The sequence below is a fragment of the Pleurodeles waltl genome, chromosome 2_2 (genome assembly GCF_031143425.1).
Source record: "Pleurodeles waltl isolate 20211129_DDA chromosome 2_2, aPleWal1.hap1.20221129, whole genome shotgun sequence".
Taxonomy (NCBI): domain Eukaryota; kingdom Metazoa; phylum Chordata; class Amphibia; order Caudata; family Salamandridae; genus Pleurodeles; species Pleurodeles waltl.
In genome coordinates, this window is record NC_090439.1 from 441,574,022 (window position 1) to 441,646,110 (window position 72,089).

Consider the following 72,089-nt stretch of genomic DNA (forward strand, 5'->3'; position numbering starts at 1 on the left):
ACACAGAGAAGATATGCACTTTAGCACTGGTTAGCGGTGGTAAAGTGCCCAAAGTCCTAACGCCAACAAAAACTGGTCAGAAAAAATAGGAGGAAGTAGGCAAAAAGATTGGGGACGGCCCAACAAAAAGGGCCAAGTCCAACAGCTATTTTTTCTAAACTGGTGTTGAGTATATTTGTAGTGTTTTCACTGTGTTACTGTGTTATTGTGTGTGTGTGTGTGCACACATTCTTTACACATTGCCTCTGAGATAAGCCTGACAGCTTGAGCCAAGCTACCAAGGGGGTGAAAAAGCATTATATTAGGTGGGTGTCTCCCTTACCCTGACTGGAGTGAGGGTCTCTATTTGGACAAGGTGTAAACTGACTGCCATCTAGAGACCCCATTTCTAACATTGGTGATCATTAGTGAGGATATGACTCGTATGTATTCTTTCCATACAGCGCAGTTGTGCCGCAAAAATTTTAACATAAGCTACCGTAATTCCCTATGGCAATAGACCGTTTTGCGGAAGTGCTTTTGACACAAAACAGGTTAGCGCCTTATTTAATCGCATTAGCATAAAAAAAACACATAAGCAAAAACAAAACTTTTGGAAAGACAAGATGAAGAATATAGACCGAGAGGGACCCCAGGAAGTCCCCAATCACCCAAGTACTAGCAAAGTCCCAGAAGAAGGAGAAGAGGAAGCACAAGTGTTGCTTTAGTGAGGAGGAGCATAACATCTTGGTCAGAGAGGTGACGGAGTTCCAACAACAGCTCGTCACCTCCAAATTGCCAGTCGGTAGAAGAGACGTCATATGGCAGGCAATAGTAGACAAAGTCAACAGCATGGCAGAGGTGAGGAGGACTGTCACTGATTGCAGTAAGCGCTGGCACAATGGCAAGTGCAGGACTAAGGCGAAACTGTGCAGGAAACAAGGGAAGCACTGTAAGCTGTAGATGGAAGTCCTGCACCACAAGAAGACCTGGATGGGCTGGAGGAAATGGTTGCAGCGGTCATCCCGGAGGAGCTGATCACTGGAATTGCAGGACAGGACTGCACAGACTACCAAAAACTACCACAAATGCAGGGTAAGTTGCAGAGGGGAATATCTGGAATCTCACAAATGGCAGAAGGGAGAGGCACATAGGACACACTCAAAATGCCCAATCCCCACCTACACCACACTTGTATGGATGCTCTGATTGCACAGTGCACTCCGGCATATACACAACTGGACATAGGCCACTCACTCTGGCTATACTCAACCATGTAAATATGCAACACATTGCCTCAAAGTGACGTGCATTTACTGTGACTGTGCCATGACATCACCCATTGCATAGCCCCTGATTGAACACAGCTTGTACATCAGAGACTAGGGCGGGAGTCAATAGCACCTCAGAGGTGGTGTCAGGATGGCGAAACAGGGCAAAATGCTTCCCTTCCTCCTTTTGTCATTGCCCTTCTCATGTGTGCTGCATCCTGCAGCACACATTGAAATGCCACTGTACAAAAATAGCTTTTACTTGTGCGGGAAGGGACACCACACTGCACTTTAACAATCCATCCCCTCAATGCAGGCACCCCTTCATCATGCTGCAACAATGCCTGCATTGGTGCAGGGATAACAAATTTACGCAGCGGTGGGGGAATTAGAGGGGTGTACCATATTCCAGTAAACGTGGCACATCCCTGTATTTCTAAACTGGTGCAGCCTCATGCAACATATATTGCTGCTACACTGAGCTGTGCCACGTAAGTAAAAATCTGTTCTAAAGCCTGCAACCTGTGGAACACAAACCACACAGGGTAAGCCAACAACAACTCTCACACAACGCCAAGCACCATATGGTAAGGGCCATAAAATTCAACACATACATAACACAGGGCATGTCTGTGAATATCATTTGTGCAGCTTTACAAGTAGCTGCAATCTCACCATCTTAAAAGATAAAGGCCCATATTTATTCTTTTTGACGCAAAACTGCGGGAAACATTGAGGACAACACATACTAACCTTAACACATACTATACTATCCTAAACAAATATATATTTTTTTGGTAATTTTGTTTTAAATGTTTTTTTTTTTTTTTTTTACACACAAGAACCCCAACATAGCCGCACAAATGTAATAAGTCAAAAAAGAAACAAGCAGGACCCCCTACCCCCCACCCACTAACACTGACGAAACTAACAGCCTATACTAACCTAACACTAAGCCCACTAAGTATAAGAACAAGGAAAGAGGAGGGAGGGGAGGGTATCATGTCCATCTATTCAACTGTCTAGAGGTTGGCCCTCCGGAGGGTCCTCTTGATATCCTTGACCCGCCGTTTAATGTGCTGCACGTCCCGGCTCAGGTGGCTCACCTTGCGCAGCACTTTGTCCATCTTGTTTTCAAGTCTATTGAAGGCTGCAGGGTCAACAGCTGGAGCAGTGGCAGTCTGGGTACCGGTGGAGGAGGTCTGTGTGGGCTGTCCTGCACCGGTGGCAATGATGGGGCCAGGAAGTCCAGCAGATGTAGATTCAACAAAGGCAGCTGTGGGTGGGGCCACCTGGCTCAGATTGGTGGTTGTTTCTGTGGTGGCTGTGGTGGGCACAGTAGGCCCACCCTGTGGGAAGGCTCGCCATGCCCCAGAGGCACGTTCATGGCGATATTGCCAGGCCATTCTCCGGAACCCCGACTCCACCAGCAGGATATGCATGGCCCGACGGTGAAATTCACGGACCTGGTCTGGAGTCATGTTAGCTGCTGTGAAGACAAATGCAAATATGCCACATTAGTAACTGCATTGTGTGAAACAGCACAGCAAGTTAATCAGACATTACATCTACTGTACTTCTAACAGCTCATATCACGATACAGAGCATTGAATGTCCCTGAGGAAGTACATGGCAGGCCAGACAACAAAGGTCACATCACACAAAGCACATTCATAACCCGCAAGATGGGTAACAACTGGCCTTGACTTGCAATCTGAGTTCTGACAGTTAACATCTAAGAATCATGCTGCATATCATGCACCAAGAGCTGGGCTACAAATGTCAGTGTACGGAAAGCAAAACTAAAGCCATATGGTCTGCAAGTTGTAACTGGACTTTCCAGTATGGTACCAAGTGCCAAACCTGAGTGTGTATACTAGTATGCAACCAAACCGTCACTTCTTCACTGGTATGTGTAACATACTGGTAGCATCAATACTAGGTACCCCATTCACAAACCCATGGCCGTGTTTGAGGGAGGGCGGTGGATACACAACTATAATTTGCCAACAACATGTACACCGAGGAGTGTATAGGCTAATCCACACATGTTTGTCTCTACAGACACACCACAGGTAAGGTCTATCTACATTTTGGAGTCAGCAAACCCAAGAGCACTCATAGGGTCAGACATGTCAGGAAAATCAGAACTTAGTACACAACATATACTTCCAGTCAGGCCTGACTTACATCAGACACAGAGTTGCTAGAACACCCATGATCATGAATTGCATGCACACCTAGGCCATTACACTCAGGTTCCACAGACTTGATGCACTACATGTGGAAGTACATGATGCTAGGAGGTTCTGCCTACTGTTTCAAAATTACGTAGGTAAATAGTGAAGCAGATGTCTATTGGGAAGCTATTAGCTCCACCAATCTTAGAGAATGTGGGTCTGACAGGCTGACTAAATAGGGGCTGACTTCCATTGCGACTCTTGGTGATACAAGTGTCAGAGACATGACTATCCCCTGTACTCACAGTGGGGCCTACAGGGATGTCCTACAATCCCTACATGATACCATTGGATACGCATTGGCTAACTCAAAACATGTGAAAACTGCATTCCTACTCATGGAACAAGTGAAAAACTTGCCCACAGCATCACACCTTGCCATGCGTCCAACTCACACGAGTCCATAACCAGCAAACACAACACATAATAGACATGTCAACACCTACTGTAGTGGTCGGGGTCGTCAAATGTCACCACCTCTCCCACAGTGTAGGGCGCCGGTCCACCTGTAAGGTATGGAAGGAAGAAATGTGCTCAAAATCTGTGCACAGTGCAACATTTTCAGTATCATTTACAATGTGTAGGCTGAATAAGGACATGGCAGCCATTCAGACATGATGGTACTGCATCTGATATTTCACGGCCAACTTGTACATAGCATGGGTCTCCTGTGACAGTTATACACATATCTGCACATATACATTGGCCCTAACTATCATGTGGTTGCAAACTTGCCCCATAATTGCTGAGCACTAAAAAATATGGAGTGTAATCGTCTCATCATGTGCATCCAAGAGAAACATCCAACGCCTGGTTACTTCAGGACTGTACTACCAGTCAAACATGCCTTGTGGCCATGACACATTTAGTGCAAATAGGCCCAATGTACAGAGGGAGGGGCAGGGACTCCTGTAAGCCATCCTGTTGTTACAGTATAGTCAATTGATGTGGCCCAGCTGTGGTGATTTGCACCAACCATGGAGACGTAAAGCCATGTGCATACACTTGGACTGCCATCCATATTTGGATTGTGGCTCAACTGATTCCAACAAACATCTTACGATGTTAGCTGAGGGCACCTTACACCTTTACACAATGTATTCAAATCATGAACTGACATTTAGCCAAAAAGATTAAGAAACACAATAATCCCAAACATTCATAGTACTTCTGTGAACGCTTTCCTTCCACACTGACCATACTCACATGAGACCAATGTTTGAGCCACTTTGCCATTATAAATTGTCATGAAGGCAGCACTCATTTTCAGCATCATGTAGTGATTCTAAAGTCAGTCTAGCAATTGCGTCAACATAGTTGGCCTAAATGATGGTACATCTGTACTTCTCTGTCAATAATACCCTATATAGACATGATTGGCTCCTATTTTGTTAGCTGTGCTGACAGAAAGGCCGCACCAATTTCCTTCATGGTAAAGTTACCTGTAAGTTTGCTGAGCACGTGCTCCCTGACAGCTAGCAATTGTGATCCTTGCCATAGTGCATCAATTATCCCCTTATATGTCCCCAAAATTACACACAGTCATCAAGTTAGCTGGCAGACATTGCACTAATCCACTGATGTCACTACAGAGCATTTATTTGTGCACAATAACAATAGTTGTACTCACCAACAGTGCCACCAATCATGATTCCCAGGTGGTCCAAGAGATCCTGCTCCCTGGTGATGAGGTCAGCCCACTGGTGCTTCAGCTGGTGGTCACTCCTCTGGCTGGTATACACACGCTGCAGGTGATGCAGCACCTTTCCCCACCGGATTCTGCGTGCCTCTGTCGGGTACCCCTGTATGACCCTGCCCCATGCCTGGATCATGAGCGGCAAGAAATGTGTCACCAGCCAGATGAAGCCCCTCAACTCCTCTTCCCCCATCCTGCCAATACGTGGCATACCAGACATACTTGGGGGCCAACTGCTGTTCAATGTTTCGCAGCAGCTGCTGAATGGCCTGCCAGTTCAACCGGTACCTCTGGATGATGTCGTGTTCCCTGAAGCCCTGAAGGGTTGTTCTTGGGCGGAATATCCTCTCCTGCCTTCTGCGCTGCCTTTGGGGTCCCTGCTGGTGTTGTTGTAGCTGCTTTTGCTGCTGGGCTCTGCGTCTGCGTGCATGCTGGATTAGAATCACCTCCATGGCTCCCTGTTGCTGCTCTTCTGCTCTGCTGTTTGTTCTGTGTGTTCTGATTAAATACAGGTGTGTTTGCCCCATTTTAACGCCTGCCCTGACCCAGGCGTTAATTTTTTATGCAAATCGGGCTGTGTGTCATTTTCTGGCTCCGCCTCCCAACCGTGCGGCATTTTTGCCCGAAAGCATAAATACGACGCATGGCCCTTTAAGCCATTTTTTGGACGGGAACGCCTACCTTGCTTATAATTAACGCAAGGCGGGTTGCCGCATCCAAAAAATGACACACACTGTGGAATTTTGTCATCCGCGGGCTCGGGCGTCAAAGTTTAAATACGGGGCAATGTTTGCGCTGATTGTGCGTTAAAAATTTTGACGCACAATCGGCGCAGACGGAGTATAAATATGCCCCAAAGCGTGTTGTGTGAATGTTTGGTGTACTGCTTAATGGTACAATTACCATGAAGAAGAACTACCACAAGTGGCATCAATGTTGCACTACCGGCACAATGTCATTAGCCTGTAATGCAATTGTATCATCATTCAAATAGTAGGCCATGTGGAACCAAGCTGCACATTCCCCTTGAGGCACATCAACAAAGTCACAAAATGCATGCGTTGATCCACATTCAACATCTTTACACCAACACATGCCTGTTGCTGATATGTTGTTTGCAAGGAAATGTTCCGCATTTAGGGAGGGACAATCTAATAGGGCACATAATCCATAATGGTCCAACTGTCCCTTCCAATTAGCACATGTGGGGCCTGCCACAAGCAGATGAGAATATAGCAAAAGCATTGTATGCAATGGACCTACATCTGCTATGCTGTACTAGTCCCATCATTCATGGTGCCAATGCATCATAGCACATAAAGAGTGACAACAGACATTTCACTTCTGTTGCAATGTCCACCATGGTGAATTGGAAGGCTAGTTACATGCCACCATTGTGTCAGTGGCAGTGACAAGGAGCCTGCAAGGAAGTAGGTAATGTGGGATCAAAGCACAAAGTGCCAGATGTAATAGTAAATGATGGTGTTCCACGCTTCCCCAAATTTGGCAGCGTGACATCCCTGTATTACTCCCCACGCCTGTACTAAATTAGCTGATGTGGGCCAACGCAGCAACCTTTGCACCATAGTGCTAGGATGGCTGCGTTGAGGGGGAGATTGCTTTTGTGCAGTAATGAACAACTTTCTGTCCAAAAACATTCTTAAAAGGCCATTAGCTCTGTCTATCTGTGTTGTAAAATGCAGCCCACATAGAAAAAGTTAAAAATTAGGATAAAGGATGGCAGCTAACTTCATTGCGCCATGCCAACCCTGGGGTGGCACTATATTTTGGCAATGAATCTGGTTCATGAAAATCTGAGGCACCCCCCCACCCCAAAGCAACACCCACTGCATACCCCTACCATGCAATGTGATGCGTGTAACGGGGCCCTTTTTACAGAGTGGCGTTAAACAACAATAAGTATCTTAGGCTACCTTGTAAATGCGGCACAGGGCATTGCGCCCCAGAGCGTCACTAAAAGTGACACTCCGGTGGCGCTAAGGGCTCCTAAATATGCAACAAAATACCTTGTGAGCTTGCCCCATGTGTGATGCACAATGCTACACATAGTATACATCTACAACCTTGGGTCTGTAACATGTCACTGAGCCTCCAGTAGCAAGTAAATTATGAGCCACCACATGGCTATGGATTTTATAGATGACATGGATGACCAGCGGCCGACCATCAATGAAGAGACTCTCCAGGATGTCCTAGGTTCCCTCTAGTCACAGGGAGAACACACAGCATTGCAGGATCTCTACATGAACCACCCAGCTACCAACACACAACACTAGCCAGTCATGACACATCCCTGGACTCCCAGGACTCAGACATCACCTCCTGAGGGCAGTGGTAGGAGTCAAGCGGGAGCTGGCCAAGTAGGTGCAGGTGGGGATGGAGACCATGACAGGTAGCCTAGAGGGAGTGCAGAAGTTCCTCAGTCCAGTTAGGGACAATTCAGATGCCATCAGAGGCACCCACTTCCCGCTACATGAATTCCAACAGTCCCTGGTCGACATAGCTGCAGTCATGAGGCAGAGGCTTCAGCAATTACCCAAAATGGCAGCAGCATGATAGACTCCAGCCTGGGGGCTATACAGAATACCCTGGAGTCCATATTGCAGAAAGTGGCCTTCCTTAGGGAAAACATGGCTGCCTACTACCGTAATGTTGCTGTGGTATTGAAAAATCAGCAGTTCCTCCTTGCTGCAGTGATGCCTAATGCGTTCCCATAAATGGCAGCTGTTGGGACATTTGACTCCACATCACTATCCCTTGATGTGTGTGTTGCCTCCTCAACTTCAACAACAACACCACCCATGGCACAGAAGGCAACACACACATAAGAGAATGAAGATGTGAAAGGGACAACCTTCACAAGGAAAACCACCCGGTAGCACCAGTCTGTGCCACATGAACAGTATCTCCTTAGTTCTGTGCTTAAGATCATCCCAGTGTTGTGTCTCAAAATGTGACCTCTTCACTCAACCACTGTTGACTTGTCTGCTATGTACTGCCATTGTTTCAAATCTTACCTATTGGCAATTTGGACACCTCCTCACTAATGCACACTTCTCCTAACCATGTCTCATTACATGTCCCTCACCCCTGAACTTTGATTGTACAACAACTGGCTAAGGTTCTCTCACGGGGTCTGTGAACTAGACATTGTATAGCATTGGAAAATATACTTGCACCTGTAAATAAAGCACTTTGTCCACATGTAACATTTTACGTTTACTGTGATCCATCAACTCAGCTAAATGAATGTATTGTGAGATGCCATGTCAATGAATACAGTACATAATTACATGACTGCAGTACTGTCAGACACAAAGCCACACACTAGGATCCTATCATGAAAAAGGTGGATGATGGTGTTTTGGGCTACAACCAACTTACAGAGTCTTCAATACATGTATTGAACAGAAATCACTGGAAGTTGACATATGGAATGTATGCATCCGAACCAAGTCAAAAGTAATTTACCCATATGGGACCAAAAGTACAACTAATATGTGTGGTACAGAAGAGGCTAATCTAATCAGTGATGGATACAGTCCCAGTTTTGGCTATTGTCAAGTGTGCCACACTTTCCAACAATGATACTGCTAGACCCCACCAATGAAAATTGAAGTTCCATACTTATCTGTCCAAGATAACGTATACATACAAAATGTGAATGGCTAGAACAGTGAATGCCAAATGTTTTGACTATTTAATTTAATTTAGAGGCCAATCTGACATCTCCTTGGTCATGGGGGATGCATATGGTAATCCATGGAAATAAAGATAGTAAGCATACCATAGGCCATTCCTCCTTCTTAGCCAGTGCACACAAGGCCACCCACATACTCAATCACCATGAAGATAAAATGGTCAAATACAAACAGGATTTATTTAAAATGGTTTAAAACTTCATACCTAAACCTATCATAAAAACTACCATACATTAAACTAACCTAAACTAACTTAACTTAACTTAGTCCTATACCTATCTAACCTATTCTAAACTAATGTTTCACATGTAACACCACACTCTAAACAATGCCCCCCCACCCACTTAAGAGACAAGATACAAGTAGGACAACAAAAACTAAGGCTACACATGTACTAACTTAACATATGTCCTAATCAAATATATCTTTTTTTGAAAATGTTTTACATTTTTCTATATGTTTATACATATATCCCAACATAACTCTCTACCCAACCCCCTTCGAAATAAAAAATGCACTAAAACCCACCCTCCAACTATACTTACTGTAATCTATGCCTACCCATCTAAAACCCAATATAAATATCTAATAACTGTAAAAGGGGGAGAGAAGGAACTGTAAGGATGTGGCACTGACACTTCAAATTCTTTTCATTTTTCACAGTACTTTAGTGTTAGATATGGGGTCGTTGGTTGGCACTCAGGGTACCCCCTGTAAAGTATTTGTGTAATAAATCATGCAATAACACAGCAGAACACCACAAAAATATACCACACAGTGTTTAAAAAAATATATAATATTTATGTGGTAAGATGCAGGTCAAAACGAGCAAGATGCAATAAGTATACATTGAAATACCACTGTAAAAATGATATAAATTGTCTTTAGTCTTTTAAAAAGCAACAAGAGTCTCTTGCAAGCACAAAGCACCTGGTTTGCGTTCAAATTCTCCCCAAGGGACTGCAGAAGAGGAGATGCATGGAAAACAGGGAGGTGTGCATCGATCTCGCTGGCCGCACACAGAAGATGCATCGTTTATTTTCCACGCAGAGAAGGCTTTGGGTCGATATCGTCGCGCAGACTTGGATCCTCTTCGGGTTGGGGGTTTTTTGGACGCCCCGGGGACAATGTGTTGAAATCCGCTGCTTGCAGGACAAAGTCTCAGGAGCTGCGTTGATCCGGTGGGCGATGCATGGAAATATCTGTTGCACGGCAGGCGCTGCGTCGATTCCTCTTCTGGGAAGGCTTTACGTTGATCCAGTGGGCCATGTGTCGAAGTTACGGTCGCAACGCTGGCGCTGCGTCGATCTCCTCGTCGGGAATTTGAACTGCATTGTTCCGGTTCAGCTTGCAGTGAATTTTTCACTGCGATGCACACTGTGCGTCGTTTCTTGTGGGCTCTGTTTCAATTTTCACGGGCACAAGGATTTCTTCGCAGAGATTTAGGCGGTCATTACAACATTGGCGGTAAAAGCCGCTTACCGCCGTGCAGAAGACCGGCAACACACCGCCGCAGCCGCGGAAATCCGCCACAGCTATTATGACCCACAGCTCGGAATCCGCCAAAATTCAGACACCCACACAAGTCCGCCGCACCAAAGGTCAGTGATAAACTGGCGAAAACAAAACCTCCACCATCACGCCAATAGAAATACGCCGACACTATCACGACCCATGAATCCATGGGGCGGTCTTTCAACCGCGGTATTCCAGTGGCGGTACACACCGCCGCGCTCAACATACACACACATTTACAAAACACAGCCACATTGGACAATTTGAAATACACACACCTGATACACATACACACACAACTCCCACACACCCAATACAATATAAAACACCCCCCACAAACCCTTATCACAACAAATCACGAACGAAGGCCAGAGAGAGACACCATTATCAACAACACTAGCATCCACAGGCACACAACACCATCACAACTTCCACGCACCGCACACTATACACCACTACATATCAGCACACTTATCACCCCATACACCACCCCACACATCACCTACACCACCCCAAGGCACGGCTAAGACACCCCAGGTTCTCGGAGGAGGAGCTCAGGGTCATGGTGGAGGAAATAGTCCGTGTAGAGCCACAGCTATTCTGAGCACAGGTTCAGCACACCTCAATTGCAAGGAAGATGGAGCTATGGCGAAGAATAGTGGACAGGGTCAACGCAGTGGGACAGCACCCAAGAAATCGAGAGGACATCAGGAAGAGGTGTAACGACCTACGGGGGAAGGTGCGTTCCGTGGTCTCAAGACCCCCACCTCCTCCCCCACAACTAACAACATGGGAGGAGCAGGTCTTGGTGATTCTGCATCCTGAGGGCCTCACAGGAGTAGGTGGAGGAATGGACTCTGGTAAGTCAAATCTTAACTATTACATCCCCCACCCTACCTGCATGCCAGCGCTTACCTCCACCCTCACCCCATCACTCTAACTCCTCACAAATGTCCCACCATCACAAACCACACATCCTAACACCAAGCCCTGCATGCAACAACAAAGCATGGACACCCATCACTAAAGCATGGCCACTGCACATACCCATACACCCCCTAAACCACCATCACAAAAGGTCCCACACAGGAATGCAATCACTGGGGTACACGGTCACCCACCCATTGCACACCATGACACATACAGATGTAATAACCATCCGTTTATACCCCTGCAGGACCCCTACCCAATGTCATCGGACAAGAGGGTCCACACCACCAACAGAAGAGGCCCACAGTGATGACAGCACCTCTGTCCAACAAGATCTAGATGACCAGCCCCGCCCATCGGGGACCTCGGGACAGTCGGTTCCCCACACCCAGTCACAGGCCACCACAGAGCTTCCCCCTCTGGAAACACCAGTACAGCACCCACCCAGCGGGCCCATGCCTCTGTCCCCAGGACACGTCAATCAGCTGTGTGTCCACAACTAAAGGGAACCCAGGCTAACCCACCACCCCAACAACAACAGGGACCTGGGGGCAGTGGTAGTGGGCACACGGTCCAGGGGACGGAGGCCCAGGAACACAGGGGAACTGGGAGGGCGGCTGTGTGACAGGGGGCAGACAGGCCCAGGGAACCCACTTTCCATGAGGCCCTCTCCTCCATCATGGGAGCCTACCACCACTATCAGGAGACGATGGCAGCGGTACTGGCCAAGTTTCAGGAGACCCAGCGCCTGCAGGAGGAACAGTATATGGGCCTCAGAGAGGAACTCAAAACCATCAATTCCACCCTGGGCACCATCGTAGGGATGCTGAAGGTAGTACTCAACACCAGAGGGACACTGTGGCACTACAAGGGGCCACTGGCACTAGCCTGGACAATGAACTGCCCACCACCTCCACCGGCGCTAGTGGACAGGAGGCACCACCACAGGACCACCACACCAGCACCCCACCCCCTGCAGCGGTAGAACCACCTCACAAACGGTCCCTGAGATCCAGGACAAAGACAGAGAACGATGCCAAGACCCCGCTGAGAAATGAGACCACCCTGATTGTCATCCTACAGTCCCACTTTGTCACCCTGTCCATCCTTAAACTGCCCCAGCTCCACTTTCTATGGTCATATGGGCAATGCACCTGTGAGACTAATAGACTGGACTCTGCCATGGACATTCCTCCTCCATCACCCCTCACAATTTTACAACCCCCTCCAATATTGAGCACTTAAATAAACACCCTTAAAGCACAAAACAATCTGGAGTCTGTCTGTGATTTCGGAATACTGTATTAGCAATAACTGTGGCAAAAAGCTTTTTCATTCGTAATGTCAACGTACCTATGTCACACAGCTCTAGTCCATGAGGAATCAAAGCAGATGTCACACAGGGGACCCACATCTGTGAAATCGTAAGGGAAAGTGACAACTCAGTGACCATACACTGGGTGAAAACGACAAACAGTAGAGAGGCAGTAGTGTTTAAGTACATGTAGTAGGCAGGACTGTATTCTTACCTGTGTGTCACTGGAAATATTGCTGGATCACTGGGTCCCTGTTGTCCATGTTTTCTTCCTCTGCTTCCTCGTCTTCACTGTCCACAGGCTCCACAGCTACCACAACACCGCTATCTGGACCATCCTCCTGCAGATAAGGCACCTGTCATCGCAAAGCCAAGTTGTGAAGCATACAGCAGGCCACGATGATCTGGCACACCTTCTTTGGTGAGTAGAATAGGGATCCACCTGTCATATGGAGGCACCTGATCCTGGCCTTCAGGAGGCCAAAGGTCCGCTCGATCACCCTCCTAGTTCACCCATGGGCCTCACTGTAGCGTTCCTCTGCCCTTGTCCTGGGATTCCTCACTGGGGTCAGTAGCCATGACAGGTTGGGGTAACCAGAGTCACCTGCAAATGGCAAGGGACAACTGTTAGACACACATTAACCTGGAGGGATACCCCCAGACCCACACAACCATTCCCATTGATTAGCTTCCATGTGCTCACCTAATAGCCACACACAGTGCCTGAGTTGGCCCATCACATAAGGGATGTTGCTATTCCGCAGGATGTAGGCGTCATGCACTGAGCCAGGGAACATGGCATTCACATGGTAGATGTACTGGTCTGCCAAGCATACCATCTGTACATTCATCGAATGATAACTCTTTCGGTTTCTGTACAGCTGTTCACCTGTTCACTCCTGTGGGGGGGTACCAAAGCCATATGTGTCCCATCAGTGGCACCTATGATGTTGGGGATATGTCCCAGGGCATAGAAATCACCTTTCACTGTAGGCAAATCCTCCACCGGAGGGAAAACGATGTAGCTCCGCATGTGTTTCAGCAGGGCAGACAACACTCTGGACAACACGTTGGAAAACATAGGTTGGGACATCCCTGATGCTATGGCCACTGTTGTTTGAAATGACCCACTTGCAAGGAAATGGAGCACTGACAGCACCTGCACTTGAGGGGGGATTCCTGTGGGATGGCGGATAGCTGACATCAGGTCTGGCTCCAACTGGGTACACAGTTCCTGGATTGTGGCACGGTCCAGCCTGTATGTGATTATCACATGTCTTTCCTCCATTGTCGACAGGTCCACCAACGTTCGGTACACCAGAGGATGCCGCCATCTCCTCACATGTCCCAGCGGATGGTGCCTATGAAGGACAACAGCGAGCACAAAGTCAAACAACTCAAAGGTACATACCCACAGCATACACAGAACACCATTCATAATCTAAAAAGTGGCCTGTATGTGTGTTGAGTCTTGGCCTAGGTATGCGTGACGCAGTTGAAATTGTAGGCATGTGGGCCCCTGAAATGGCAGCTGCCTGACCTGTAAAGTGGGACAATGGGATGCGAGGTAACTGCGCTGGCGTTGTACACCGTCGCGGTAGGCGGTCGAAGACCGCGACGCAATGCTGCATTGGTTAACATTGGACCCTATGGGTCCCAGGAGCCAATGATGATGTACGCTGGCGGTGACGGTATGCACCGCCGCGGACGTGACTGTCACTTTCTATCTGTTCAATCACTCGATACCTGATCTTCGACAGGAGAGGACCTACACTGCAAGGGCTGCTGTGACCTCGGTCTGGAAGAGACAATGGCTCATTTGTCTTGGGAAAGGGCCCCGGCCTTCACATCGGAGGAGCTGAAGAAACTCATGGACGGGGTCCTACCCCAGTACACGCTACTCTACGGTCCTCCAGACATACAGATAAGTACACTGGGAGCATGCTGTATGGGCTATGCCTGTGTGGAGAGGGGTGGATACAAGAAGTAAGGGGGGAGAGTGCGGCATGCATGAAACGACGGTGAGTGCATGTGCCACATGTCAAGGGTAGGGATGGGGGCCAATCACTTTGACGGTGCAGTTGGTAATAACTTTCTCTTCCCCCTGTACAAATCATGTAGGTCAGCGCCCACCAGAAAAAACATATTTGGCGTGCCATTGCCAAGGACGTCCGGACCCTGGGGGTCTACCACAGACGGAGCACCCACTGCCGGAAAAGATGGGAGGACATTCGCCGCTGGAGCAAGAAGACGGCGGAGGCTCAGCCGGGGATGGCCTCCCAACGTGGGAGGGGTGCCCGTCGCACCATGACCCCCCGATGTTCAGGATCCTGGCGGTAGCGTACCCAGAGTTGGATGGGCTCTTGAGGACATCACAGCAGCCACAAGGGGGTGAGTACACTCGCATTCTGCTGATTTTGCGTGCAGTTTAGGTGTCTGGGTGGGGAGGTGGGCTGTGGGTTTCGCTAGGCCAGGGCGAGTTCCGTAGGCAAGGTCCCTCCGTAAGGCAAGCCATGTGGCACCCCACCGCACCTCTGTAGAGTGCCAACTACACCTAGTCATGCCCCTGTGTCATCTATGTGTGCAGATGTCGTCCATAGCCTAGTAGGCCATTTCCCAGGTATTGAACAGTGGATCCCAAGAGCGCGGCTTAGTGCAGAGGGCTTCTGTGTCTGTCGTGTCCGCCAACAGTAGCGGTAATGCATGCTGCCCTCAGTGAGGAGGCCAATGACCTCCTCAGGTCCCTCACTGTTGGGCAGTCTACCATTTTGAATGCCATCCAGGGTGTAGAAAGGCAGTTGCAACAAACAAATGCATTCCTGGAGGACATTCATTCTGGTCAGCCGGCCCTTCAGCGAGCTGTTCAGACTCTGGCCTCAGCACTGATGGCAGCCATTGTCCCTGTGTCTAGCCTCCCCCTCCAACTTCCTCCACCCAAACCCAATCCCCTGTACCACAGCCTATCCCATGCACACCTACAGACCAGCATACACACATGTCAACACACAAGGGAAGCTCAGGCAAACATAAGCACCACACATCCCACAGACACTCACGCAAGCATCACGCACATGCAGACACACCAACATCCGCTGCCTCCACTGTGTCCCCCTCCTCATCTCCCTCCTCCCTCCCTGTCTCGTCTACACTCACACATGCATGCACTACCTCTACAGCCACTACTACCATCACCAGCACACCCACCACCACACCCGCTCACGTGCAGTCACCACCCCCACTACCATTCACACATCCCCTGTGTCATCTCCCAGTGTGTCTGTGATGCCCCCTCCTAAGATACACAAATGCAGGCACACACCCACCCAACAGCCATCCACCTCACGACAGCTTCCAGCACATGCACCTTCACCCAAAGTCAGCAAAAGAACACCTCCTACAACCACAACCTCTTCCTCCACTCTCAAACCCCCTCCAGCTACCCGTCCCAGTGTGTCCCAAAAAACGTTTCCTGTCCAACCTTGTCCTCTTTCCCACACCTCCCCCACCCCGTCCGTCTCCTAGGTCCCGAACTAGCACCTCAGCAACAACATCTCCGGGACCAGTGGTGCCTGTAGTCACCGGAATCTGGAGTGCACCGGCCACCAGTGCAGCCAGTGTGGCAAGGAGCCACAGCACAGACAGTCCCCCACCTGTGAAGCATCAGAATTTGTCCAGTGCCTGGCGGGAGAGGGGGAAGACTCCAGCCACCAAAGCTGCTCCCAGGGGTACAGGTGGGAGTGTGGAGTCAGCTGCGACACCTTCCAAGGTGGGGAAGGGGCACAGGAAAGTCAGGAAGTCTGGGAAAAGCAGCACGGCAGCCCAGAAGGCCACCGCCAGCACTAGCCCAGCTGCCCAGGAGGCCAACACCAGCCCAGCTGCCCAGGAGGCCACCGCCAGCACCAGCCCAGCTGCCCAGGAGGCCACCGCCAGAGGCCACCGCCAGCACCAGCCCAGCTGCCAAGGACGCCACCGCCAGCACAAGCCCAGCTGCCCAGCAGGCCACCGCCAGCACAAGCCCAGCTGCCCAGGAGGCCACCGCCAGCACCAGCCCAGCTGCCCAGGAGGCCACCGCCAGCACCAACCCAGCTGGGCCATGAAGGACCGCCAGCAAAAGCCCCACTGGGCCATGAATGACCACCACTGAGTCCGTCACGGGCAGAATGAAGCACTCTGGGCACCATGCCCCCTCCAGAACCAATGGAGAGATCCATCCACTACCTCTGTCCTTAGCAGGATGAAGCACTCTAGGCACCATGCCCCCTCCAGAACCAGTGGAGACTGTTATCACCTTGAGAGACTGTGGCTTTGCACTCCCCAGGATGGCACAGTGGGCAACCCACCCACTTTAGAGACTTGACAGACTGTGGCTTTGCACTCCCCAGGATTGAACAGTGGGCAACCCACCCACTGTAGAGACTTGAGAGACTGTGGCTTTGCACTCCCCAGGATTGAACAGTGGGCAAACCACCCACTGTAGAGACTTGAGAGACTGTGGCTTTGCACTCCCCAGGATTGAACAGTGGGCAACCCACCCAATTTATAGACTTGCACTCCCCAGGATTGAACAGTGGACAACCCACCCACTGTAGAGACTTGAGAGACTGTGGCTTTGTACTCCCCAGGATTGAACAGTGGGCATCCCACCAACTGTTTAGACTTGAGAGACTGTGGCTTTGCACTCCCCAGGATTGAACAGTGGGCATGTGGCCCCCTCGTGGATTTGGCGTTGTGCACTCAACCGGCTGAGGTGCCCCCCCTGTCCCTCCCCCTGAGGTGCCTGTTTTGTTGCTCTCTGATGCCCCTGCAGTGTTTTCTCCATCATGGTCGGGGATCTTGTGTAGGCCTTGCCCATACCGTGTGGGCCCAGTGTTCCATGGACTTAATTGGAGCACTACCTGGACTACTATGCTTGGTATATATTTTGTACATGGTGTATATATATATTTTTGCCTACTTGATTTTAATATTTTACAATGGTTACACTCATTTTCTATTGTCTTTGCATTCTTCCAGGGAGGTTGGGGGGTGTAACTGTGATGTATCAATATGCATTAGTGTGTGTGTTGTAGTGGGTGAGGGTGGGGGTGGGTGTGTTGCGTCCCTGTTTTTTCCCTCCCACTCCCCTGTGTCGTAGGTGCAGTACTCAATGTGGTCTTCGCCTCTGGCGTTCGAGCTCCTGGCAGAGGAGCAGGAAGACTATCGCAGGGAGAATTTTGAGTTCCGGGTCCATGGTGTCCTCGTTCCTTGTGGGGTGTGTAGAGGTGAGTATTTTCCCTTCGGAATCCTGTTTCCGCAGTGTTTTTATCCAGTGTGAATCCGCCCCGGAAAAGGTGGCGGATTGGTGGGTTGTAATAGTGTGGGCGGTACATTGTCTCCTGCCTGTCTTTTGGCGGTGACCGCCGCGCTGTTTGTTTGTACCGCCGTGGCGATCGGAGTGTTATAGTGGCTGTCTTTGTTGGCGGTTTCCGCCACGGTCGTAATTGCCACCTAAGTCTTTTTGGTTCTGAGACTTCAAGGAACAGGCGGCAAGCTTTATCCAAGCCCTTGGAGAGCACTTCTCAGCACAGCCAGAGACCAGCAAGGCAGCAGGGCAACAGCAATGCAGCAGTCCTTCTCAGAAAAGCAGTCCAGGTGAGTCCTTTGGGCAGTCAGGCAGTTCTTCTTGTCAGATTGCAGGTTCTGGTTCAGGGTTTCTTCTCCAGGAAGTGTCGGTGAGGTAGAAGTGTCTACCTCAGAAGTGTCTAAGTTGGTAGGGTCAGAGAGCCTGCTTAAATACCCACATGTGCCTTTGAAGTGGGGGAGACTTCAAAGAGTCACTTAGAAGTGCACAAGGTCCCCTTTCAGTTCCATCCTGTCTGCCAGGGTCCCAGTAGGGAGTTTGGCAGTCCTTTGTGAGAGGGCAGGCTACTCTCCTTTGACATGTAAGTGTCAAGCCCTCCACCCTCCCAGCGCAGGAAGACCCATTCAATATGCAGATGTGTGCAGGTGTGACTGAGCATCCTGTGTTGGGGGTTGTCTGAGTGAAGGCACAAGGGAGCTGTCAACTAAACCTAGCCAGACGTGGATTTTAAGGCACAGAAGTATTTAAGTGTAGAGAAATGCTCACTTTCTAAAAGTAGCATTTCTAAAATAGTAATATAAAATCCAACTTTGCCATTAAGCATCAAACAGTACATGATGGTAGCCCTAATGCTATCCTTTGAAAAGAGCAGGCCTCACAGCAGTGTAAAACGAATCTAGGAGTTTTACCCTACCAGGACATATAGAACACACATGTTCATGTCCTGCCTTTTACTTACATAGCACCCTGCCTTAAGGGCTACCTAGGGCCTACCTTGGGGTGACTTATATGTAGAAAAAGGGGAGTTTAAGGCTTGGCATTTACTTTTAAATGCCAAGTTGAAGTAGCAGTGAAACTGCACACACAGGCCCTGCAATGGCAGGCCTGAGACATGGTTAGGGGGCTACTTATGTGGGGGGCACAACCAGTGCTGCAGCCCACTAGTAGCATTAAATTTACAGGCCCTGGGCACCTGTAGTGCACTTGACTAGGGACTTACAAGTAAATTAAATAAGCCAATTGGGTATGAGCCAATGTCACCATGTCTTAAGGAGAGAGCATATGCACTTTAGCACTGATTAGCAGTGGTAAAGTGTGCAGAGTCCTAAAGCCAGCATAAATGAGGTCAGTAAAAGAGAACGAGGAAGGCAAAAAGTTTGGGGGTGACCCTGCAGAAAGGCCATTTCCAACATTTAGCAGTTTACGGTTTTTGGCACTTTCTTTCTCCAAACGTTCCAATCTGGTCATCATGGCAGCCATGTCCTGTCTCATTTCAGATTCAAAGTTTGATATCATGGCTGCAGCAGGTGGCTGTATGGGTGCCTGGCTTGAGACAGCTGTATGTGCAGTCCACCACATATTCCACAACACTTACTGACTGCACAGGCCAGATTTAATAGAAAATGATGGTGCACAGCGCTGTGCCAAATTTGGCAGCGTCACACACTCTCATTTTCAAAATGCAGGGATGCGCCGTATTTACTAAAATATGATGCACCCCTGTGTTTTTCCCGCTGCGCCGGTATAAATCTGCTGCTGTGTGCCAATGCAGCTGCCCTTGCACCATACTGCCAGGATTGCTGCATTGAGGAAGAGATTATTTTTGTTCAGCAGTTAACAATTTCCTGCACAAAAGCAATCTTAAATGGCTGTTTGCTCTTTTGAAATGTGTGCTGCAAAATGCAGCGCACATAGAAAGAGCAAAAAACTAGGAAAAATGAAATAATTTCTCCTCATTGTACCACTGTAATGCCACTCCTGGGGTGGTGTTAGATTTTGGCACAGTCTCAGGTTTACCAAAACTCATAAATCTTTGGCAGCAGCAAAATACAATGGGTGTTGCTGTGGCACACCCACAGCAACACCCAATTGCACTCACCTTCCACGCAAAGTGCTGCGTGTGAAGGGTACATATTTACAAGGTGGCTTTAAGCCACAAAAAGTGGCTTAATGCCACCTTGTAAATGTGGTGCAGGGCATAGCGCCACCGGAGCATCATGAAAAGTGACGGTCTGGTGGTGCTAGGGGCTCTTAAATATGTGTCCAAATCATGAACTGTTTCCTACCAGCCATCTAAGGTATCATGCTAATTGTCACTAAAATAACAGATGTCCATTGTTGACCATCAGGGCCCAGAGGTGAATTGACTACTGAATTCTTGCTCATCTTTTGTGTGAACAAACTGGTGAGGATCAAGTGGCCCAACAAATCTAGATTCCCTGTGCCATTGTCAATATGCAGTGGTTTGTATGCAATCCACCACTTTGATACCTCTGGTGCTACATCAAGCCCTGCCCAGGTATCTTGGATGCAAGCTGGGAGTCATCTGATAGGAGGGCTGGAAACTTCCCACTGTTTATTTTAAGGTTTGGTAAAGCTTCATTCATGTGTCCTGGTTTAAGACCTGGTCTGAAATGCGTTACAAATAATGCAAAGTTCCCATATAGTTTGGGAAAAGCCTGAACAGCACATCCAAGTTGTCTACAGATTTTGTAACTATTGCCCCCTACCCTGTGCTATGTTGTGCAAAATATGTAATGCAGCACACACATGGTGGCTGTTTGGATGTCCTTAGGGACACAGAAAGATTGGTATTGCACTGCTACACTATTCCTGTCTATTAAACAACATGTGCACATGCATGTCAGACATTACATAAATACCAGGTTCATACTCAGCATTCACATTATATGTACATGTGATGTGACCAACTTCACTCACAAATTTCATGATAGCTAGACCATGTTGATAAATCCGCTGAGATCTTACTTGCTACAATCCATAGACATTGCCCACGACCATATGGAGCGGAGTTGTATACTAATTGTGTACTGTACTGACTGTTGCCCATCACAATATGGCTCCTTGCACAACTGTGGCCTCAATTTAAATCTGAGAAGTACTGAGGCACCAGTGGTGCAAGTGTCTCCTACTTAAGCCTTCTAGAGATCTCTATACATTTCCTTCATCTGTACCATTTTGTGAGTAACTCTAAGCTATGTGTGCCACACACTGCTGTAAATAGTGCTGTTATTGTTGGCAACAGGCATGGTAATCACATGAACAGCAGCTCTGACACCTATCATGTTTGACATCAATGTATATGTGGACATGCTTTCCATTTCCTTACACCCACAATTCCGTAACAGCACATGTTGCCACTTGTCAAAATCCTAACTCAGATGATTTCATAGCATTGATCAGGCAAACATTTTAATCATTGCATTGAACACAACAGATTGTCTCACCCAAAACCCTGAATTGCTACATGTGACACACAAGGTGACACTTACTGACAACATTAGGGTCTTCAAATATGGACTGGTGTAGGGTGGAATCCCACCTGCAATACATGAAAGAAAACATAGCTTTGTGATATGTGGACATTTTTGTGCATGGGCAATACTTTTAAAATCAACTTGTTAATCTGAGTGAGCAAGTCATCCTAGTGGTAGATCAGAACAACTGTCAAACATCTAAAATCTGCCACTCAGACATAGGGTCAGATAATGGAGACACTGGCACCTACAATGCATCACTTTTCCTGACACTCATGTGGTGCATTTAACTGCATCATATAGGCATGGAATTGTCATGCAGGTGTTTTGTTGCTTTATGCCTCCATGACCATATGGGGCTGCATGACACAGTATTCTGCATCTGATAGGCATGCAATGGTTGTTGCAGTGGTCATCTCATTGTGACACCCACAGCTTTTGACCCTGCCCCAGATGTAGAAGACATCTAACGAATTGTCACTGCAAAAAGACGGACAACTGCCCAGGGGTTGTGTGAGTATTGTAAAGTGTTGAGGAATGCATTGATACATTCTTGTTTCTTGTTTCTAATATGTGCGTGCCATTACAAAGCACACACACTTGAGCTTTTATCCATGGCATTTTACTTATGTTCATTTAGTTCTTCCTACCTGCACATTAACTGAATGATATTATGGATGTCTTTCCAGTACTGTGTGGCCAGCCATTGTTGGCATGGTATCCCATTTATTCTCCAGGAAGGGATACCAACATTTGCATAGACATTGGCCTCAACACACACAACGTCTGTGGTCCAAGGATGCCTGTGTTGGTGCAGGTTTCTGAGTAATGTGCTAGTGCTGGGGCACATGCAGGCCTACCCCATACTGTCTGTAAGACATGGCAGGCTTGTGGTATAAATCCAGCATATGTGTGTTGGGTAATAGACACATTTTGGGGTGTATGTGATACACAACTTTACAGGAAGAGGAAAGTGCTAGTAGTCTGGACCCAGTGCATAGACAAGCTCCCTTAAATTGCATTGGACAGTGACACAAAGGGGCAGATTTAAGGAAAATGGTGCTGCATCAAGTGCATCACTGCAGTCCCTGTGGCCCTTGGTGCACCCCTCTATGTGTGTGTCTCATAAAACATACGGTGCAGCATGGTGCAAGAAGGGGGCAACTGTGGCAATTTATATGGACGCCAATGACATACTCAGCAGGAGTAGCAACAAAAACAAAAAGATTAGCACATCTTCTGCTGAGTACATAGGGGCCCATCATATACAATTATATATATATGCTCTGGGCAGCCGTTCAAAGTGCAGGAAATATGGCAATAGAAAATGTATCATATTTCCCAGAGCCATGTACTTTAGCCCTTGATACAGGGGTAGGGGCTCCCTCCCATACATGATGCCTGACATTTAATATTGGTGCTGACAAGGCTTGAACCCCATGACTGATGTATGGCTGTGCCTATGTGTGACTTTCTTTACATTCCCATGGCCTATGTCATTCATATTGCTGAGCTATACATTATTAGGTGTAATGTGTGTAGGATCTGTATTTAGGTTTCCACCAGTGGACACTTGAACTGGTTCGTGCCCAGCTTCTGTATGCAAAGGGAACATAGCTCCACCTGTCCTCACATGGCGCGCCAGTCAGGTTGTAGCTGTTTTATGCACATGTAGGTGTATATGTGTGTGTGATGTGCAATGATTGCGGCGTAGTGTGGTATGTGGCATACGTGTAGTTGCCTGTACATCTGTGTTCCCCTGCCTATGTGTGTTTGGTGTGGTGTATGTCTTGTTTGTCCTACATGGTAGGTGTGTTGTCTGTGTACTGATTGGTACGGCGGCTTACCTACGAGTAGGCCATTGCCATAATGGCCATCCTGGAACTGCTCATTGATGGAGGAATGCCAGAATATGTAGGCGTCATGTACTCTGCCAAGGTATTTGGCAAGGATGTTTGAGAAGAGCCCACGGTGGTCCACAATGGCCTGTAGATTTATGGGATTGGTGTGCTTGTGTTTCCTGTATAGGTGTTCCATTGCTGCAGGTGGCACCAGTTGGACATGGGTACAGTCCATTGGACCCAGCACATGCGGGATCCCAGTATTAGATAGAAACCTTGCTTAGTCTCCTGCTGCAGTTGCTGGGTATTGGGGAAGCAAATGTGGTGGGGTGTGAGGCATATGATTGCATCCAGAATCTTTAGAAGAAAGACCGAGAAGGACGGCTGGGAAATACCAGCCATTTGTGCATCTGTTATCTGAAAGATCCTGACACCAGCACATGGAGAACAACGAAGAGGTTTGTCATGGGTGGTATCTTTGATGGAGTTGCCACCCTTACAGTGATGTCTGGTGCAATGTGGTGCAAGAAGCGTACTATTGATCCCCGGTTCAGACAGTAATTCCTAATGACATCTTGTTCCCTGAGCCCACAGATGGTTGTATGCTGACGGAAAATCCTTTCCCGCTTTCTATGCTGCCTTTGAGGCTGCTGTGGCGGTGTTTGGAGTTGCTGCGGTGGTGGCAGATGAACCTGTTGTTGTAGCTGACATCTACTGCGTGTGATGAGCTGGAACAATAACAGTTCCATGTTGTCCTGGAGGTTGCCAATGCTCCTTCTGTGTGTTTTCCTTAAAAGGTGGTGAGTAGGCGTCTTTTTAATGCCTGGTCTGACCAGGTATTACATTTGGGTACAAATTGACTGTTGCATCATTTTTTGGGTCTGCTTCCTTTCTGTGCATCATTTTTACATGGGGGATAAATATGGCGCTGGAGGCCTAGCATCATTTTTTGGAAGGGAACGCCTACCTTGTAAATTATTGTTGCAATATGACACAAGGTGGGTTTGGGCTCCCAAAAAATGATGCTAACTCACTTACTTTGATGCTAGACGGGTTTAATGTCAAAATATTGATATGGCGGCAGGTTTGCTCCGCTTTTGCATCAAGACAAATGTTGCAAAGGCAGCAGAAACTTTTCATAAATCTGGGGCATGATGTTTGAGCAGGAGAAGTTGGAGACATACACAGTATCTCTGCTCAGAAAGTTTTGTAAGGAGCTTCAGTGTCCAATTAAAGGCCTCCATAAGAAGGAGGAGCCACAAACGGCATAGATGGCCTGGTTGGCAGCAAAGGAGACTGGTGGGCCTGCAGAGGAGGAGATTGTTTTTGTGGAGGGAGAGTAGGACAACCTGCAGGATGAGTTGGTGGATAGCCATGATCTGCCTAGGAGGGAGGCACCTTGCAGGGCAAGTAGCAGTGTTTCCTTCAGAGGTCTGACCTCAGAGGAGCTAGAGGATAGGCGGGTGACCCGGAAGCATCAAATAGAAATGGAGAAGCTCAAGCTTCAGCATGAGAGGGAACTTCAGCCGGAGCTGGCAAAGATCAAAAGGGAGTCTGAGAAAAAGAAACTTGCCATGGAGGAAAGTAAATTGCTTTTAGCTCAAGAGCTGAGCTTGAAGGAGCTAAATCTAAAGAGCAGGTCCAGCACAGATGGTGGCAGCAGTTCCCCAGTGTGGTCTGACGGAAAGGTGCATATACCCAAAGATGTGGTCAAAGATTTTGTTGTGGGTGATGGCACTGAACAGTGGTTCAAGGGCTATGAGGTGGCGCTTAAGATGCACAGGGACCCTGAGAGAGATTGGAGGCCAGGCTTGTGGAAGTATTTTTCAGTGGAGGGGATAGGCACCTTGTTGGCCTTAGATGAAGAGGATAGGATAAGGTACCCTTCCATGAAGGACACAATGACCAGGAGGTACGATCTCACCCCAGAGAGTTACAGGGTAAAGTTTAGAGAGCGTGCTAAACCTGATCACAAACCTGGGTGGAGTATGTTGATTCTTTCTGCAGAGCACTGGATGGTTGGGTGAAGGGCATTGAGGTAACAGACTCTCAGGGGCTGTACAATTCATTGCATGGGAACACTTATCTGGTTGTTGTTTTCCAGAGCTGCGCCAACACTTGATTGACAGCAAGCTTACTGACCCCAGGAAGCTTCCAAGGAGGTAGACCGCTGGCTTAGCGCCAGAGTCCAAAAGAGGTTGTATGTGGGAGACTCAGCCAAGGGTGGGCAGGGTCCCCAACAGAAGAATGGGGGGGCAAGGATAAAAGTAAGGAGTTCTCAAAAGGGCCCCAACTTAGTTCCCAGGGTAAGGATTTCCAGCCCCTGTTAAGAAGAAAAGTTGGTCCCTTTAGGTAAGCCTGCAGGGAAATGACCCCTGAAGTGTTTTGCCTGTGGCCAGGAAGGGTATTTCAGGGGGAGTCCCAAGTATACCAAGCAGACAGCCACCCCCTGGTGGGTGGACCATAGGGGTGGTGCGTGTAGCACTTGGGGAGGAGTTGGCCCAAGTGAGTGGTGAGGAGCCAGCTGAGTTGACCCGAGTCTCCCTGGGTGTTGATGAGGTGGTCCAGGGAACCCTCATACCTGATAGCACTAAGAAGTACAGGCAGTGGGTTACCATCAATGAGAGGCAAAAGGAGGCACCTAGTAGTGCTCAGTCAAAGGGTTTGGCCAGTGTAGCACTGGAGGAGGAGTTGTTTCCAGGAGTAGGGTGGGAGCAAGCAGAGATGACCTTTATCTCACTAGGGAACAGTGAGATGATCCAGAGGACCCTCGTACCTGAGAACACTAAGAAGTAAAGGCAGTGGATGACCAGCAATAGAGATACGGTGAAGGCTCTGAGAGACACAGGAGCCAGTATGACAACAGTCCGCTGTCATCTGGTGTCTCAAGAGCAGGTAATCTCTAATGTAGTCCACCAAGTTGTAGAAGTAGGCAGCAGTCAGCCCCAATGCTTGGTAGCTCAGGTTCCCTTTGAATGAGGGTGTCTCAGGTTCCTTGCGGGTAGCTGTCAGTCCAATCACGCCTGTTGACTGCCTGCTGGGAATGACCTGGAGCATACCACCTGGAAGGAACCGCGTGCATGAAAACACGGTCCATAGTTACCAGAGATGATGATCAGACAGACCTGGAGCCTGAAGAAGTGGACCAGGTGCCTGCCAGGAGGGGCAAGGGGCATGGGAAACCTGCTCCTGAGATTCCCACAGTCCGGGAGGAGGCTGAACCTGAGGGGGACACCAAAGAACCTACAGGGGAAGAAGTGGCTGATTTGGGGGTCCTACCTGAGCTGACCCATTGGCAGGGGGCAGGAAGCAGGAAGCCCCACCAGGGAGGAGTTCTGTGCAGTGCAGAAAGCATGCCCTACCCTTGAGGGCCTTTGAAAACAGGCTGAGGCCCAGGCAGCTGGTGACACCTCTGGATCTCACCTGATTTACTGGGACAATGATCTCCCGTATAGTGAGCCTAAGGTTGCTGACGCTAGGGCAGCCCTTGTACTGGTGGTACCGCAGTGTTCTTAGAGCTTCCTACTGGGTCTGGCTCATGATGTGCCACTGGCAGGTCCTTTGGAGCAGAACAAGACGTTTGACAGGCTTCTCACCCACTTTTTCTGTCACAAGCATCCCTTTTGAGTTGGTGGGCATTGACTTTGTGGGGCCTCTGGATCCCAAGACAGCCATGGGCAACAGGTTTATCCTGGTCTTGGTGAACCATGACACCTGGTACCCAGAAGCTATCCGTCTGAGGACGGTGACTGCACCCCCTGTGGCTAGGGCAATGATGGGGTTACCCAAGGAGGTGGTATCTGACAGGGGTACCAATTTCGTGTTGGTGTACAAGAAGTCCAAGTGGAAGGCTTGTGATGTTACCTACAAGCCCACCACGCCTTACCTCCCTAAAGCAATAGGTTGGTTGAGGGATTCAGCCCTACCCTGAAGGGAATGATCATGGGTCTCTCAGAAACCATAAGGCATAAGTGGGACCTCCTGTTGCCATGCCTACTGTTTGCCTACAGGGAGGTAATGCAGAAGGGAGTTGACTTCAGCCCATTTTAAATTCGGTATGGGCAACCTGTGAGAGGGCCTCTCAGTTTGGTGAAGGAGGTTTAGTATAAGCCCCAAGACGTCACCCCAGATTGTATTCAGCCTTTAGGACCCAGAGATCCCGCTTCTGGAAACTCTCCCAAGGGAATCTGGAGGCTAGCCAGTAGGACATTAAACATTAGTATGACCAGAATATCACTCTGGTTGAGTCTCAGCTTGGCTAGAAGGTATGGGTCATGGCCCCAGTATAGCCGTGTGCTATGCAAAACAGTTGGTCTGGGCCTTTAGAGGTGAACGGGAGCAAGAGTAATGTCACCTACCTGGTGGACATGCAGACTCCAAGGAACCCTTTCAGGGTCCTGCACATGAACCTCCTCATGCCACATTTTGAGAGGTCTGAGTTGACAATGCTATTGGTCATGGATGTTGGGGTGAGAGAGGAGAATGAGCCTCTCTCTGACCTCCTGTAATCCACAGAGCAGGATGGGTCAGTAGAGTTCATGAACCCCTCCCCTATCTTGACCCTAAAACAGCAGAGGGACTGTCACCAGTTGCTAGGACAGTTTGCCTCTTTGTTCTCACTCGTCCCTGGAGTCACCTAATGGTATACTCATGATATTGACACTGGGAACAGCCTTCCTGTTAAGCATAAGTCTTAAAGGGTGACTGATAGAGTGAGAAACTACATCAAGAAAGAAGCCACTAAGACGCTAGAGTTATGGGTGATTGAGCACTCCAACAGCCCTGGGTCCAGCCGACTGGTTCTGGTCCCCCAGGCTACTCCGCCCATTGTCACACCTGATCTAAGGTTCTATTTGGACTACCAGGGGCTCTATGCCATCACTAATACTGGTTGTAGGAAAGTACCCTTGTTTTAGCATGTTACCCCCCAATTTCTGCCTGATGTCAGTGTGTTTGACAGTATTCACTGGCATCCTGTCAACCAGGACCCCAGTGATTATGCTCTCTCTCCTTTTTGTCACAGCATACTGGTAACCCAGTATTTCACCAAGAATTAGCATACTGGCCCCTCCCTATAAGTCCCAACTATATAGCACCAAGGTACCCAGGGCATTGGGGTTCCAGGGGATGCCTATGGGCTGCAGCATTTCTTTTGCTACTCATAGGGATCCCATGCAAGGCTTCTACAGGACTACTGTTGCAGCCTGTGTGAAATGGCGCATGTACCCTTTCATTGCAATTTACACTGCACCAGTTCACTTATAAGTCACCCATATTTCAGGCCTTCCAACCCTGAAGGCTCGGTGCAGTGTACCTGTATGTGAGGGCACCCCTGCACTAGCAGAGGTGCCTCCATAACCTCCAGGACTATTTTCCCAGACTTCCTGAGTGCGGGGACAGCATTTTATGCTTGCACTACACATAGGTCACTACCTATGTACAGCTTTACAATGGTAACTCTGAATATGTCCATGTTTGCAAGCATTGGTTGTATGATTCCATGCTCTCTGGGGGCTCCTTAGAGGGCCCCAAGTACTACCATAACAGCCTTCTGAGGTTTTCCAGGCAGCCCCAGCTGCTTCCACCTCACAGACAGGTTTCTGCCCTCCTGTTGCTAGAGCAGCTCAAGCTCAGGAAGACAGAACAAAGGATTTCCTTTGGGAGAGGGATGTTCCATCCTCTCCCCTTGGAAATAGGTGTTACAGGCATGGGTGGGGTAGCCTCCCAGAGCCTCTGGAAATGCTTTGACGGGCACAGATGGTGCCCTCCTTGCATAATCCAGTCTACACAAGTTCAGGGACTCCCAGTCCCTGCTCTGGTGTGAAACTGGACAAAGGAAAGGGGAGTGACCACTCCGATCTCCATCACCACCCCAGGGGTGGTGCTCAGAGCTCCTCTAGAGGGACCTTGGATTTTGCCATCTTAGATTCCAAGGTGGCAGGGAACTCTGGGAGCAATTGAGTGGCCACTGCCAGCCGGTGACGTCAGGGCCCTCCCCTGATAGCTGCTTACCTGTGTAGCTGACCAATCCCCCTTTCAGGGCTATTTAGGGTCCTTCTCTTGGGTGGTTCTTCAAATTTGGATTGCAAGACTCCAGCAGGAATCCTCTGAATCCTTTGCTTCACCTTCTTACCAAATAAAGTGCACCAGGACCCTCCAGGAACTCTAGAACTGCAACAAAAAAAGCAAAGACGACTTCTGCAACATTGTATCTTCAGCTCCTGCCAGCAACTGCAACTGTTTCCCAGTCGTGCATCCTCAGAGGACAGCCAGTCTTTAGCCTGCACCAGAAGAACAAAGGAATCTCCCGTGAAGTGACGGAGTCACTTCCCTGCTTCAGCAGGAACCCCTCTGCAGTGACAACCAGTGGCTTGGGTCCCTTCTCCTGATGAAGTGCTTGGATCCAACACCAATGGTTGTGGACTGAAGTGGTCCCAACGGTCCTGACGTCCAACTGCCCAACATTGGTGGAGGTAAGAACTTGCATCCCTATGCAAGACAGTACTCATGTGTACTGCATGTTTTGCAGTTGCCAAGGCCTGATGGCATCTTTCCATGAAGTTCTTAATGCACCATGCAACTCCAGCCCCCAGCATTCCTTTCTGTGATGCACAGCCTCCTGTGTGATTCTCCAACAGCGTGGGATTCCTTTGTGTAGTGCTGTGTGGGCCTTCTTTTGCACCTTCTTTATCCCTGTGCTGTGGGACTCCTGTGCACGTTGCCTGGTCTTCTAAGGGCTCTCTGAGTTACTGAGAGCCTCCTCTGTCTCCCACCTCTGGGTAGAATCCACCAGGTTCCTCCTGATCCCGGGCAGCGCCATTTTTCACTAACCACAATCTTTGCATGTGCCAAGGCTTGTTGGCGGAATCCAGCAACAGAAACCAGACTATAATCATCCATCCAGCGTGGGACATCATCTGCACTAACCAGGAACCCTCATACATCTTCTTGGGTGCAGTAGTGACTATTCTTCTTCAGCTGTGGTTCTTCTTTTGCACTTTCATCCGGGTTAGCAGGGGCTCCTGTTCTCCTTGGACTCTTCAGTGCTTCTTCAACTTGGTTCTCTTCTTCCATAGGTCTTCAGGTCCAGGAATCCATCATTGGTGTCTTACATTCTCTTCTGGTTCTTGCATAATCCTTTCTCCTGTTCTTGTGTGTACTAGGAAAGTTCTAGGAACTTACTGTGATTCACTCTTGCTTTCCTGGGCTCTGCGGTGGGTTCTATTACTTACCTTTGGTGTTTTCTAATACTCCCAGCTTCCCTCTACACACTACACTTGCCTAGGTGGGAAACAGACTTTTGCATTCCACTTTCTTAGTATATGGTATGTGTTCCCCCAGGCCCATTTCTAACTATTGTAATTTTCACTATTTGCACTGTTATCTACTGTTTTTACAACTATTTCTGCAGACTAGTGTATATATTTGTCTATTACTTACCTCCCAAAGGAGTATAATCCCTACGGTATTTTTGGCATTTGTGTCACCAAAATAAAGTATCTTTATTTTTGTAACACTGAGGGGCATATTTATACTCTGTTTGCTCCGAATTAGTGTCATTTTGTTTTACTCTAATTCGGTGCAAAACAAACTCCATATTTATATTTTGGTGCTAGACCCTTCTAGCACCAAATTTATGGAGTTAAAGTCATTTTTTGAAAGTGGAGACCTACCTTGCCTTAATGAGATGCAAGGTAGGCGTTCCCGTGCAAAAAATAACTCTATGGCCTTAACACCATATTTATACTCCCATACAAAAATGGTGCATGTTACCAGCTGTACGTGGAAAAATACCTAAACCACCAATGTGACGGTATTTGAAACTAAGCTAAGCACAAAATGGAGTCAGTGGTCAAGATGGAATCGGTGGTTAAATATAGATAGCATTACAACCGCCCAGCGCAGAACATGCCAATGCTGATGGTCTGTCTATGTTCTTCCACCCTGGTGATGAGAACTGATGAGTTTGGGTAGTTCTCCCCATTTTCAACTGTGGGGACACGTGTTAGACCTGGCAGCTCTTGATATGGTTTCCCATGTCTTTTTGTCTTCTGACCTCCTGTTTGATCCTGTGCTGAACTTAATTTTTGCTAGCTTTAGTACTCTGGGCAAAGTACAAGAGCTCTCTGTCTAAATTGGATAGGTAGTTGGTTTATCCATAATTGGCATATTTGATTTGCTCTTAAGTCCCTAGTAAAGTGCACTAGGGGTGCCCAGGGCCTGTAAATCAAATGCTACTAGTGAACCAGCAGCACTGATTGTGCTGCCCACATGAGTAGTCCTGTAAACATGTCTCAGATCTGTTACTGCAGTGTCTGTGTGGGTAGTTTGGAACAGTCTGTTTGACCTGGCAAGTGTACCCACTTGCCAGGCCGAAACCTTCCCTTTTACTGCATATAAGTCACCCCTGAGGTACTCACTAGGCAGCCCTTTGGGCATGGTACAGTTTATTTGAAAGGTAGGACATGCACTGGTGTGTTTTACATGTCATGATAATGAAATACTGCTAAAGTCTATTTTCACTATTGTAAGACCTAGCTCTCCGATAGGTTAACATGGAGATTGGCTTAAAATATTTTTTTTGTTTTATTTCCCATTGGGAGCAGATAGCGATATGAAGTTAGGGGTCTCTGAACTCACAATTCAAAAATACATCTTTTGGTGAATTTGATTTTTTTAAATTTCAAGTTTGAAAATGCCACTTTCAGAAAGTGGGCATTTTCTTGCTTAACCACGGTGTGCCTCCGCCTGGCTGTAGAATACAAGTCCAGATCAGGATGACAGTTGTACTACTTTTGAATGCACTCTAGACAGTCACACAAAGGGAGCAGAGGTGTGCCCTTCATATCCTGATGTGTCTTCGTGGACTAGAGTGAAGGGAGGAGCTGACACTTGCATCTGTATAGGGTTGTCTCCAACTCCATGGAGTATGTCTGGGGCCAGGGCAGTAAAAGCAGGGTCTTGTGCACCACAAAGACTTTCCTTTGAAGTTTGCCTACTTCAAAAGCAGAAATAAGGATACGTATTGGGCCTCTGAGACCACAACTTCAGAACACTTCTAAACTGAGGACATTATGTCAGGAAGACGAGCTGGATGTTGTAGGAGGAACTGCCACTCTGCCTGTTGCTTTGTTGTACTGTCCTGCTGCTTGCTGTGTCTGTCCTGCTAGTGAAGGGACTGGGCTTTTCTTTCTACATCCTGCTTTTCAAGGTTCTTCAAGGGCTTGAACTGAGCTTGCCTCCAGACAGAAGCCTTCATCTTCAAGAAGCTGGACTCTTCTCTTGAGAGTCCTGACTTGCCAAGTGATGAAAAATCCAGTCCCTGGGCCCTTGGAAGTGGAAACTGGTATGCTGAGTAAGAAAACAAATGCATCGGATCGCAGCAGTTGAAAATCGATGCATCGCCTTTCTTGCTGCAGAAGAATCAATGCAGCACCTGCCTTGTGGCTGAAGAATTGACAGAGGGCCTGCCTTGCACTAGAAGGATTTATGCAGCACCTTTAGGACCGTTGCAGAGACTGTTCCAATAAGGCTCTACCATCACAGTGCATCTGGATTTTCCAACGCATTATCCACGAGTGTCATTTTCTTCATCGACACTGCAGTGCAGTAAGTATTCCACTCATCGCCTTTCCAGCAGGAAAAGAATCAACGCATTGCTTGCTTTTCTGATGCATCACCGCCTTTGTGGCCTGCATCGTCTTTGTTTTCAACACTTCCAAGGTACAGTGTGTTATGAGAATACACCCATTGTTTCTTCAGTATCAAGACTCCTTTAAACCTTAAAAAGGAATATCTCTACTTGTGTATGTTGGAGGTTTGTGATTTTGGTCTTGTTTAACTCAGATACATTTTGGCTATTTTTCTAAACTAGTGTGGAGTGTGTTTGTGGTGTTTTCACTATATCACTGTATGTAGAAAAATATTTTACACATTGCCTCTGAGCATTGACTGCTTGAGCCAAGCTACCAAGGGAGCAAGCATGGGTTATCTTAAGTGTATGACTCCCTTACCCTGACTAGAGTGAGGGGCCCTACTGGGACAGGGTGTAAACTGACTGCCAACTAGAGACCCCATTTCTAACAGGCACCTAATCTTAACTTGTTCACATATGCCTCCAAGTATGCAGACAGTACCACCATGGCCAACAAACTGATGTGGCCCACTCCACTTCTTTGATCCGATTTCTGTCCCCAACCTAAGGAAAACTCGCTCCGCAAGGACAACAACCAATATAGGTCACTGCTGTTAGTGGTAAGAGCTAAGCCTCAATCCTCTTTAGAGACTCTGACCTCTAAAGTTTCTCAGAGTGGGGGGGGGCAGTAGCTGCAAGTGTTAGGCACCCTTTCTCCACTCTCCCTCCCACTAGTCCTGTGATGGTATCCTGAAATTGGTCCTTTAACCAGGGTCTGTACCCTTTGGCTGAACAAGAGTCAGGGGCAAGTCCTGTCGCATAGGCTCTCATTATTCTAGTGAGACTACTGGATTTTGAGCAGCAAGATCGTCCATGGTGTGGGAGACTGAGTCTGATCCACCGTGGATGACACTTGTCGCTCCAAATCCGGGCTTTGCTCCGGCTAACTAGCAGTGCCTCATCTCTCACAAATGGTTGAGATGATTGGGCAGCCGAGCGCATGACATATTGGTACTTCTCAGGGAAGTAGTGGTCACTCAGGCCACAACCGGTTCTCTCATACACAGTGCGGTCTCATATATAAATGACAATAGGAGCAGTGTACGTTTTAAAGATTGGTTTAATAAAACAACTGCATTTTAGATAGCAAAGCGTGAGCTGCAAAAACCAGAACTACACAACACAACAATATTAAAATAGTGATGATGAGAGTGAAGCATAAGAATAATGCTATCATATTGCCACGAGGTTCAATGGACCATTCCCTATCTAAATCATATTGCGAGCACAGCATGTTAAGCTCTAATCCTGCCTTTCAGGTTCCCCAGGAGGACATCAACCCCCATACCTGAGCAAAGGCCTGTAATCTGCGTCAGCATCTGCAACGGAGCATTCAGCATACAGTTGTGGTTCCCTGGCTGGAATCTCCCTCTTGACGTGTAATAGGACTAGAAAGTGTTTTATAACTAACTCAGCAGATGTTCTAAAAAAATGTCCCTACGTAAGGATATGTATTTTCTACGAATGTTGGAGACTAAACTTCTACCATATTTACCGGCAATGTACCAGTCTGTAGCCTTGACTGAAGCACAGGGTGATCAAGAATGCGTTGTTTGAAAACACAGTGCTGAACTAAGCAAAACAGTGTGATAGAAGAAATTAAAACAAGACCGTAAAACTGGTTATTGTAAAAATAACAATGCAAAGCTGAATAAAATATATCTAGGTCAAGGTGCACAGCGGCCTAGTATATGAAACTAACGTGCATGGAGCTATACTTAAAATGGCTACACAACACCCTCCCCTTGTTGGTAGATAGTGGTTCAAGCCAAAACTAAAATATCTCAACCTAAGATATACTTAAAACCCTACTCAATTTTGACAAGTTAAGAGGACACACAAGCATACTACTTGACAATTTAAAAAATGAGTATGCGGCTTAAAACCAAATTCAATGAAAAATGAAAATTTGGAGTAGTTACGAATCAAGCATGAGTCATGGAAAGCAAGAGAACTTCCACTTCGGCAGATGACAGAACTGGAAAATCCACGCCAAAAATGATCAAGGAGCAGGTGTGTTCCATAGCCCCGGTATCAACCAAGGCGGAATCCCCTGTAGTGCCCATTGACGAGTCGATGGCAACTTCCTCCAGGAAGGGTAGCTCGTAATCAGCTTTACGTAGCAAACGCAACCTCAGTGCGCATGTCTGGTAATGAACCCTCAACGAGAACATCGACAGATCAGCATCAATTGCTGGGGGGCGTTGCTGTAAAAGACAAAGTTCCAGTGCATGTTCAAAAGAGCACCAAAGGCACCGAAACACGGGCTGCACACAATCCAAAATTGGTCTGAATGACAGAGACCAGTCGCACCCCAATTGTTCCAGGAGTGTTGCTCCAAAATTCTGCATCATACGTTCACGACACAGCTGGGCCGATGGGAGCGCCTTCATTAATCCATGTGGCGGCGGGACAGCCATTGCAGAAAAACAACAGCAACAGCAAAATGCCAGCTAATAAAGCCAAAGTTATCGGAAATCCCCCAAAAGTACTACCGAAAATTGATTGGATAGCTGAAGGTATCAAACCGAATATAGAGGAGAAGGTGTGAACAAAACCAATACCAACAGCTTTAAAAAAATGTGCTAATCCAGCCATAGTGGACGCATTAAATATATGTCCCACGAGTTCACCAAAGTGTCTCAGAAAGATTGTATTTAACAAGGACTGTATTTCTGCCAAAGACGACCTTGCCACTTGAAGTGCGTAGGTCCGCGTGCAGATGTAAGGGCCACATGCTTCTGAAACAATAAAACCTTGAGTCTACTCAACTTGTCAAAATTCACCTTTGAAGTAGCAATATAAGGTCAGATATCAGCTACCTCCTTTAATTTAGTGGGGGGAAACAGCACGTTCCCGCAGCATGTAACAACCTTAGAGACCGAAACAACGTAAATTATTCTGGCCCGCATGCCACAACAGTCTTCACTATTGAGAAGGACGTAGCTCCCGTTTGAAAGCACCAGGAACGTTGGTCTAATCAAGGGGACTGGAACTCCCTTCAGATAGCAAGCCAAGTTTGCAACCGAGGCATTACATCCCCCATGCAAGGACAGCTGCTTACAAATCATCAAATGGCTGACTGAAGTCTCGCATTCACTACCACTAAGAAAGAACTCCTTCATTCCATTGAAGCATTTGTACGAGAAGGGCAGCTTCCACACCTCATGGATGTAACTATCCCCCAACTTTTCACATCTGCCTACTGGAATGTGTTTCAAACAAGAGGTGAATTGTAGTGTTGAAACAGGCAAATTAATAACCCCGTGTATTAACCACTCTGCCGAAGGTATCTCGGCCACTGTGAAAGGCAATCTTTCTATTTTCTCGATGTTAAGCATGACATAAGTTGCTTCTTTCTTAGGCATTAGTTGCTGTTGCCGCGTTAGATTAAAGGAAACAAATATTTCCCTGGCACTGATGTGCTGCCACGGAACGTGACCCGCTTTCAATGTTTGAAGTGTCCAACCGAACAGCATAATGGACCTGGTCTGAAACTGCCCATGATATAAAAATGACATATCAGATTGTATAATGTCTATAGCAGAAGATGTGTATTGTGTATATCCAGTCAGACAAGGTGTTTATCCCATTATCTACATCAGCTAATGCCTTGTCCAAATATTCCTGATCTATTTTCCTTAACCGCGCTGCTGCATCTTGTGGGAGAGCTTCCATATTTCACTGTATACTGCAGATAAGAAACGCTTCTTACGTGGTATCCTGGGGCCTGACAAGAAATCTTGTGAGTCAGTAGCGTTAGACAGGAGACTGAGGTGTGCTTCAAAAACATCTAGTGAGGATGATTTTAGCCACTGTTGGCACAATTTTCCCACACTATGGGGGTCATTCTGACCTCGGCGGTGAAAGGCGCTTACCGCCGGTCAGAAGACCGCCATAACACCGCCGCGGTCGCGGTAAACCGCCACGGTCATTCTGACCCGCAACTGGCAAACCGCCAAAAACCCGACATCAACAAAAGTCCGCCACAGCAACGGCCAGCGAAAAACTGGCGATGACCAAACCTCCACCGTCACGCCAACAGAAATACGCCCATGCCATTCCGACCCACAAATCCCCGCAGCGGTCTTTCAACCGCGGTATTCCATTGGTGGTACACACCGCCGCGCTCAAAATACACACACCTCTACAAAACACAGCCACATTCGACAATTCAAAATACACACACCTGAGGCACATACACACACCACTCCCACACACCCAATTAAATATAAAACACACACCCACATCACCCACAAACCCTTACGACCACAATTGCGACTGAAGGACAGAGATAGACAGCACAGAATAGAGTAGACCATCACACAGAGGCAAATCACAACATCACCCACACAATATCCACGCACAAAACACCATACACCACCACACTCACCACACTCTACAACACATACACCACCCCTCACCTCATCCACACCACCCCATGGCACTCCAAAGACACCCCAGGTTCTCTGACGCAGAACTCAGGGTCATGGTGGAGGAAATAGTTCGGGTAGAGCCCCAGCTCTTCGGGACACAGGTGCAGCACACCACCATTGCCAGGAAGATGGAGCTATGGCAAAGAATAGTGGACAGGGTCAACGCTGTGGGACAGCATCCACGAAATCGGGACGACATCAGGAAGCGGTGAAACGACCTACAGGGGAAGGTGCGTTCCATGATATCAAGGCACAACATCACGGTGCAAAAGACTGGCGGCGGACCCCCACATACTCCCCCAGAATTCACAGCATGGGAGGAGGAAGTCTTGCACATCCTGCATCCTGAGGGCCTCGCAGGAGTAGGCGGAGGAATGGACTCTGGTAAGTCAAATCTTCACTACTTCATTACCCCCACCCCACCTGCATGCCAAATCATACCCCCACTCTCACCCCCACCCCCATCACACCAACTCCTTGCAAATGGCTCACCATCACAACCCACCCATCCCAAAACCTAGCCCTGCATGCGTCCACAAAGCATGGACACCCATCACCAAAGCATGCCCACTGCACATACCCATCTCCCACACAAGCCACCGTCACAAAAGCCCCCACAAGGGAATGCGAGCACTGGGGTACACGGCCACCCACCCATTACACGAAATGGCACACACCGAAGCAATAACCATACTCTTATACCCCTGCAGGACCCGAACGCCACCACACCGCCCAGGAGGGTCCAGAGATGTCCATCCCACCCCAAGAAGAGGCCCCCAGTGATGACAGCAGCTCTGTCTCCCTGGACCCAGATGACCAGCCCAGCCCATCGGGGACCTCGGGACAGTCGGTTCCCCACAGACAGCCACAGGCTACAGCAGACCTAACCCCCTCTGGGAACACCAGCACAGCTCCCACCCAGCGGGCCCATGCCTCTGTCTCCAGGACACGTCAATCAGCGGTGTGTCCACCACTACAGGGCACCCAGGTTGACCCACCACCCCAACAACAACAGGGACCTGGGGGCAGTGGTAGTGGGCACACGGTCCAGGGGACAGAGGCCCAGGGAAACAGGGGAACTGGGAGGGCTGCTGTGCGACAGGGGGGGACAGACCCAGGGAACCGACTCTCCAAGAGGCCCTCTCCTCCATCATGGGAGCATACCACCGCTCCCAGGAGACGATGGCTACGGTACTGGCCAGGTTCCAGGAGATCCAGGTACTGCAGGAGGAACAGTACATGGGGTTCAGAGAGGAACTGAGAAACTTTAGTTTCGCAATGGGGACCATCGTCGTGGCCCTTAACCAGATAGTCACCACATTGCGGGACCATGTGGCACCACAAAGGTCCCCTGTCACTAGCATGGACCCAGACCAGGCTACCACCTCCGCCGGCGCTAGTGGACAGGAGGCCCCCACACAACGACAGGCCACCAGAACCCCACCTCCTGCAGAAGAAGAACCACCCCGCAAGCGGTACCTGAGATCTCAGAAGAAGACAGAATAGGATGCCAAGACCCCCGCCAGCAAACGATACCCCCTGATGTCATCCCACTGTCCCACATTGTCACCCTGTCCAAACTTAAACTGCCCCTGCTCCACCTTCCACAGGCATATGGACAATGCACCTGTGAGACTGAAAATTGGACTCTGCCATGGACATTACTCCACCATCACCCATCACCGTTTTACAATCATGTCCCTAAATTTAGCACTTTAATAAAATCACTTATTGCACTTAAAAAATCTGGAGTCTGCTTGTATTTTGAACAAATGTATTAGACATAACGGTGCCAAAATGTTCAGTTACATTGTGGTGACAACATACCACTGTCACACAGCTGTAGTCCATGGGCAAACAAAGCAGAGGTCACGCAGTGGGGCCCACAGCTCTGAAAACGGAAGGGAAAGTCACAACTCAGTTAACAGGAACTGGGGGAAAACACATACAGTAGAGAGGCAGGAGACTTTAAGTAAATGTAAAATGGCGGGGTTGATTCGTACCTGTGTGCTACTGAAAATACTGTTGTATCACTGTGTCCCTGTTGTCTGTGTCGTCCCCGTCGTCTTCCTCCTCTTCACTCTCCACAGGCTCCACAGCTGCTACAACACCACCATCTGGACCATCCTCCTGCAGGAAAGGCATCTGGCGTCGCAAAGCCAGGTTGTGAAGCATACAGCAGGCCACGATGATATGGCACACCTTCTTCAGTGAGTACATTAGGGATCCACCTGTCATATGCAGGCACCTAAATCTTGCCTTCAGGAGGCCGAAGGTCCGCTCGATGACCCTCCTAGTACGCCCATGGGCCTCATTGTACCGTTCCTCTGCCCTTGTCCTGGGATTCCTCACTGGGGTCAGTAGCTACGACAGGTTGGGGTAACCAGAGTCACCAATTAGCCACACACTGTGTCTCTGTAGCTGTTCCATCACATAAGGGATGCTGCTATTTCGCATGATGTACGCGTCATGCACTGACCCAGGGAACTTGGCATTTACATGGGAGATGTACTGGTCAGCCAAACAGACCACCTGGACATTCATCGAATGATAACTTTTTCTGTTCCTGTACACCTGCTCACTTTCACTGGGGGGAACCAAAGCCACATGGGTCCCATCAATGGCACCAATGATGTTGGGGATATGTCCAAGGGCATAGAAATCACCCTTCACTGTAGCCAAATCGCCCACCTCAGGCAAAACAATGTAGCTCCGCATGTATTTCATCAGGGCAGACAACACTCTGGACAAAACCTTAGAAAACATAGGCTGAGACATCCCTGATGATATGGCCACCATTGTTTGGAATGATCCACTTGCCAAAAAATGGAGTACTGACAGAACCTGCACCAGAGGGGGAATCCCTGTGGGTTGGCGAATGGGGGACATCAGGTCTGGCTCCAGCTGGGCACACAGTTCCTGTATAGTGGCTCGGTCAAGTCTGTATGTCAGTATGACATGTCTTTCTTCCATTGTCGACAGGTCCACCAGCGGTCTGTACACGGGAACATTCCTCCATCTCCTCGCAAGTCCCAGTGGACGGTGCCTAGGAAGGACAACATGGAGCACAGAGTCAAGCAACCCACAGGTACGTAACCACAGCTTGCACAGAACACGATTCGCTATGCATTGAATGGCTTGTATGAGTGGCAATGCAAGGCCTAGGCCTGTGTGACGCAGTAGAAATTAAGCCATGTGGGCCCTTGAAATGGCGGCTGCCTGACCTGTGAAGTGTGAGAATGGGATGTGAGGTCAATGCGCTGGCGTGGCACACCGTGGCGGTAGGCGGTCGAAGACCGCGGCGCAAAGCAGCATTGGTTAACATTGAACCCTATGGGTCTCAGGAGCCAATGACGATGTGCGCCGGCGGTCGCGGTACGCACCGCCGCGGTACGCCCCGCCGCGGGCGTGACCGCCATTTTCTATCTGCTTAATCACTCGAGACCTGATCATCCACAGGAGAGGACCTATACTGCAAGTGCTGCTGTGACCTCGGTCTGGAAGAGACAATGGCTGCTGTGACTGGGGAAAGGGCCCCTGCCTTCACATCTGAGGAATTGGAGAAACTTGTTGATGGGGTCCTCCCCCGTATGCGCTACTCTACGGTCCTCCAGACCAACAGGTAAGTATACTGGGACCATGCTTTGTGGGCAATGCCTGTGTTGAGTGGGGTGGATGAAAGATGGTGGGGAGGGGAGCGAATGAGGCATGCATCGCACGACAGATGAGAGCATGTGCAATATGGCAAGGTTGGGGAGGGGGGGCCACTCCCATCGACCATGCAGAAAATGATGATATTTATTTTCCCACCCTGTCCATGTCACATAGGCCAGCGCCCATCAGAAGATCTACATTTGGCGTGCCATCGCCAAGGACGTCCGGACCCTCGTGGTCCACAACAGACGGGGCACCCACTGCCGAAAGAGGTGGGAGGACATCCGCCGCGGGAGCAGAAAGAGCGCGGAGGCTCTGCTGGAGATGGCCAGCCAACCTAGGAGGGGTGTCACACGGCAATTGACCCCCCTGATGTCCCGGATCCTGGTGGTGGCCTACCCCGATTTGGATGGGCGCGTGAGGACATCACAGCAGACACAAGGGGGTGAGTACCAGCACATTCTGCTATATTAGCGCACAGTCGAGGTGTCTGGGTGGGGGTGGAGGGCTGTGGGTATCTCTAGGCCAGGGCGATTTCTGTAGGCTAGGCCCCTCCGTAAGGCATGGCCCTGTGCCCCCGCCCCCCACCTCTGTAGGGTGCTAAGTACAGCTATCCATGGCCCTGGGTCACCTATGTGTGCAGTTGTCGTCCATAGGCTTGTAGGCCAAGTCACAATAATTGAGTAGTGTACACCGAGTGCGCGGCGTAGTGCAGGGGGCTTCTGTGTCTGTCCTCTCCGCCAACGGTGTCGCCAATGCATGCACTCAACATGTCATTCTTTCTCCCCCCCCCTTTTTTTTGGTCTTCCTGTTCATGTGTGCATTAGCATCATCAGGCGGAGGAGAAGTGGCATCGGAGCTCGAGGGAGCTGCATCTCACATGGCCCCGGAGGGCCATGCAACCGACTCCGAGATCACCAGTGAGACGGAGGGCGAGGGGAGCTCCACAACGGGGACCCGTAGATACGTCAGCGACACAGACACGTCCTCGGAAGCGAGCGCATCAGCTCCGCCCTCCAAGCAGCCCCTCAGCGTTTGCCCTGTGCCCGCTCGGCCAGGAAGGCGGGCATCTCCTTCGCCCCATGCACCTCAGGCCCTGCCCCACTTACCCCTGCTGCCCTCAGTGAGGAGATCATTGACCTCCTCCAGACGCTCATTGTTGGGCAGTCTACCCTTTTGAATGCCATCCAGGGTGTAGAAAGGGAGGTGCACCGGAGCAATGCATACCTGGAGGGCATTCATTCGGGTCAGGCTGCCCATCAGCGATCGTTCAACGCTCTGGCCTCAGCACTGACGGCAGCCATTGTCCCTGTCTCCTGCCTCCCCCCTCCAATTTCCTCATCCCAGTCCCACTCCCCTGTTCCTCTGCCTATCCCAGCCACACCTACAGACCAGCCTGCACACACATCAACACCCAAGTGCAGCTCATCCAGACATAGGCACCACAGATCACACAAGCATTCACACATGCAACATCCACATGCAGACATGCCAACAGCCACTGCCTCCTCTGTGTCCCCCTCCTCCTCGTCTCCCTCCTCCCTCCCTGTGACGTCTCCACTCACACCTGCATGCACACCACCATCAGCCAGTACGTCCATCACCAGCACACCCACCAGAAAACTCTGCACACGTGCAGTCACCACCCCACTGCCATTTACACGTCCCCTGTGTCCTCTCCCAGTGTGTCTGTCACCCCCTCTTCCAAACCACACAAACGCAGGCAGCCACCCACCCAACAGCCATCCACCTCACGACAGCCTCCGTCACAAGCACCTGTACCCAAAGACACCACACTTGACTCTCCTACAACCACATCCTCTTCCTCCACTCCCATACCCACTGCACCTACCCTTCCCACTGCTCCTAAAAAGTTTTTCCTCTCCAAAATTAACCTCTTTGCCTCACCTGACCCACCCTCTCCATCTCGTAAGAGTCCAAACAGCACCTCAGCCACCACAAGCCCTGCACCTACAAGGACCATAGTCCAGGGCTATTGGAGTCCACCAGCTTCTAGGGCAGCAACATCGGCCAGCAGCAAGGGGACAGCCAGCCCACCCCCTGGGAAAAAAAAGAAAAAAGGGAAAGGCCGGCGCGAGAGGCCAGAGACTGCAGCCCCCAAAGGCACTACCCTGCCACCGTCACCTGGCACATCCACAAAGGGAGGCAAGGGCCCCAGAGAATCGGCGAAGGAGGGCAAGGGCAGCAGGGCGGACAAGTCCGGCAGCAGGCGAGCTGCCCCGGAGGGCCCCACCAGCCCCATTTCGGGTGTGAAGGAGGACACCCACGAGCTCAGGACTCCAGCACAGGAGGGCCCCGCAAGCGAAAGGTCGGATGGCGACTGAGCGGAAAATATTGGCCCGATCTGGTTCCCTGGGAACACATGTCAAGCACCGCTGAACAGGGCCCGCCGTGACAAGCACCGCTGAACAGGGCCCCGCCGTGACAAGCACCGCTGAACAGGGCCCCGCCGTGACAAGCACCGCTGAACAGGGCCCCGCCGTGACAAGCACCGCCGAACTGGGCCCTTCATGACAAGCACCGCTGAACAGGGCCCTTCCTGTCAAGCACCGCTCCGCTGGGCCCTTCAACTCAAGCACCGCTCCGCTGGGCCCTTCCTGTCAAGCAGCGCTCCGCTGGGCCCTTCCTGTCAAGCACCGCTCCGCTGGGTCCTTCAACTCAAGCACCGCTCCGCTGGGCCCTTCAACTCAAGCACCGCTCCGCTGGGCATCGCCGTCTCTGCACCGCTCCGCTGGGCACTTCCTGTCAAGCACCGCTCCGCTGGGCACCGCCGTCTCTGCACCACTCTGCTGGGCACTTCCTGTCAAGCACCGCTCCGCTGGGCCCTTCAACTCAAGCACCGCTCCGCTGGGCCCTTCCTGTCAAGCACCGCTCCGCTGGGCCCTTCAACTCAAGCACCTCTCAGCTGGGCATCGCCGTCTCTGCACCGCTCCGCTGGGAACTTCCTGTCAAGCACCGCTCCGCTGGGCACCGCCGTCTCTGAACTGCTCCGCTGGGCACTTCCTGTCAAGCACCGCTCCGCTGGGCCCTTCCTGTCAAGCACCGCTCCGCTGGGCCCTTCAACTCAAGCACCGCTCCGCTGGGCATCGCCGTCTCTGCACCGGTCCGCTGGGCACTTCCTGTCAAGCACCGCTCCGCTGGGCACCGCCGTCTCTGAACTGCTCCGCTGGGCCCTTCCTGTCAAGCACCGCTCCGCTGGGCCCTTCATCTCAAGCACCGCTGGCCCATTGGCAGGGCCGGATCTGTGTCGGCCAGGGCTTCACGAAGCACTCTGGGCACCATGCCTCCTCCAGAACCAGTGGAGTCTGTAATCCACTTGATGGACTGTGGCTTTGCACTCCCCAGGATGGTACAGTGGGCAACCCACCCACTGTAGAGACTTGTGAGACTGTGGCTTTGCACTCCCCAGGATGGTACAGTGGGCATGGAGGCCCCTCGTGGATCTGGCGTCGTGGACTCCACAGGCTGAGGTGCCCCCCCTTCCCTTCCCCCTGAGGTGCCTGTAGTTTTACTATCTGATGCCCCTGCAGTGTTCTCTCCAATGGAATCGGGTTTCGTGTGTGGGCTTTGCCCATGTGTTTAGGCCCATTGGCCCACGAACAATGGATGATAGCCAATATGGGCCGGACTTTTGACCTATGTATATATTGTTCATGATGTAATATATTTTATTTATATATTTCATATTTCACTTAACTTCAATTATGCTATAATATACTTCATTTTTAATGATCATTTATTTTTGTCTTTGCATTCTTCCTGGGGGTTTGGGGGGGGGCCCCCGGACTTGTTGCTCTGCATTGATGTGTGTGTTGTAGTGGGTGAGGGTGGGGGTGGGTGTGTGCCGTATGTGTGTCCCCGTAATTTTTTGCCTCCCCCCTCCCCTGTGTCGTAGGTGCAGTACTCACTGTTGTCGTCTGCGCCGGCGTTCGTGCTCCTGGTAGAGGAGCAGGAAGACAATGGCTGGGAGGATGTGTAGTTCCGGTTCCATGCTGTCCAGATTCCTCGTGGAGTGTGTAGAGGTGAGCGTTTTCCCGTTCGTAGTCTGTTTCCGCCGTGTTTTTATCGGCGGGGCTCCCGCCCCGGAAAAGGTGGCGGATTGGTGAGTTGTGATAGGGTGGGCGGTACATTGTCTGCTGCCTGTCTGTTGGCGGTGACCGCCGCGCTGCTTGTCTGTCCCGCTGTGGCGGTCGGAGTGTTAAAGTGGCGGGCTGTGTTGGCAGTTCCCGCCAGGGTCGGAATTCCATTTTTTTGGCCGCCTGCCTGTTTGCGGGTTGGCCGCCGCTTTAACACCGACCGCCAGGGTTGGAATGACCCCCTATATGTTGTAATTATTTCTGCATGTTCTGGCGATATATAGTGAGGGTCTGGCCTACTCGTCCTAAAACCCCCAAGGAGTTAATAAAACATTGATGATACCCGTTGGTATCCATGGGCCACAATAACCACCCGCCTGGACGTGTCAGTGAAGCATTAAACGTACCATTCTGGACCAATCATTGAGCTCATCTTTAGTTGCATTTGTATACTTTTGCCAGTTGTCAAATTTTGCAGGGGCAGGAATACTGGGCATGTTAATTCTCTGATTGTTGCTAAGCCTAAACAACTTGTTTGTTGCACTGTTTCATTTAAAAAAATCATTTGAACAGGGATGAGACATGCTCTAAACAACGTTTCCTTTCTCTTGATCTGCCAATTTTTCCTTCCCCAAATACTTTTCAAATCAATAGATTTGGACCAATATCATAACCTTCTATTGATAACCGGGAAACAAAGTATTCAGAATATATACATTTCGTATTGGTCAATAACATATGTATATCCTTAGTAGGAGTTACTTTAAAATAATATGACTCAGCATGCTTTTGATGATGCCCAGAAAAATACGCAAACTTTTCAGTATAGGTTTTAGAACTCCCTTGCGGTGGAGTTGGACAATGTTCCCCCTGCATTTAATTAAAAATCTTTTTAGGACTACTCACTCTATGTATGAAGTGGTGCCCATAATAATTATAGCAAAACATATCACCATAATTTTCTTTGAATTGGTAAACATCTTCGTTTTCAAAGACAGTATAATATTGTAATTCTGTCATAATAAAATCAACTGTTTTCACGTCCCAATCATCAGATACAATGCCTGGTATGACTATATCATTCATTGATAATTTTAACACATATGGTATTTGAATAATTTCTGTGGGACCATATATATCGAACATTACTTTGTCCCAAACAATCCCATCAGGAATTGGCACTGCGGAAATGTTCACAAAAGACAAGTCTCTTCGGATCTTATGTGATGAAAAATGTGGTTTCAAAACCTCCTCCACCTGTTCAACCGCCGATAACAAAACCAATCCAAAGTAAAAAGGCTAAAACAGTCAAAGAAAGCCATACATAGTTCCATGGAAAAATGAAGTATGTTTCTTTAAGCCAATGTATTAGCTTATGTGCACCTGACAGGTCAGCTCTCGAAGAGGCGAATGAGTCTGATATACCGTGGTTGAAGTCGGCAAAATAACCGGAGGCAGTTTGTGCAAATGGCGTAGCCGATGTCAGTGATGGACTTGGTGTTCCCTGTGGTGGCACACTGTAGACAGCACCAACTGTCTGGCTCATAGTTGAGTTGAATTGATCGAATGTTTCTAAATTGTTTGTTGATAGTGGAACTAATGCAAGATCATCATCCACCCTCCCCAAGCTCGGAGAGGTATCAGTGTTGGTATAAACAACTTGCAGCTGAACTTCTTCTCCAGTAGTGAGAGGGATTCACGAACTACTGGATGTTCCTCCTGGTCGACTGTGCAGGATCGGCCACATGGTGTAATTTGACATTGTCAATTGAGACGAAACGATTTTCTTTGGCACCTGGCAACGGTGGTAGAATAACAGTTCTGGTACCGTGTATCCCCAGTACAGGGACTGGTGCTCGATAAGAAGGGCCAAATTATTTTTTTCTGCGACCTTTTCACGTACAAGATCCCCAACTCTGGGAATCCAGCCAGTAGATGTTACAGGCACATCCTTAATTCCTGTGGAGGCAGCACTTTTAGAAGAGTTATCTTCACGGAACTGTTGTAATTCCTGTAAAACAGTGACACGTTCATTTATATCAAAAGGTGTTTCTGCTGCCTCCACGCCAGGACCATCAAGGTCCGGAACAAACATTCGAGCTATGAACAGGCACTCATATGAAGTACGCCCCCCCAGGGACCTTCTAGGCAGGTAATTTAGTGCTCTCTGGACTCCATACAGGTGATTAAGCCAACTACGACCCGTACCTAAGACTCTGGCTGTTAAGGATTGCTTTAAATTGCGGTTTAATCGCTCCACGACACTATTTTCCTCTGGATGAAATGGAGACGAGTACTGCAGTTGGACACCCAACGAAGCCATGGTGTCCCTGAATGCCCTAAAGGTGAAATCAGGGCCCTGGTCCGAGTGGAAAGCTGCAACAGCATATGTACTGATAAAAACTCACAAATCTTTAATAACAGTCCGAGCATCAGCCGAGCATTGTGGCCACACCCATACAAATCTGGAGCATGAATCAACATCGACTAATATGTATTTGTATGCACTATCAGGTGGTAGTGGACCACAGTGGTCCAAGTACACACACTGTAAGGGTTTGTTAGAAATTAAGAGGGATGTCTGTGGCGGGCGCTTGGCCGTGGAAGCTTTGATTTGTTGACAGATGTCACAACAAAGGACATACTGCTTAACCCCTTCGCTGCTTGGCCTTTTCCCCCTCCTATGCCGAGCCTTTTTTTGGCTATTTGGGGCAGTTTGTGCTTAGGCGCTCATAACTTTTTGTTCACATAAGCTACCCACGCCAAATTTGCGTCCTTTTTTCCCAACATCCTAGGGATTCTAGAGGTACCCAGACTTTGTGGGTTCCCCAGAAGGAGGCCAAGAAACTAGCCAAAATACAGTGAAAATTGAGTTTTTTTCAAAAAAATGGGAAAAAGGGGCTGCAGAAGAAGGCTTGTGGTTTTTTCCTGAAAATGGCATCAACAAAGGGTTTGCAGTGCTAAAATCACCAGCTTCCCAGCTTTCAGGAACAGGCAGACTTGAATCAGAAAACCCAATTTTTCAACACAATTTTGGCATTTTACTGGGACATACCCCATTTTTACGATTTTTTGTGCTTTCAGCCTCTTTCCAGTCAGTGACAGAAATGGGCATGAAACCAATGCTGGATCCCAGAAACCGCAACATTTCTGAAAAGTAGACAAAATTCTGAATTCAGCAAGGGGTAATTTGTGTATATCCTACAAGGGTTTCCTACAGAAAATAAAAACTGAAGAAAAAAAAATTGAAATTGAGGTGAAAAAATCTGCAATTTTTCTCCGCTGGACTCTTCTGGTTGCGGGATGTATAGGGCTTGTAGGTTCATCAAGAACTCTAGGTACCCAGAGCCAATAAATGACCTGCACCCTGCAGTGGGTTTTCATTCTATACCGGGTATACAGCAATTAGTTTGCTGAAATATAAAGAGTAAAAAATAGCTATCAAGAAAACCTTTGTATTTCCAAAATGGGCACAAGAAAAGGTGTTGAGGAGCAGTGGTTATTTGCACATCTCTGAATTCCGGGGTGCCCATACTAGCATGTGAATTACAGGGCATTTCTCAAATAGACGTCTTTTTTACACACTCTCTTATATTTGGAAGGAAAAAATTTATAGAAAGACAAGGGGCAATAACACTTTTTTTACTATTCTATGTTCCCCCAAGTCTCCCGATAAAAATGACACCTCACTTGTGTGGGTAGGCCTAGCGCCCGCGACAGGAAATGCCCCAAAACACAACGTGGACACATCCCATTTTTTGACAGAAAACAGAGATGTTTTTTGCCAAGTGCCTACCTGTAGATTTTGGCCCCTAGCTCAGCCGGCACCTAGGGAAACCTACCAAACCTGTGCATTTTTTAAAACTATAGACCTAGGGGAATCCAAGATGGGGTAACTTGTGGTGCTCTGACCAGGTTCTGTTACCCAGAATCCTTTGCAAACCTCAAAATTTGGCTAAAAAAAACCATTTTCCTCTCATTTCGGTGACAGAAAGTTCTGGAATCAGAGAGGAGCCACAAATTTCCTTCCACCCAGCGTTCCCCCAAGTCTCTCGATAAAAATTATACCTCACTTGTGTGGGTAGGCCTAGCGCCCGCGACAGGAGATGCCCCAAAACGCGACGTGGACACATCACATTTTTTTAAAGAAAACAGAGGTGTTTTTTGCCAAGTGCCTACCTGTAGATTTTGGCCCCTAGCTCAGCCGGCACCTAGGGAAACCTACCAAACCTGTGCATTTTTGAAAACTAGAGCCCTGGGGGAATCCAAGATAGGGTGACTTGTGGGGCTCTGACGAGGTTCTGTTACCCAGAATCCTTTGCAAACCTCAAAATTTGGCTAAAAAAACACATTTTCCTCACAATTTGGTGACAGAAAGTTCTGGAATCAGAGAGGAGCCACAAATTTCCTTCCACCCAGCGTTCCCCCAAGTCTCCTGATAAAAATGATACCTCACTTGTGTGGGTAGGCCTAGCGCCCGCAACAGGAAATGCCCCAAAACGCGACGTGGACACATCACATTTTTTTAAAGAAAACAGAGGTGTTTTTTGCAAAGTGCCTACCTGTAGATTTTGGCCTCTAGCTCAGCTGGCACCTAGGGAAACCTACCAAACCCATGCATTTTCGAAAACTAGAGACCTAGGGGAATCCAAGATGGGGTGACTTGTGGGGCTCTGACCAGGTTCTGTTACCCAGAATCCTTTGCAAACCTCAAAATTTGGCTAAAAAAACAAATTTTCCTCACATTTCGGTGACAGAAAGTTCTGGAATCTGAGGGGAGCCACAAATTTCCTTCCACCCAGCGTTCCCCCAAGTCTCCCGATAAAAATGGTACCTCACTTGTGCAGGTAGGCCTAGCGCCCATGAAAGTAAATGCCCCAAAAGGCAACGTGGACACATCACATTTTTTTAAAGAAAACAGAGGTGTTTTTTGCAAAGTGCCAACCTGTAGATTTTGGCCCCTAGCTCAGCCGGCACCTAGGGAAATCTACCAAACCTGTGCATTTTTTAAAACTAGAGACCTAGGGGAATCCAAGATGGGGTGACTTGTGGGGCTCTGACCAGGTTCTGTTACCCAGAATCCTTTGCAAACCTCAAAATTTGGCTAAAAAAACTAATTTTCCTCACATTTTGGTGACAGAAAGTTCTGGAATCTGAGGGGAGCCACAAATTTCCTTCCACCCAGTGTTCCCACAAGTCTCCCTATAAAAATGATACATCACTTGTGTGGGTAGGCCTAGCGCCTGCAACAGGAAATGCCCCAAAACGCAACGTGGACACATCACATTTTTTTAAAGAAAACAAAGGTGTTTTTTGCAAAGTGCCTACCTGTAGCCTCTAGCTCAGCCGGCACCTAGGGAAACCTACCAAACCTGTGCATTTTTGAAAACTAGAGACCTAGGGGAATCCAAGATGGGGTGATTGTGGGGCTCTTACCAGGTTCTGTTACCCAGAATCCTTTGCAAACCTCAAAAAGTGGCTAAAAAAACACATTTTCCTCACATTTCGGTGACAGAAAGTTCTGGAAGCTGAGACGAGCCACAAATTTCCTTCCACATAGCGTTCCCCCAAGTCCCCCGAGAACAATGGTACCTCACTTGTGCGGGTAGGTCTAGCGCCCTTGAAAGGAAATGGCCAAAAACACAACATGGACACATCACATTTTTTCACAGAAAACAGTGCCTACCTGTGGATTTTGGCCTCTAGCTCAGCCGGCACCTAGGGAAACCTACCAAACCTGTGCATTTTTGAAAACTAGAGACCTAGGGGAATCCAAGATGGGGTGATTGTGGGGCTCTTACCAGGTTCTGTTACCCAGAATCCTTTCCAAACCTCACAATTTGGCCAAAAAAACACTTTTTCCTCCTATTTCGGTGACAGAAAGTTCTGGAATCTGAGAGGAGCCACAAATGTCCTTCCACCCAGCGTTCCCCCAAGTCTCCCAATAAAAATGGTACCTCACTTGTGTGGGTGGGCCTAGCGCCCACGAAAGGAAAGGGCCCAAAACACAACGTGGACACATCACATTTTTTCACAGAAAACAGCGGTGTTTTTTGCAAAGTGCCTACCTGTGGATTTTGGCCTCTAGCTCAGCCGGCCCCAGGGGTGGCAGAAATGGCCTAAAATAAATTTGCCCCCTCAACCCTCCAGGGGAGCGACCCTTGCCTACGGGGTCGCTCCCCTTGCGTGTCGGCGCAAAAAAAAAGATCCCTGGTGCCTAGTGGTTTCTGCCCCCCTTGGTGGCAGATTTACCTAAAATCTGCCAATCTGCCCCCAAAGCGAGCAGAAATGGCCTAAATACTATTTGCCCCTCCAGGGGAGCGACCCTTGCCTAAGGGGTCGCTCCCCATCTCTAAAAAAACAAAAAAAATAATAATAATAATTGCCCTGGCGCCTAGAGGTTTCTGCCCCCTCGGGGGCAGATCGGCCTAATAACAATAGGCTGATCTGCTGCGGGGGGGCAGAAATGGCCTAAAATAAATTTGCCCCCACACCTCCCAGGGGAGCGACCCTTGCCAACAAGGTCGCTCCCCTTGCGTGACGGCGCAAAAAAAAGATCCCTGGTGCCTAGTGGTTTCTGCCCCCCCTTGGGGGCAGATTGACCTAAAATTGGCCGATCTGCCCCCAAAGCGGGCAGAAATGGCCTAAATATAATTTGCCCCTCCAGGGGAGCGACCCCTGCCTAAGGGGACGCTCCCCATCTGTAAAACAACAACAACAACAAAAAATCCCCGGTGCCTAGTGGTTTCTGCCCCCCTTGGGGGCAGATCGCCTAATTAAAATAGGCTGATCTGCCCCCATGGGGGGCAGAAATGGCCTAAATATAATTTGCCCCCTATGGGAGCGACCCTTGCCTAAGGGGTCGCTCCCCACACCTAAAACAAAAAACAAAACAAAAAAAAATTATCCCTGGTGCCTAGAGGCCTTCCCAAAAAATGCCCCCCCTGGGAGCGACCCTTGCCCAAGGGGTCGCTCCCTTATGTCCATTTCCCAAAAAAAACAAAACATCCCTGGTGTCTAGTGGGCGTTTCAAAAGCCGGAATGCAAGCAATCCGGCTTTTGAAACACTTGGAGAGACTTCAAAGGGAAGGAAATACATTTCCTTCCCTTTGAAGCCTCTCCGGGCCTCCCCCACGTGATCGAAAAAGAAATGCAAAGCTGAGCTTCCAGCGACATGGGGGAGGCCCTGTGATTGTCAGGGCGCGCTCGCGCGCTGACGTCACGGTGGGGGTCAGGGCTTCCCCTTCCATCCTTGACTTCGGGGGTGGGGGGGAACCCTACAGAGGGAGCGCTAGTGCTCCCTCTTAGCTCTGTGACCAGGACGTAATGGTTACGTCCAGGGCACAGCAGCACTGTTACGTCCTGGACACAGAACCGGTTAATCTCTTTGTAGAGACCGGGCCACCAATAACGGGCCTGTAAGATTGAAATTGTAGCCGCCACACCAGCATGTGCAGATGCCACCCCCTCATACGCTGCTTTGATCAATTGTGGTCTTACATCTTTGTTAGGGATGTCACGTACGCTTACGCCTGGTATTTTGACTTCAGCGTTCAGCATACTTCCCATATAGTATTGATATTTGTTAGGGAATCCTTTAGGATGGGGTGTACTGTCAGCCATAGCCTTTATGGCAGCCAAAATGTCTGCATCTGGTTTGGAACTCGAACGAGTCACTGCAGCTACAGTGGCTACTGCCACTGCTCACTTTGCGGCTTCATCAGCCAAAGTATTTCCAGCAACGTGTATTCCAACACGCTGGTGTCCAAGTATATGCACCACATGGTCTTTCGGTAGCGTCTCTTTCAGGTTTGCTACCTTCCCCAACAGAAGTCTGTGTTTTATGGTGTTGCCTTTTGAATATCTGAACCCATTCTGGCACCAATAATGCAGATATTCATTAAAGGACTGGACACAGTAATATGAATCACAAACAATCAGCGTAGGCTGTGCCGGATCCGTATGTTCTAGTGCCATCAGCAGAGCTTTTAGCTCAGCCAATTGTGCTTTACAATCCCCTAAAGTCTGTGTAAAGGTATGTAGGGGACAGAATTTCTTCCCTTCCATATAGCCACTTACAACTGTGCAAGCAGCAGAGTACTGATGTTTAGTTCCAATCGCCGGTTGTGCAGAGCCATCGGTGTACATGGCTCTATGATATTGATCGATGGGCAAGGTATTCGCTGGAACTGGATATTCTACTTCATATTGTAGAAATTCCTGTGTTTGTAACTTTGGATCAAAGATATAGGCTCTCATTACAACCCTGGCGGTCGGTGTTAAAGCGGTGGTAAAACTGCCAACAGGCCGGCGGTAAAAAAAATGGAATCACGACTGTGGCGGAAACCGCCAACATAGACAGCCACTTTAACACTCCAACCGACACGGCGGCACAAACAACCACTGCGGCGGTAACCGCCAACAGACAGGCAGAAGACAAGGTTCCGTCCACAGTATTACTACAGTCCAACCCGCCACCTTTTTCGGGGCGGATTCACTGTGAACAAAAACACAGCAGAAACAGGACTTGGAAGGGAAAATGCTCACCTCCTCACACCCCACGAGGAACCAGGACGCCATGGAACCCGAGCTCCAGATTCTCCCAGCCTTTGTCTTCCTGCTCCTCCACCAGGAACATCAAAGACAGCGGCGAAGACCACGGTGAGTACTGCACCTACGACACAGGGGAGGGGGGAGGGAAAAAAGAGTGACACACACACGCAACACGCAACACGCAACACGCAACACCCACACCCCCACCCTCACCCACTACAACACACACACAAGTACATGGTGATACATTACATTTACAACCCCCAACCCCCCTGGAAGAATGCAAGGACAAAAGGAAATTAGTTGAAAGTTTGTAATCTATTAAAATACAGTAATCAAAAAAAAAATATATACACTATAAACAAATATATACACCAAGAATACAAGTCCAAGGTATTCCACCATTAAAGTCCGTGGACCACTGGGCCCAAAATGCATGGGCAAGGCCCATACAAGATACCCAATCAAAACGGAGAGAACACTGGTGGGGCATCAGATAGAAATACAACAGGCACCTCAGGGGGAAGAGAGTGGGGGGAACCTCAGCCGGATGAGTGCACGACGCCAGATCCACGAGGGGGCTCCATGCCCATTGATGTATCCTGCGGAGTGCAAAGCCACAGTCTCACAAGTCTCTACAGTGGGTGGTTGCCCACTGCTGCATCCTGGGGACTGCAAAGCCACAGTCTCTCAAGTGGATAACAGTCTCCACTGGTTCTGGAGGGGGCTTTGTGCCCAGAGTGCTTCATCCTGGCAAGGACTGAGGTAGTGGATGTGAATCTCCACTGGTTCTAGAGGGGGCTTTGTGCCAAGAGTGCTTCATCCTGCCAAGGACTGAGGTAGTGGATGTGAATCTCCACTGGTTCTGGAGGGGGCTTTGTGCCCAGAGTGCTTCATCCTGCTTGAGGCAGCCTCGGTAGCGTCGGAGCTTTTGGTGCTCATTGGCCTACGGTGCTGGTGGCAGCGGTGTCCTTGGCAGCGGTGCTTGTGGCGGCGGTGTCCTTGGCAGCGGTGCTGGTGGTGGCGGTGTCCTGTGCAGCGGTGCTGGTGGCGGTGGTGTCCTTGGCAGCGGTGGTGTCCTTGGCAGTGGTGCTTGTGGCGGCGGTGTCCTTGGCAGAGGTGCTTGTGGCGGTGGTGTCCTTGGCAGCGTTGCTGGTGGCGGTGGTGTCCTTGGCAGTGGTGCTTGTGGCGGCAGTGTCCTGTGCAGCGGTACTGGTGGCAGCGGTGTCCTGTGCAATGGTGCTTGTGGTGGCGGTGTCCTTGGCAGCGGTGCTTGTGGTGGCGGTGTCCTTGGCAGCGGTGCTGGTGGCGGCGGTGTCCTTGGCAGCGGTGCTTGTGGCGGTCTTGTCCGCCGTGCAGGTTTTCAGTGACTTATCTATTTTTCTGTGCCCCTTCCCCACCTTCGATGGTGGCACAGCTCTCTTCCCACTCCCAACTGTACTCCTGGGAGAGGCTTTAGTGGTAGATTTTTTGCCTCTCTCCCGCCGGGCAGTGGCCAACATTTTATGCTTTTGAGGTGGGGGACTGTCCGTGGTCCGGCTCCTTGGCACACTGGCTGCCCTGCCGCTTGGCGCACTCCAGAAGCCGGTTACTGCTGGCACCACTGTTCCCGCAGATGTTGTGGCTGAGGTGCTGGGTTGGGACCTGGAAAGGCGTGCCCTAGGGGACTGAAGGGGTGGGGGAGGTGAGGGGAAGAGGTCAAGGTTGGACAGGAAAAGTTTTTGGGACACACTGGAACAGGTAAATGGAGGGGGTTTGGGAGTGGAGGAAGAGGTAGTGGTTGTAGGAGGTGTACGTTATCTGACTTTGGGTGAAGGTGCATGGGCTGGAGGCTGTCATGAGGTGGATGGCTGTTGGGTGGGTGTGTGGCTGCGTTTGTGTACCTTGGGAGGTGGGCTCACAGACACACTGGGAGAGGACACAGGGGATGTGTGAATGGTAGTGGGGGTGGTGAGTGCAAGTGTGCGGGGTGTGGTGGTGGGTGTGCTGGTGATGGAAGTAGTGGCTGTAGATGTAGTGCATGAAGGTGTGAGTGGAGACGAGACAGGGAGGGAGGAGGGAGACGAGGATGAGGGGGACACAGTGGAGGCAGTGGATGTTGGTATGTCTGCATGGGTATGATGCTTGTGTGAGTGCCTGTGGGATGTGTGGTGCTTATGTTTGCCTAAGCTTCCCTTGTGTGTTTTTGGTGTGTGCATGCTGGTCTGATGGTGTGCTTGGGATAGGCTGAGGTACAGGTGTTTGGGTTGGGGTGGAGGAAGTTGGAGGGGGGAGGCTGGACACAGGGACAATGGCTGCAATCAGTGCTGAGGCCAGAGTCTGAAAAGCTCGCTGTTGGGCTGCCTGACCAGAATGAATGCCCTCCAGGTATGCATTGGTCTGTTGCAACTGCCTCTCTACACCCTGGATGGTATTCAAAATGGTAGACTGCCCAACAGTGAGGGACCTGAGGAGGTCAATGACCTCCTCACTGAGGGCAGCAGGGCTGACTGGGACAGGGGCTGAGGTGCCTGGGGCAAAGGAGATGCCCACCCTCCTGGGAGAGCGGGCACAGGGCACACGCTGAGGGGCTGCTGGGAGGGTGGTGCTGGTAGGGGGGGTGGTGGCTGTACCTGTAGATGTCGGGGGCACAGAGGGGCCCACCACTGCAAGGGAGCTCCCATCAGAGGAGGAGTCTGTGTCGCTGGTTTCAGCTCCTGTCCCCGCCGTGGAGCTCCCCTCGCCATCCATCCCACTGGTGGCTTCTGACTCTGTTGTGTCACCCTTCAGGGCCTTGTGGGATGCAGCTCCCTCCTGCTCTGGTGTCACTGCTCCTCCGCCTGATGATGCTAATGCACACAAGAACAGGGAGACCACAAAAAGAGTGGGGGGGACAGAAGAAAGACATATTAAGTGCATGCAATATCGCTACCGTTGGCGGATACTACAGACACAGAAGCCCTCTGCACTACGCCATGCACTTTGAGTTCCCTAATTAATCACAGGGACATAGGGTACAAGGCCTATGCCCGATTGCTGCACACATGGAAGTTAGAGGAGCCTGACTAGGTGTAGTTGTCTCTGAACACAGGTGGGGTGGGGTGCCACATGGCCTGCCTTAAGAAGGGACCTTGCTTTATAAACTCGCCCTAGCCTAGGGAAACCCACAGCCCACCTCCCCCACCCAGACACCTCCAATGCGCGCTGACTCAGCAGAATGAGAGTGTACTCACCCTCTTGTGGCTGCTGTGATGCCCTCAAGCACCCATCCAACTCCAGATACGCCTCTGCCAGGATCCGGAACATCAGGGGGGTCATGGTGCGACGGGCACCCCTCCCACGTTGGGAGGCCATCCCCAGCTGGGCCTCTGCCGTCTTCTTGCTCCAGCGGCGAATGTCCACCCATCTTTTACGGCAGTGGGTGCTCCATCTGTGGTGGACCCCCAGGATCCAGACTTTCTTGGCGATGGCACGCAAAATATCCTCTTTTGGTGGGCGCTGACCTACAGGAATAGTACAGGGGATAAGGAGAAGATATAACCGTCCGCACCGTCACAGTCATTGGCCCGCATCCCTACCCTTGCCATGACACACATGCACTCACCTTCGTTCATGCACGCCTCATTCTCCCCCCCCTATCTTTCATCCACACCACTCCACACAGGCATTGCTCATTCGGCATGCTCACAGTGTACTTACCTGTTTGTCTGGAGGACAGTAGAGTAGCGTCTACTGGGGCAGGACCCCATCCACTAGTTTCTCCAACTCCTCCGAGCTGAAGGCAGGGGCCCTTTCCCCAGACACATGAGCCATTGTCTCTTCCAGACTGAGGTCACAGCAGCACTTGCAGTGTAGGTCCTCTCCTGTCGAAGATCAGGTATCAAGTGAGTGAACAGAGAGAAAATGGCGGTGACGTCCGCGGCAGTGCATACCGTCACCGCCGGCGTACATCGTCATTGCCTCCTGGGACCCATAGGGTCCAATGTTAACCAATGCAGGATTGCGCCGTGGTCTTCTACCGCCTACCGCAACAGTGTACAATGCCAGCACAGTCACCTCATATCCACTTGTCCCACCTTACAGGTCAGGCAGCTGCCATTTCGGGGGGGCCACATGACATTAATTTTAACTGCGGCACACATATCTAGGCCTTGCATGCACACTAATACAGGCACATAGCGATTTAAAAAAATTGTGGAATAAAGTTGTGTTTACGTACCTCAGTGTTGGTTGATTCTCTGCTCGCTGTTCTCCATAGAGCACGTCCGCTGGGGCAGGTGATGAGATGGCGGCATCTTACGGTGTACAGACTGCTGGTGGGCCTGTCAACAATGGAGGAGCGACATGTAATTGTCACATACAGTCTTGATCGTACAACAATCCGTGAACTGTGTGCCCAGTTGGAGCCAGACCTGATGTCAGCTATCCGCCATCCCACAGGAATGCCCCCTCTAGTGCAGGTCCTGTCAGTACTCCATTTCCTGGCAAGTGGGTCTTTTCAAACTACAGTGGCCATATCATCAGGGATGTCCCAGCCTATGTTCTCCAACGTGTTGTCCAGAGTGTTGTCTGCCCTGCTGAAACACATGCGCAGCTACATCGTGTTCCCTCAGGTGGAGGATTTGCCTACAGTGAAAGGTGACTTCTATGCCCTGGGACATATCCCCAACATCATAGGTGCCATTGATGGGACACATATGGCCTTGGTCCCCCCCGCAGGAGTGAACAGGTGTACAGAAATCGGAAGAGTTACCATTCGATGAATGCGCAGATGGTGTGTTTGGCCGACCAGTACATCTCCCATGTGAATGCCAAGTTTCCTGGCTCAGTGCATGACGCTTACATTTTGAGGAATAGCAGCATCCCTTAAAAGATGGGGCAAATCCAGAGGCACCGTGTGTGGCTATTAGGTGAGGACATGGACCCTATACAGTGTGACTAGGTGTCTGGGTCTGGGGATGTCCCTAAGAGTTAGTGTGTGTCTAACAGTTGTCCCTCAACATTTCCAGGTGACTCTGGTTACCCCAACCTGTCATGGCTACTGACCCCAGTGAGGAATCCCAGGACAAGGGCAGAGGAATGCTACAATAAGGCAGATAGGCGAACTAGGAGGATTATAGAAAGAACCTTCGGCCTCTTGAAGGCCAGGTCCTGGTGCCTCCATATGACAGGTGGTTCCCTATTTTACTCACCAAAGAAGGTGTGCCAGATAATCGTGGCCTGCTGTATGCTTCACAACTTGGCTTTGCGACGACAGGTGCCTTTTCTGCAGGAGGATGGTCCAGATGGAGGTGCTGTGGCAGCTGTGGAGCCTGTGGACAGTGAAGGCAAGGAAGCAGAAGAAGAGGACATAGACAACAGAAACACGGTGATTCATCAATACTTGCAATGAGACACAGGTATGGTGGTGTGCTGCACCTGTGATCCGAATAGCTGTGGCTCTACCTGGATGATTTCCTCCACCATGACCCTAAGCTCCACCTCAGAAAACCTGGGGTGTCTTTGCTGTGCCATGGGGTGGTGTGGGTGATGTGTGGTGTGGTGTGTGTTGTGATGTGCGGGGTGATATTTATGGGTGTGTGGTGTTTTGTGCGTGAATGTTGTGTGAGTGATGGTGTTGAGTGCCTGTGGATGCTAGTTTGTAGATGGTGGTGTCTATCTGGCCTTCAGTCGCAATTGTGGTCGTAGGGGTTTGTGGGTGATGTGGGTGTGTGTTTGATATTGTATTGAGTGTGTGGGAGTGGTGTGTGTATGTGTATCAGGTGTCTGTATTTGGAATTGTCCAATGTAGTTGTGTTTTGTATATGTGTGTGTATTTTGTGCGCGGCGGTGTGCACCGCCAATGGAATTCCGCGGTTGAAAGACAGCTGCGTAGATTCGTGGGTCATGATAGTGTGGGCGTATTCCTGTTGCCGTGACGGTGGAGGTTTTGTTATCGCCAGTTTATCACTGACCTTTGGTGTGTCGGACTTGTGTGGGTGTCTAAATTTTGGCGGATTCCGAGCTGTGGGTCATAATAGCTGTGGCGGAATTCCGCGGCCGCAGCAGTGTGTTGGCAGTCTTCTGCACGACGGTAATCAGCTTTTTCCACCAATGTTGTAATGACCCCCAGAATCTACATCAGTGGCTGGTAAGGACGTAGCCCATTGTATCCATCTTGGATGTAGTGCCTTTGCGTTCGCAACGCTTGCTTTTGTAACAGCCTCAAGGGCTGAAATTGGAGAAACAACAATAATGCGTTTTCCTTGAGAAAGAGGTCTTTCTTTAATAACAGCCATCTGTACAGCAGTGAGAATTGTTTTCTGTTGGAGCAAAGCGTTGTTCAGCTGCTGAATACAAATGTGATTTGTATGCAATCGGGACTGTCTCACCTTCATTGAATGTCACATAGGTGAAACCGATGACTCCAGCTATCACTCTGATGACCAAATGTGTTTTGTTGTCTCTTGTGTGTAAATGTTTAGCCGCTAACATATCTGTCTACAACTCTCAAAGAGCGCATGTATGTTCAACTGTCCAGAATTTACTTGAAAAGTCTGGACGTATTAAGTCATATAAAGGTTTTATGCGCATAGCATAGTCGGGAATGTATGTTATGCCACAATTTAAGAAACCCAACAATGACTGGAGTTTTTTTAACGTATTCGGTGGTTGTAATTGTGCACAGTTTTCTAAGAATAGTGGCGCTAGGCTCTTCCCTTCACTCGACAGCTCATTTCCCAGGAACAGGACCCTGAGGAAGGCAATTTTTGTTTTCTTAAAGTTAAATTTGTAGCTGAGTTCTGCAAACTCCACAACAATGCGGGCTACCCATCTTAAATGCTGTAGTAACTTATCATCCGTGAGATATATATCATCTACATATGACAATGCTTCAGGATCAATCTCATGTAAAATGGCAGTCATACGAGCTGCAAATAGTCCTGGGCTGTTCTCATACCCCTGAGGCAAACAACATAATTTTTTCTGAGAGCCTATTGCGCTAAAGCTTGTTAAGTCCCTGCTTTCAGGCACTATATTCTGGCAGAAGAACCCATTTGAAATGTCTAAAGTTGTTTTATATTTTTTCCACACTATGTTGTTCATTAGTGCAGTGCTATGTGAATTTTGTATAGCATATGTGCGTGTATGACTGTTTAAATGTCTGTAGTCTAAGACTATTCTATATGAATGGTCCGGTTTAGCTACAGGAAGTAAGGGGTTATTCATTGGCAAGAAACAGGGTTCAATCACACCCTGGTACTCTAATTGTGTGAGTATTTCTCTCACTGGTGCTTTTGCTTCATGTTTTATAGGATACTGAGGTTGTGGCTGAGGTTCACTTATAATGGGGATTACATGGTAGGGGGATTCCTTATCCCATCTGACGTGATTTCTGTATAATGCTGGTGCCTCTGCGAGAGCCCATTCAATGGAATAGGACTCAGCCATTTCCTCTGGAACAAGGGGCGAGAAAGAAGGCTTAATGACATCTTCTCCATATGGGCAGGTACGAACAAAGTCAGGGGGCCAATCTTGCTCAGCCAAAAAGATGGCGTACACTTTAACTATGTGATCCCAAAAGATTGCGTGTATTGTGCATTCAATGTCTCCTTCTAGTTGCAGTGTTACACTGTACACCCTATCAGGCTCGGAGACACTGTTTCTACTTGTATAAAGTCATCAGTTGCTTTCAGCTCCAGATGCTCTAGAAGATTCCGGCGAACTATTGTGACCTCTGCCAGGCTGTCTAGCAATGCTAGATCCCAGTTCCTGTTCTTCAAGAGGACCCTCTTCCTGTGTGGCATGTCGAACTGAGACTGCTGCCACCTTTTTCTTTTTAAATTGTTGTTTTTGTTGGACAGGTTTCTCTTCCTTTTTAACAGAATCCTCCGAAGAGCATTGTGGTTCCTGTCTCGGTTTCACGTACTCTGTTATTCGCTCTGATCGCCCACCTCTCTCATTTCTCTTTTCCGATGAGTCCTGGAAGGAACAAGATTGCCGTGTATCAGTATATTGGTATCTATCAGACGGTTTGATATTATCTCTATTTCTGAGATTATACCTATTCTGTGGGGTCTCCGTACGTGGAGATTCTCCCCTTTCTGTTTTAGGCATTTGTTGTTTTTTATCCCAGCGTTTCTTATTACCCTCAAGTTGTTGTTTGGAGGTATCTTTATTTATTTTGCCCTGAAATTGAAGTTTTTGTGGTCAAGCCCCTAGGCTATCTCGACCGATACTTGAATATGTTTCCGTTATTATTTTAGGCAGCTCTCGTTCTTGATCTTGTTGCAGAGCGTCACGGAGCCGCATGCGCACTGCGAGTGCAACTGCTTCCCCTTTAGGATTACTTAAAATGATTGAAGATACTGCGGCAACATTGCCCATCAGTTGCATCCCCAAATCTAGGGCAGGGACAGCCCCGTATTCATCTCAAATTTGTTTGAGCACTTCCGGTAGGTTGGCAAGCGTTGGTGTACCGTGTGCTGTTGTATAGAGCGCGGCAAATACCGTGCCCCATGTATTACAGTTTTCTACTGTAGGGACCATCCCAAAGGGCAAGCACATCGTTAATATTCTATGTTTATCCTGAGGTCCCGTATGGGGAAATACTGCCTCCAGCGTATTTCTTTTTTGTGCTAGCCAAAACTGAGTCTCCTCTCGTTTGGCCGGTACTTTACCCATAATTGAATGTACAGTCGCCGGATTCATACCTGGTGTTACTGTATGTGGATGTGCTGGAGCAGCACGTGCTGGGTTTGTATTTAATGTTTGCATCACAAATTGCACTAATTGTATATATATTGCTATTAACTCAATGTATAAGCAACAAACCTCAGTTACTGCTAAGTTCCCAACCGCAGGCTGTGGTGTATAAATGGCCAGCAAAGGCCAGGTAGGACCATCATTACTTAGTGGACCTAACCTCACTGGTAATATTGTGTGGTGCAGGGCGCCATCAATCCAATTATTATGTTCTTGATAAGATAGAGGTATCTCTAAATATGCATTCGCTCTGTATTATCCAGGCGCGTTCGCAACTGTATATGTGTGAAATTTATTTGTGTTCCCATCAACTGCTGGAAATGTGACCCAAGAGTAAAAAAGTTCTGTTCTATAAGCTGCGTGGGTGTCTACCACAAATGTGATTGGACCTCCCTGGCCATTAGGCCATTTGCTAATAAGTGTGCTGTGAGACTTTGTCTCATGTTAGCAGCTATTTGTGCAATTTGGGGATTCGCCATGATAGAAGCACTATGATTTTAGAGAAGGCACACCAAGGTGGGGTTTTCCTTTTAAAGTTCAAACTTGAACAAATGCCAGCTGTAAAGAGGGTTGCCTATACGGCTGTGGTGGAAATCCTCAGTACCACGGACGTCTCCGTATACAGCACTGAGGTGTCATTATATAAAATGAGACTGAGATACTCCGGTGGACCCAAAAATTAGAACCTGACCAAACGTTGGCAGCGCCATGTCACGTAGGCTCTCATTATTCTAATGAGACTACTGTATTTCGAGCAGCAAGATCGTCCACGGTTTGGGAGACTGAGTCTGACCCACGGTGGATGACACTTGTCACTCCAAATCTGGGCTTTGCTCTGGCTAACTAGCAGTGCCTCATCTCTCACAAATGGTAGAGACGATTGGGCAGCCGAGCGCATGACATATTGGTACTTCTCAGGGAAGTCGTGGTCACTCAGGTCACAACCAGTTCTCTCATACACAGTGCGGTCTCATATATAAATGACAATAGGAGCAGTGTAAGTTTTAAAGATTGGTTTAATAAAACGACTGCATTTTAGATAGCAAAGCGTGAGCTGCAATAACCAGAACTACACAACAATAATAAAATAGTGATGATGAGAGTGAAGCATAAGAATAATGCTATCATAGTGCCACGAGGTTCGGTGGATTATTCCCTATCTAAATCATATTGCGAGCACAGCATGTTAAGCTCTAATCCTCCCTTTCAGGTTCCCCAGAGGACATCAACCCTCATACCTGAGCAAAGGCCTGTAATCCGCGTGAGCATCTGCAATGGAGCATTCAGCATACAGTTGTGGTTCCCTGGCTTGAATCTCCCTCTTGACGTGTAATATGACTAGCAAGTGTTTTATAACTAACTCAGCAGATGTTCTAAGAAAATGTCCCTACATAAGGATATGTATTTTCTACGAATGTTGGAGACTAAACTTTTACCACGTTTACCGGCAATGTACCAGACTGTAGCCTTGACTGACGCACAAGGTGATCAAGAATGCGTTGTTTGAGAACACAGTGCTGAACTAAGCAAAACAGTGTGATAGAAGAAATTAAAACAAGACCATAAAACTGGTTATTGTAAAAATAACAATGCGAAGCTGAATAAAATATATCTAGGTCAAGGTGCACAGCGGCCCAGTATATGAAACTAACGTGCATGGAGCTATTCTTAAAATGGCTACACAACAGTCCTTCCTACCCCTGTCCCTCTATCTGGGCCTCTGTACCCAATGCGGTAGAGTTGTACCCCAGATAACTGAACTGGCAGGGCACCTCCCGCAGCCACCCTACCCAGTTCTCCTGATACTGTAAAACCTCCATCAGTGGATGATCCCTTGATACAGATCAGGTCCCCTTGCTAGCACTCCCTCTAGGAGCAGTCAATGCAGTGGGTCTGCAAATGATGCACCCTGGGTCTCTGCTCACCGTCAACTCCCCTCCTAACTCAGGAAGGGACATTGGACCACTTCACCCCCCAAACTACTCTGAGACTGGACTGGGTCACTGAGTAGCTCCCCCTCACTCTGAAGTGGGAACCTGAGCCACCCTCCTTTGGATCACTTCCCAATGCCTTCACAGACACTCTGCTACTTACCCAGAGGTCTGCCTCCTTTGCAACCTCCCTGGGGAGAGTGATCTTACAGTCCACAAGATGTTAGCATAGTTCTGGAAAAGAATGACTGAAAATGTGCTCTCTTGCAATCAAATTGTACAGCCCCTCAAAAGTTTCACCATGCTACTCTTCGCCCAACCATCCAGTGCCTTGCAAACCCACAAAATTCCCCCAGGACTGGTGAGACAGTTTTCTACTGCCCCTTAATCTCAAACTGCACTCCTCTGATGTGAAACTATATCTCTTGACAAGGACCTCCTTCAGAGTGGGATACCTCAGCCTGCCCCCCCCTTCCCTATGGCCGGTAGGGCTTCCCTACCATCACCAAGTTTATGCCTCTATAGGACAGGTCCACAATTTTCCTCAGGGATCCTGTGTGCTTGTAGAGTGAACTCATATTCCTTAAAACACCTGTCTATGTCATCCACCTCCCTGACGTCAGTCACCAAGTATCTGGGTGTGTGGACTCTCACCTCTCCACTGGACACTGCTGATTCAATCCCACCATTTCTGCTGGACTCTAACAGCTACTTGTCCATCAGGTCCAGCTCCTTGAGACCGAGCTCATGGGCCATCCTTTTCTCTGCCATGACCAGTCTCTTTTCCCCCAAGGCTCGCTCAGCCGCTGCCTTTCACTCCTCTTCTAATTCTTTGTCAGCCTCAGCTCTCCTTTCCTCTACAGCCAGTTGCAGCCTCTGGTCTCTCTCAGCCTGCCTGTCCTCAGTAGACAGAGGTTGGGAGGAGACACTAGTTCTAGCACTGGATCCAACAGGGGACTCCTGTCTGTGTGTGAGAAATTATCCTTTGAGTTTTTACTGTCTCACTGGGATCCTGCTAGCCAGGACCCCAGTGTTCATAGTTAAAACCCTATTTGTCAGTGTGTTTTGCATATCTCACTGGGATCCTGCTAGCCTGGACCCCCATCAACGACAACAACACCATCGAAATAATGAACACCATCCACTCCGTCTCTCAATCTGACCCCTGCCCTCACCACATCCTCAACAAAGCAAGCTCCGTCATGGCACCCCAACTACGGAAGATCGTCAACAGCTCCTTCGAGTCCACCACCTTCCCAGAGAGCTGGAAACACGCCAAGATCAACGCCCTCCTCAAAAAAACAAAAAGTCACCTATATGTCTAACCTTCATTTACTGAAGGCTAGGTGCAAAGTTACTAAATGTGAGGGCACCCGTGCACTAGCAAAGGTGCCCCCATGCAGTTCAGGGCCAAATCCCCAGACTTTGTGAGTGTGGAGACACCATTATACACGTGCACTACATATAGGTCAATACCTATATATAGCTTCACAATGATAACTCTGAATATGGCCATGTAAGGTGTCTAAGATCATGGAATTGTCCCCCAATTCCAAAGGTGGTATTGGAGAGCCAATCCCATGTATCCTGGGGACTCCACCATGGACCCCAGTACTGCCAAACCAGCTCTCTGAGGCTTGTACTGAAGCTACAGCTGATGCTACCTCACAGACAGGGTTCTGCCCTCCAGGGTGTGAGCTAAGCAGCTCACCCCAGGAAGGTAGACCAAAGCATTTTCTTTGGGAGGAGGGTGCTACACCCTCTTCCTTTGGAAATAGGTGTTGCAGGCTTGGGAGGGGTAGCCTTCTAGAGCTCCTGGAAATGCTTTGCATAAGCCAGTCTACACCGGTTCAGGGACCCCCCAGTCCTTGCTCTGGTGTGAAACTGGATAAAGGAAAGGGGAGTGACCACTTCCCTGTTCATCACCACCCCAGGGATGGTGCCCACAGCTCCTCCAGTGTGTCCCTGGTGTTAGCCATTTTGTTTTCCAAGGTGTGGGGACACTCTGGAGATCTCTGAGTGGCCAGTGCCAGCAGGTGACCTCAGAGACCCCTCTTGATAGGTGCATATCTGGTTAGGTAGCCAATCTCCCTCTCAGGGTTATTTAGGTTCTCTCCTGTGGGTTCATCTTCAGATTCAGCTTGCAAGTTTCCACCAAGAATCTTCTGAAACTCCTGCATCATCCTCTGACCGTCGGATCAACCGCAGACTGCTCCGGGAACCACTGTAACTGCAACAAAGTATCCAGAAAGGCTACTGTGACCCTGCAAATTCAGCTCCAGCCAGCAACTTCAAAAGTTTCCAAGGTGTGCACGCTCAAAGGACTCCCTGTCTTCACCCTGCACCAGAAGGACCGAAGAAATCTCCAGTGGAGTCACTGAGTCACTTCCCTGATCCAGCAGGCACCTTCTAAGATGACAACCGGTTCTCTGGGACTCCTCTCCTGGCGACAAGCTTGCTCCCTGGAACACAGGTGGTAGACCCCTTTGACACAGACTGTCCTAAGGTCCAGCTGTCCAAATTTGGGGAAGGTAAGAGTTTGCCTTCCCTGTTTGCAACAGTACCCCTGTGCACTGCACCATCTCTACCTCCTGAGACCTCTGAGCATTAGTTGCAAGAATCCTTCATGCACAGCCTGGCCCAGGCCCCCAGCACTCTATACTGTGACAGTCAACTCGCTCAGTTGAGGCCCCCAGGTCCCTCCTGGGTCCAGGCAGTGCCATTTTGGCGCAATTTGCGACATTGCTTGAAACAAGGCTTGTTGGACAAATCCAGCGCTGCAACTCACCGGCATCCAACATCTCGATGAGGGAAATCCTTTGCATCACACAGGAACCCGCAGCCTTCTTCTTTGGTGCTCTTCTGCAGACTTTTTCCAACCGTAGAATACTCTTTTGCATCATCTTCTAGGTTGGCAGGGGCTCCTGTCCTTCCTGGAATCTTCTGCGACTTCTGGACTTGGTCTCCTCTCTTTAAAGGTCGTCAGGTCCAGGAATCCACCATTTGTTGTTTGCTGTCTTGCTTGGTTCTCGCAATAACTCTTATCATGACTTGTAGTGTGTCCTGAGAAAACTTGCAGCAATTTACTCCTACTTTCCTAGGCTCTGGGGTGGGGTATTTGCGTCACCTTTGTGGTTTTCTTAAACTCCCACCACCCCACTACACACTACACCTGCCTGGGGGGAATTTGTGATTCACGTTCCACTTTCTTAGTATTTGATATGTGTTGTCCCTAGGCCTATTTGTTCCTATTGCATTCTATGGTATTTTCTATGGTATTTTCTGTTGTTTGCACTATTCTGTGACTATTTGGTTACCTGATTTTGGTCTCTAGTGTATATATTGTGAATAATACTTACCTACAGAAGGAATATTGCCTCTAAGGTATTTTTGGCCTTGTGTCACTAAAATAAAGTACCTTTATTTTTGGTAACACTGAGTATGGTCTTTTATTGTGTATAAGTACTGTGTAACTATAGTGGTATTGCACAAGCTTTTCATGTCTCCTAGTTCAGCCTAAGATGCTCTGCTATAGCTACCTCTATCAGCCTAAGCTGCTAGAACACTACTACATTTCACTAATAAGGGATAACTGGACCTGGTATAAGGTGTAAATACCTGAGGTACCCACTACAAGCCAGGCCAGCCTCCTACACTGTTTGTTCCTTTCTCTTCTCTGGAGCCTCTGCCAAATCATTTTCCTTCTTCTCCTCATCATTCTCAAGGTTACTACCCTCTTGGACCTCTGAAACATCCAGAAGGTTCCAGGGATTTGGGTTCTTCAAAATTACAAAGGGGTCCTCCTACTCAGAGCTCTCCCTATAATTATCACCCTCCTGATTCTGTGCTACATTTAACCAGTGTGCTTCATGAGAAGTATATAGGGGTTTCTGCAGGTCCTGCTTTGTGGACTTCTTCACAGGAACACCCCCTCTCCTTGCAAAACTCCTTCAGCTCCCTCATACTATAGTCAACTATTCAGTTGAGGTCCATGAACATCCTGGCAAGGTTTGACTGGTTGTTGTAAAGTGCCCTTTTTGGATGGTCGCCCCCACACACTTCTTGCTTCTTGATGCTGTTGTTTTTGACATGTTACTGTACTGAGGCCTGCTAAACAGACCAGGACATATGTTCTTTCCTTTAAACTGAATATTGAATTGCAAAGGCAAACTATCAAAGATGTTACCACTACTGTAAGTCCCTATTTATTGGTACCAGTGGTACCCAGGGCAAGGGGGGTAAAGGGGTCACCGGGGCTGCAGCACAGATTAGGCCACCCTGAGTGAACCAAGTAAAAGTGAGATCGCAGAGCTGCCATGTCAGCCTGCACAAGCAGCTTACTGCTTGAGTGTGACTCTGCTCACACGAGGTGAAGGCAGAGTCCCTTTACTGCCCATAGCACAGGTCAGTAACCCATAAGGCAGGCCTCCTACAACACATGAGGCAGGGTGAACTATACTATGAGTGAGAACATATATGTATAAGCATATATGACCCATTGGTGGCATTTAAAATGTAATGCTACCATGAGTTGCCAGTGGTCTATAGGATAACATGGACTGGCATCTGGGCAGTTCCCAGATGTCCAGATCTGTGATGGCCCAGTGGATTCCCCCATGTTCGGTATTGCTTTTGCTTTTTAACCTTGAGCATGATGTCCTTGCTCAGGATTAACTAGCAGGTGCCCAGGTGGCACCCAAGTGGCACCCTTATTGGGTGTCCACCAGGTTTCCAAGCTCTCTGCTGTTTCGGAGGACTCAGCCAAGCCTCTGTCACTGAGTCTGCCCTCCTGCTGGTTGTGCTAGCACTTCCACAGGATAGAGACAAAGAGCCTGGGCAGGCAGGAGGTCACACATCCTCCCTCCCAGGCTGGCTGGTCTGAAAAGGTAATCAAGGCAGTAAGCCTCAAAGGCTTCACTCACCCTTGAAGTGCAATCAATTGTGCTCCAGTGGAGTACAAAGCCCTTCCCACCCTGTCCAGCGCAACAGGTGGGGAAATAGGCTATGCAAGAGGAGTATACCCCCAAAAGGCTAGCCACATCTTTCGGGTGGGCTATGGGGTCTGTACAGCCAAGGAAGGGTACTGCCATCTTGGCAACCATTAGGTTTAGTGGGTACTAGGTAGTAAAGGGACCCACTCCCACAGGAAGCGGTCACTACAGGGGTGGGCTAGTTCAGGGGATCAGTAGCCTATTGGCCACCATTCCCCTCACCCTCAATGCTCCCTAAAACATGTTTTAAGGGGCTCCCCTGGCACCAGAAAGTTAGTTTTAACTTGCAAAGAAGAAAAGGCACAAAGTAGATGACACTCACAAGAGGACCTGGACTCCAGCCACAGTGCGATGAGAGAACACAGAAGTGACCTACAGAGACCATAACCGGAATTGAGTGACCAACGTACAAGAGGTGAAAGCTCATTGGTCCCAGCAAGAGGGACCCCTGTGGACACCAAGAAGCCAAGAAAGACTACCCTGACTGGTGGTACTAGTCCTCTGTAAACTGCAGGAGTAAATGCTGTGCTGTAGTCAAATAACCACAACCTGACAGGCTCTGTGTAAGTGAGCATAAAGAAACTCGGGCCCAATGACGGGGTGTGATGCTGCGTCAAAATTGGCAGCACCTCGTTCCATCATTTTCACAATGCAGGGATGTGCCGTATTTAATTGAATATGGCGCACCCCTCTGTTGTCCCCTGCACAGGCGCCAATGGAGACATCCTTACACCATTGTGCAAGGATGTCTGCGTTGAAGGGTGTGATTGTTTATGTGTGGGAAGGTGTCCTTTCCTGCACATAAACAATCACTAATGGCAAAGTGTTGTTAGACCTGGCAGCTCTTGGCATGTCTCCCCTGTCTTTTTGCCTTCTGACTTCCTGTTTTTGATAGTGTACTAGGACTCTGTTTTTGCTGGTTATTGTCTCTGCGCACTTTACCACTGCTAACCAGTGGTAAAGTGCAAGGGCTCCATATCTAAATTGTACTGTTGATTGGTTCATCCATGATTGGCATATTTTCTTTACTGGTAACTCCCTAGTAAAGTGCACTAGAGGTGCCCAGGGCCTGGACATCAAATGCTACTAGTGGGCCTACAGCACTGATTGTGCCACCCCCATGAGTAGCCTTGTATCCATGGCTCAGACCTGCCACAGCAGTGTTGATGCGTGCAATTTTAAACTGGGAATTCGACCTGGCAAGTGTACCTACTTGCCAAACCTAAACCTTCCCTTTTTATACATGTATGGTACCCCTAAGGTAGGCCTTAGGTCCAGTTTCATGTCAGAGCAGGGGGCAAGGGGTCTCTGAACCGGTATAAACTGGCTTATGCAAGGAGGGCACAATCTGTGCCCTTCAAAGCTTTTCCAGAGGCTGGGGGAGGCTACCCCTCCCCAGCCTGTAACACCTATTTCCAAAGGGAGAGGGTGTAACAACCTGCTTCCAAAGGAAATGCTTTGTTCTACCTACCTGGGACTGAGCTGCTCAAACCCCAGGAGGGCAGAAACTTGTCTGTGAGGTGGCAGCAGCTCTAGCTGCAGTGCAAGCCTCAGAGAGCTGGTTTGGCAGTTCTGGGGGTCCATAGTGGAGCCCCCAGGATGCATGGAATTGGCTCCCCAATGCCAGATTTGGAATGGGGGACAATTCCATGATCTTAGACACCTTTCATGGCCATATTCGGAGTTACCATTGTGAAGCTACATATAGGTACTGACCTATATCTAGTGCACGCGTGTAATGGCGTCCCTACACTCACAAAAGTCCCAAGAAATGGCCCTGAACTGAACATTAGGCCATAAACTATGAGCACTGGAGTCCTGACGAGCAGGATCCCAGTGAGACAGGCAAAAACATACTGACATACAGGTAAACATGGGGGTAACATGCCAAGAAAGATGGTACTTTCCTACATGTAGGCAGTGTCTAGAAGCCAGGCTCTCTAGAGGTAGCTGTGGATGAGCAGCCAAGGCTTATCTATTGCAAAGCTCATGCAATACCGCTGTAGTCACACAGTACTCACACACATGAAAGAAAATACTGAGGGCCTGATTTATGGAAAGCTAGTGCTGCCTTTGTGTCATTTTTTTAATCAAAAGCGGAGTAAACTTACAAAATATAATTATATTTTGTAAGTTTATGCTTCTTTTGCTTTTTATTTTTGTAACCCTGGGTGTGTGTGTGAGTACTTTGTTACTACAGTGGTATTGCAAAAACTTTGCATGTCCCCAAGTTCAGCCTTGCTTGCTCTGCCTACAGCTACCTCTAGACAGCCTGGCTTCTAGACACTGATTACAATTCACTAATAAGGGATAACTGGACCTGAAATAAGGTGTGAGTACCTTTGGTAGCCACTACAATCCAGGCCACCCTTCTACAAAGGTGTAGTTGGGTTCACATTTGGGTCCATAATAGAAACTGGGGTAGGTGTAGAAACCCCCAAGAAAGTTTCTGTCTCACCAGGTGGCACTGGCCTTGCCACCTTAGCTGCTTGTCCCCTTAATATGGATAAGTACAAAAAGCACATTCAAATAAATGTTCTTGAGGCCCAGGCCTACAGGGCCACAGGTGCCAGTATCACCATAGTCCCTGAAAATTGAGGCCCATATTTATACTTTTTGACGCAAACCAGCACCTGCGCTGGTTTGCGTCAAAAATGTTACC